The sequence below is a fragment of the Platichthys flesus genome, chromosome 18 (assembly GCF_949316205.1).
Source record: "Platichthys flesus chromosome 18, fPlaFle2.1, whole genome shotgun sequence".
In the NCBI taxonomy this organism is placed as follows: domain Eukaryota; kingdom Metazoa; phylum Chordata; class Actinopteri; order Pleuronectiformes; family Pleuronectidae; genus Platichthys; species Platichthys flesus.
This window is the reverse complement of record NC_084962.1, coordinates 21,001,969-21,069,344: the sequence shown is the minus strand read 5'-3', so window position 1 is coordinate 21,069,344 and position 67,376 is coordinate 21,001,969. Positions and strand designations below refer to the sequence as shown.

The 67,376-nt window shown below is 45.8% G+C and overlaps 4 protein-coding genes across 5 annotated transcripts in view; 1 reads left to right on the top strand and 3 right to left on the bottom strand.

Annotated features, from left to right (window-relative positions):
• adgrg6 (adhesion G protein-coupled receptor G6) overlaps positions 1-5,367 on the bottom strand; it is a 48,448-nt gene extending 43,081 nt beyond the window's left edge. The window contains exons 1-2 of the mRNA XM_062412029.1: positions 5,241-5,367; positions 1,588-1,667 (exon numbers count right to left, since the gene is read on the bottom strand). Of these exons, the coding sequence (XP_062268013.1) occupies positions 1,588-1,667; positions 5,241-5,242 (82 nt within the window). The 5' untranslated portion in view covers positions 5,243-5,367. The remainder of the gene's footprint in view (positions 1-1,587; positions 1,668-5,240) is intronic.
• Positions 5,368-6,771: 1,404 nt separating this feature from the next.
• Positions 6,772-36,002, bottom strand: vta1 (vesicle (multivesicular body) trafficking 1). 2 transcript variants are annotated; one of them, XM_062411002.1, is made up of 8 exons: positions 35,820-36,002; positions 27,520-27,614; positions 22,705-22,832; positions 20,418-20,493; positions 17,750-17,864; positions 12,215-12,463; positions 11,763-11,840; positions 6,772-9,155 (listed from the first exon to the last, which is right to left on the bottom strand). In XM_062411002.1, exons 1-8 carry the CDS (start codon positions 35,908-35,910, stop codon positions 9,010-9,012), a joined length of 978 nt encoding a protein of 325 aa, XP_062266986.1. In that variant the 5' UTR covers positions 35,911-36,002; the 3' UTR covers positions 6,772-9,009. The 2 variants fall into 2 exon arrangements, with proteins under 2 accessions (XP_062266986.1, XP_062266988.1); XM_062411004.1 differs by having other exon boundaries at positions 11,763-11,837.
• Positions 36,003-36,513: 511 nt separating this feature from the next.
• Positions 36,514-41,151, bottom strand: gje1a (gap junction protein epsilon 1a). Its single transcript, XM_062411015.1, has 4 exons — positions 41,113-41,151; positions 40,413-40,595; positions 39,460-39,657; positions 36,514-39,106 (listed from the first exon to the last, which is right to left on the bottom strand). Exons 1-4 carry the CDS (start codon positions 41,149-41,151, stop codon positions 38,909-38,911), a joined length of 618 nt encoding a protein of 205 aa, XP_062266999.1. The 3' UTR covers positions 36,514-38,908.
• Positions 41,152-44,468: 3,317 nt separating this feature from the next.
• nmbr (neuromedin B receptor) lies at positions 44,469-60,447 on the top strand. The gene is made up of 5 exons (XM_062410997.1): positions 44,469-44,927; positions 52,422-52,563; positions 52,669-52,884; positions 57,230-57,468; positions 59,479-60,447. Exons 1-5 carry the CDS (start codon positions 44,518-44,520, stop codon positions 59,621-59,623), a joined length of 1,152 nt encoding a protein of 383 aa, XP_062266981.1. The 5' UTR covers positions 44,469-44,517; the 3' UTR covers positions 59,624-60,447.
• The last annotated feature ends 6,929 nt before the right edge of the window (positions 60,448-67,376 follow it).

Sequence of the window (67,376 nt, the reverse complement as noted above, 5' to 3'; positions counted from 1 at the left end):
TCTAATTAAAAACAAAAACCTCTTAAGGTTCTACGGAGACGTCAAAGTCTTTGTTTGAAACTGAATGTGTTAGAGTGGAAGCAGTTTGTCTCTCTAGACCTGTCCCCAGTGAAGACGAGGACAAGGTCCAAAAACTTCTGATTGTGATCCACTGATCTGACACGTGGACGTTTCAAAGGACTAGAGCTTGAGCCTGTGATGTCTCCTCCGTCTTCAGTCATCAGACGGTCTTCAGGGTGTCCTCGGGGATTTGAGTCAGAGCGAGGGACCAGAGAGAAGAAGTCAGCTCTGTCTTTGTCTCACCAGGTGAATGCTGACTCACTCCCCAGGTGTTTGCTCTCCTCCCTCTCTTCTCCTGTCTTTCACTAGGAGATAATTGAGAGTGCCATCCAAGATGGGGGGGGAGGTGAAAGGTACGAGATGCCCAGCGAGGATAAGACAGGAAGTAGGTGAGCAGAAGAGGCTTGTGACAGAGAGGGTTCTGTCTGGTCAAATCACCTTGAACTTTGACCTTTGACGACCAAATGACAATGAGCTCATCGTGAACTCCAAGTTAGTGTTTGTGCCAAACTGTAGGAAATTCTGTCCTGATGTCCCAAAACAGGACAGACGACAACCAGTACACATACTTCCTGTAAAGGCTCATCAATTCTATCTTTACGTACACATACACACACACACTGTTCAAAACTTCAGTTTATATACTGGTCAGCAACACATGTGTGTGTGTGTTGTGGTTTTGTTCTGCTGGGAACTTTACGAGTGTGTGAACCGCTCGGTTTGGCCGGAGGCTGCTAGTAGGGTATGGAAAATACATTAAACAGACACACACACACACACACACACACACACACACACACACACACACAAACACACACGTCCCTCACTTTATGTTTTAGTTAAAAATTTTCACTCAAACGAGTGTTTGGCAAAAATGTGGAAAATGGCAGCAGCCAAGTTCTCTCTCCTTTCCCTCTCTCTCTCTCTCTCTCTCTCTCTCTCTCTCTCCCCCTCTCTCTCCCTCTCTCTCTCTCTCTCTCTCTCTCTCTCTCTCTCTCCCCCTCTCTCTCCCTCTCTCTCTCTCCCCCCCCCCCCCTCTCTCTCTCTCTCTCCCCCTCTCTCTCCCTCTCTCTTCCTGGACCTGCACCACAGTTTTATGATCTTTTCTCCGACAGATGAAACATCCTTCCACAAAGTTTGTGTGTTGTTCACAAACAGACTAACGTCAGATGAAGACACAGATTTGATCGAAGCAGACACCTCATGTTTGATTAACTGGCGGTGACAGGATGTGAATAATGAATGTATGAAAGGATGAATCATTTCCTGTTTCAGAATGGCTTCAAAATAAAAGCACTAAATGATAAAAGAGAGAAAGCAGCTTTTTGTTAATGGAAGCGTGAAGAAGACGAGACGCTCACACACGGATGGAAAATGAAAGGAAGAGGAGACGAGTGAACGAGGGAGGAAAGATGGGAGGAGGATGGAAATCGTACAAATCTATAAACATGTTGCCTCTCTTCTTTTGAAGGAGGTTCGGAAACAGAATCGTTTTCAGGAGGAAACAACGAGTCGGGGGGGTCTTACCGTGTCTGTGCAGAGTCATCCAGAGAAACAGCACGACCACGTGACACAGCCGCCACCCTCCTCCTCCTGTAGGGGGCGCCCTGGAAAAACAGAGAACACACATCGGTTTTAGATCCGGCCTCTTGCGCCAACCTGACCAATCACTGTCAGTCTTAGCTGTAGTGTGTGTAGTCACACCAGTGAGCAGGATCCCCCACAGAGGATCACGTCCCAGGAGAGCCAATCGAAATGCTCCATGCACAGCGTCATGTTGTTTCAATGTAACGGACACGTGACCCTTGACCTCCTGATGAGGTCAGGAAGCGTTTGTGTATTTATTCTATTGAGTCTTGTGAGAATATGTACGACCTCTGACCTACATTGAAAAGGTTTGTGACACCAGATCACGTTCTCATTCAGGTAGTGAAGTCATTCACTGGATGTGAGGTCATGGTGACCTTTGACCCCCAAAGTGTAATCAGCTCTTCCTTGAGTCCAACTGAATGTTGGAGGAAATCCCCTCAAGCTGTTCTTCAATATCACAACAATCTGAAAACATGATGCCTCTGGCCACTGGGTGTCGTTCCCAAGACAAAACGTGTGTATTTATTGTCCCTGTGACCTCGACCTTTGACCTCCAGCTGACAGATTGAATCAGAGGACTAAAACCTCGCGTCACCTGAACAGTTTTTTCCCCATGGCAGTGGGGCTCACAAACAAGCCCCCTGCATCACACTGACTCTGCTGACCCCCCCCCCCCCCCCCCCTTGCACATAATTTATAACTCGATATTACTGGCACTATTACCAATCTCTGCACCTTAAAACCGCACGTAAATCTTTAACTGTATATATTGTTTTTTTTTTATATTGTTATATTGTTCGATATTGTTGTTTTTAATTTGATGTTTGCACCAACAATGTGCAAATATATTCTGATTCTGATTCTGAGTGAATAGGCAGAAGAACAGATTGTTAAAGATTCACTGAAACAGTTTGTGCTGAAGAAAGAGAACGAAGCTCGAGACTTTGTGAAGGTTTCACTTCCAACCGGGACCAGAACTGGATTCAGGTTCATGATGCAGCTCCTGAACCAGGACTGGATTCAGGTTCATGATATAGCTCCTGGATCAGAACTGGATCAGGTTCATGATGCAGCTCCTGAATCAGAACTGGATCAGGTTCTTGATGCAGCTCCTGAACCAGGACTGGATCAGGTTCTTGATGCAGCTCCTGGATCAGAACTGGATTCAGGTTCATGATGCAGCTCGTGGATCAGAACTGGATCAGGTTCTTGATGCAGCTCCTGGATCAGAACTGGATCAGGTTCATGATGCAGCTCCTGGATCAGAACTGGATTCAGGTTCATGATGCAGCTCGTGGATCAGAACTGGATCAGGTTCTTGATGCAGCTCGTGGATCAGAACTGGATCAGGTTCTTGATGCAGCTCCTGACACTCGAGAGGAACTGGTCTCTTTGTCAGCTCCTCTGTTTCCTCGGCTCCGTATGGAAATGGGACAAGTGGAGCGAGGTCAGCGAACACATAAAGAGAGCGATTCATGGGTCTGCAGGACCCCCCCCCCCCCCCGCCTCCAGGCAGACATTTTGTGTCCCAGAAGTTCAAGAAGACGTTCACACCAGGAAACCACATGTCACTCACGGAGGAAGCCGATTGGACAGGGAAGGTTTCACGTCTCCACCTCGGATTTGAAATGTTGATACAAACAGATGAACTTGTGTTTCCTCCCCACAAGAGCAACTTTGTGAAATAACTGATTAACAACTGATTAATAACTGATTAACAACTGATTAACAACTGATTAACAACTGATTAACGACTGATTAACAACTGATTAATAACTGATTAACAACTGATTAATAACTGATTAACAACTGATTAATAACTGATTAACAACTGATTAACAACTGATTAACAACTGATTAACGACTGATTAACAACTGATTAATAACTGATTAATAACTGATTAACAACTGATTAACAACTGATTAATAACTGAAATCTGATCTGAACCTTTGTCCCTGAAATCCTGCGCCTCTTCAGAATCTCCTCAAACACCTGCCACCAGGGGACGCTAGAGGACGCCGCCACCAGGGGACGCCGCCACCAGGGGACGCTAGAGGACGCTGCCACCAGGGGACGCTGCCACCAGGGGACGCTGCCACAAGGGGACGCTAGAGGACGCCGCCACCAGGGGACGCCACCACCAGGGGACGCTAGAGGACGCTGCCACCAGGGGACGCTGCCACCAGGGGACGCTGCCGTTGGTTCATCATCTCACACAGGTCAAGTCCTCGGTTTACACATCAGAATTATTATTATTGAACTGATTCTGTCACGGAGAAAAGTGTGAAGTCACTCAGAAACAGAACCAGAACCTTCAGAACCTTCTGAACCTTCTGAACCTTCAGGACAATGAACAGATGTCAACGTCTCTTCTCTGTTGCAGCTTCGTCTTCCATCCAGAGAGTTTCAGGTTCAGTCTCCAGGTTTCACTGAGGAAGACGAGTTCACATCTTCACCTTTAACTTAATGAAGCACATTCCTCTCTGCACCACCCGACTCTCAGCCCTCCTCCGTTTTCATCCCCTCTTCTTCTGTATCTCTGTTTTCATCATGTCCTCTGCTAACACTACACACACAGACACACACTCAGCCTCCTGTCAACAGGTGCAGTTGGACGTCACCTCCTTTAAACCTTATTTCAGGTTGTGTAACCGCTGGCAGAGACAAACCTGGAACAACACGTCCTTTGATAAAGTGCCAGCTCGATAAAGAAGAATCCCGTCGCTGTCGACACCTTTAAACTAACATTCACTAATATTACACTGATAGGATCGAGACTCTTTGAGGCTTTGTAGGAATGTCATGAAGTTGAAGTTGCAATATTACTTTATGAGAAAAAGTTGTGAGTATGAGAAGACCTGTGAGACTCTGTTAAATGAGGAATGAGCAGAATCTGGTTCTTTAGTAGAAGTTCCACAGATTGAACCAGTCAGAGCTTCAGAGTTCTCTCAACGATGAAATGACATCTTCATTCTGGTAAAATTGTGATTTTCTCGTAATATTTTGACCTTATTTGAGAAATCTGCGATCGAGGGATTTTTATATATCTGCACACACACTGGTTGTGGATTGAAATATATTAAAATGATTTTCAGGTCATATTGATGAGCTGGAGTCAAGAGGCATCAATATCACAGCTGTTCCTAATAAACTGCAATCTGACAACAGGATGGGCATCAATACCTGATCAATAACATGTCAGTATGGATTATGATGGGGAGTCACATTGTTATTATTCCTACGTCATACGTGTGCGTCATTATTGATTCTTTATTGTTTTGATTAACTGATCAACTTTAACGTGTCACATGACAGAAGCTGCAACGACTTATCGATCGGTCGTCGGATCTTTAATTAATCTGAATCAATAACACAACACTGTGTCAATAAAAAACACAACACCAGCAGAAAACATAAAAGCAAATAAACAACCAACTACACACAACAGAACATCAAGACAAAGAAACAGACTACACAACACACAGTGATAAACATCTACACAATATCACAACTGAACAAAGTGAGACAGAAGTAACATGAAGTCAAAGTCAAAGTTAAAAAAACAAAGTTAAAAAGTTTTTAAACTCACATGTTTCAGTTCAGCAGCAGCAGCTCGTCTCCCCCCCTCATCTTCATCATCTTCATCTCAACCATCCTGGAACTTTTACTCTGGATCTGTTTATCTCTCTTTTAATTTCTCTCTTTCTTTCTCTCTTTCTTCTCAGTCTCCAGCAAACATCCACACAGCGAAGAGCTCGACACACAACGTCTCCCAAGTTTGGACTGAGAAGGAGGAGGGGAGAGAGAGAGGGGGGGGGGGCGGGAGAGAGAGAGAGAGGAGGGGAGGGGGGTAGAGGAGGGGGGAGAGAGAAAGGGGAGGGGGGGCAGAGGAGGGGGGAGAGAAAGAGAGAGAGGAGGGGAGGGGGGGCAGAGGAGGGGCAGCGAGAGAGAAAGAGAGAGAGGAGGGGCAGCGAGAGAGAGAGAGAGAGAGAGAGCGAGAGAGAGAAAGAGAGAGAGAGAGCGAGAGAGAGGTAAAAGTCTGATTTGAGTTTTACGGAAACAGTTGTTAAGCTCATGAAAGCCTGAGTCCGACTTCCTGTCATGTTTTCAAAATAAATGCAGTGCTTTCATTTTTTCAATATTTGATCATGCTTTGACTTTCTGCCTTTGATGTTTCATTCAAATGTTACGACCGTGTTCCATCACTTCCTGTTGTGTTGTGTTTATTGCATTCATCCTTCAAGGTACTTTGGTAACTCATGTTTAGTTTCTGTTCATCCCTCTTGTGACACAACTCGTTTACTCATGCGATTGTGGGGTCAAAGGTCAAGTTCACTGTGACATTAAAGCGTTCTTAGAATGAGTGCCTCCTAAGAGAATCCAAACTCATGCTTTCATGTTTCAAAGTTTTATTATGATATAAACAGTAGAAACTATAGAAGTACCTCTATTAGATCAGATGTGCCCCTTTGTGTGGGATGTCTCACTGAGACAAGCGAAGAGACACTGGGGAACATTCATCATTTTGTTTTCAGCTCGTTTGTGTGAGAGACACTAAAGCTTAATATCAGAATATCAATGAGCGTTAGCATAGAAGCGTGAGGAGCTTTTATCGTTATCAGATCAAAGCCAATGATTTCATTGTGAATTTAGTTTGTTGAATTAAATTGTGTTATATTTAGTAATTGTCTAGTTGTGGTTAACACGAGCAGCTCTGAGCCGGACTGTGTCTGTGCTGCATCACTTCCTGCTTCTGTCGGTTGTTAACGTGACCCTCCTCTGCTTCGGGCCGAACCCCCGACCTCTCTCTTCAAATAGAAACGTGACAGTTTGCGTCGGGAGGAGAAACTTCAGAAGAGGATGTTAAAGGACCAGTGGCGACTCTTTGAACTGCAGGCTCGTTACTTCCTCTCAACGTCCCACAGGACACGTCGCTACACGAAGGAACTGAATCCACGTGTTAGAGCTGACGTCTCAACACGACCCTGAGACGGTGCAGCCTCTGGGGACACGATCGGGCTCTTCAGTGGCCACCAGCATCGAACCGGTGGAAAAAGCACGAGACCAGTGGTCACAGATGATGGAGACAGGACTGATTGATGGCAGCCGATCAGAACCAGAACCAGAATAATAACTTTATTGTTATGGCACTTATTTAAACAGGGCTACAAAGTGCTTCACACAACAGTTCATGGCAAAATGAAGAATCAATTGTAAAAGTTTTACAGATTTTTATCTCAGCTTTAATCACTGAAACATAAAAATACACAAATCAACATCTCAGCATCTTTTCAAATATTTTATTCAAATCTCTTTGAATCTGACGAGATTCTGAAGAAACTTAGAAACTGTAAAAACCAAAAACCAAACATCTCACTAAAAGAACTTCTGAGAAACGTTACATGAGCAGAACAACCTCCACTTCCTCCTCAGGAGTAATCAACACACAGAGAAAGGGAAGTAGCGCCCCCTGTAGACAGCAGCCCCACACCAAACAGCAGTTCTATTCCACGGTTTATTGGATTGTTTTGTTTTCCTCCACCCTTTGTTCTTTAGCGTCTGAGCTGAACGTGACAGTTTCAACTTATAAAACAGAAACTGAAGTTAAAAATATCGACTCAACGCGTCACAGTTTCCTGTTGAATCCACGTTGAGTCGCTGGAAAGACGAGAAGAGACAAGAAAAGAAAAGACGTCTTATTACTGTGGAGGTTTGGAGACTCAGAGAGTCAGAGAGTCATTGAGTCAGAGGGTCATTGAGTCAGAGAGTCATTGAGTCAGAGACTCAGAGAGTCAGAGAGTCAGAGAGTCGTTGAGTCAGAGAGTCAGAGAGTCATTGAGTCATTGAGTCAGAGAGTCAGAGAGTCAGAGAGTCATTGAGTCAGAGACTCAGAGAGTCAGAGAGTCAGAGAGTCGTTGAGTCAGAGAGTCAGAGAGTCATTGAGTCATTGAGTCAGAGAGTCATTGAGTCAGAGAGTCATTGAGTCAGAGAGTCATTGAGTCATTGAGTCAGAGAGTCAGAGAGTCAGAGGGTCAGAGAGTCAGAGGGTCAGAGAGTCAGAGAGTCAGAGAGTCAGAGAGTCATTGAGTCAGAGAGTCAGAGAGTCACAGGGTCATTGAGTCATTGAGTCAGAGAGTCAGAGAGTCAGAGGGTCAGAGAGTCAGAGGGTCAGAGAGTCAGAGGGTCATTGAGTCAGAGAGTCAGAGAGTCAGAGAGTCATTGAGTCAGAGAGTCAGAGGGTCAGAGAGTCAGAGGGTCAGAGAGTCAGAGAGTCAGCGAGTCAGCGAGTCATCGAGTCATCGAGTCAGAGAGTCATTGAGTCAGAGAGTCAGAGAGTCAGAGAGTCATTGAGTCAGAGAGTCAGAGAGTCAGAGGGTCAGAGAGTCAGAGGGTCAGAGAGTCAGAGAGTCAGAGGGTCATTGAGTCAGAGAGTCAGAGAGTCACAGGGTCATTGAGTCATTGAGTCAGAGAGTCAGAGAGTCAGAGGGTCAGAGAGTCAGAGGGTCAGAGAGTCAGAGAGTCAGAGAGTCATTGAGTCAGAGAGTCAGAGAGTCAGAGAGTCACAGGGTCATTGAGTCATTGAGTCAGAGAGTCAGAGGGTCAGAGAGTCAGAGGGTCAGAGAGTCAGAGAGTCAGAGGGTCATTGAGTCAGAGAGTCAGAGAGTCACAGGGTCATTGAGTCATTGAGTCAGAGAGTCAGAGAGTCAGAGGGTCAGAGAGTCAGAGGGTCAGAGAGTCAGAGAGTCAGAGAGTCATTGAGTCAGAGAGTCAGAGAGTCAGAGAGTCAGAGAGTCATTGAGTGAGAGAGTCAGAGAGTCAGAGAGTCAGAGAGTCATTGAGTCATTGAGTCAGAGAGTCAGAGAGTCATTGAGTCAGAGAGTCAGAGAGTCAGAGAGTCAGAGAGTCAGAGAGTCATTGAGTCATTGAGTCATTGAGTCAGAGAGTCAGAGAGTCAGAGAGTCAGAGAGTCAGAGAGTCAGAGAGTCATTGAGTCATTGAGTCATTGAGTCAGAGAGTCAGAGAGTCATTGAGTCAGAGAGTCAGAGAGTCATTGAGTCATTGAGTCAGAGAGTCATTGAGTCAGAGACGCAGCGTCAGACACAGGGAGCCGTTGTTGCAGACTGATTTCCATCATGTCCTCCTCTGACAGCCAACTGAATAGGACGCCTCATTGTGTGTGTGTGTGTGTGTGTGTGTGTGTGTCTGTGTGTGTGTGTGTGTGTGTGTGTGTGTGTGTGTGTGTGTGTCTGTGTGTGTGTGTGTGTCGCTGTGGGCCACATCAGCGGCGCTGCTCTAGAAAAGAGGGGGATGGAGGAGGGCTGGATGATGGAGGGATCAGATTGAGGAGGACAAAGGCTTCATTCTTTGCCGGTCATGAGAAGTTTCAGAGCTTTCTGGAGGTTCTGGATCGCCGTGCCCACGTCCTCGTACTGCAGGGCGCTGCCCGCGTACTTACACAACTTCTGAGCCTTGGTGAAGTCCTCCGGGGTGAGGTGGACACCTCCTGGAGGGGGAGAGAGGGAGGGAGGGTGGGAGGGAGAGAGAGAGGGAAAGAGAGGAAGAGGGAGAGTGAGAGAGGGAGAGAGGGAGAGAGGGAGAGAGAGGAGAGAGGAAAGTCAGATAATATTCAACAACTCAAAGCAGAATCAGTAAATCAGGTAAAAGGTCGTTTAAAACCAGATCAAAAATCTCTTGTGAGGAACAGGAAGTGATTCATCTCGTCTGGTTAAGATGAGATGATCACTTGTCATAATCACTTGTCATAATCACTTGTCAGCACCCAGGGGATTCTGGGTAATGTAACGATCAGAAGATGATCACAGTTTGAAACACAAGACGTTTTATAACTTATCAGATGAAACCACTTCTTCAAATTAAATCAAACAACCAGACGCTGAAGCTGATTCAACATCTTCCCTCTCCAGGGTTCTACCTGATGACATCATGAATCATGTGATCATGGCTTTTCTCTCTCTCTAATGTTACAAATGAACTTTGACCTAAAAACTAATGTATTTTCAGTGCGTGTCTTTGTTTCTGCAGCTGATTCGTCACAGGCCCCCCCCCCCCCCGAGTCTCTGGAGGACGACAGTCCATCCTGCAGGACACACAACATCTCACAGTCTATAGAAAACACACATCTCATGTCCACCCTCACACGAGGCGCCTGTGAATACCAGAGGATTCAGGATCACTGGAAACCCTCGACACCACTCTTCTGTATTTGTTTGTCTAACATCTCTTTCTTTATCACTCTTTTCTCCCTCCTCTCCTCCCTCCTCATGCACCTCCTCACTTCACTGCACGTGAACACTGGAGCAACACTTAAACCTTCATGGACGTTATTCTGCAGCTGTAATCTTTCTCTCCGTCTCTCCACAGCTTCAAGTTTTTACCAAACACGTTGAAGTTTTCAGACATGATCAGACATCGGGTTCGTTTTCAGACTAACCCGAACTCCAAGAAATATCCAGAAAGCTGAGGTTACAGGAGGTGGTGGAGACCAAACAGAGCAAAAAGACTCAGGGTGGAGCCTGTAGAGCAGCAGGTGATCCAGGAATATCCAGAGCCACTGACTCAGACATTTGTTCTTGCGTACAGAAAACGTCAGGAACACGTCAGGAACACGTCAGGAACACGTCAGGAACACGTGTCATGTCCAGACTTCAGTACATAAGAAGTTAAGCACAATATGATGGAGGATCTGCCAAAATAATCTACACATCAATGACTTCCACCAGGAACTGTTTCAAAGTTCTGAAGCCTCAACTGAAAACAACCGTTAGATGAGGAAACAAGCTTTAGATGAGATAACGACCTTCAAATGAGGAAACAACCTTTAGATGAGGAGACGACCTTTAACTGAGGAAACGACCTATTTAACCTGCAGGATCTTCAGAAGCTGATTTAAGAACGTTTCACAAACACAAGTGCTGACTTTTAAAGGCTTTAGAGGCTTAAACAGGGTTTCCTTGTTAAAAAGGACTTTTATTCACTTGGATTCTTTCTCGTATATTTTGGGCCGTGCTCTCTGCAGCAGAGACGATAAATCCTCAGATCCACACAGCCAAGATCTCCCAGAGTTAATGTCTAGCACATGAAATAATAATGACATCAAATTACTCTTTTACTGTCATGTGAACACGTCAGGACCCCGTGAAGGTCCCTGGACCCCACGTGGAGAACCAGTGCAGGCACAAACCGCTGAGCAGCACATGACGCCTCTCTGGCTTCACTCGTAAACACAGTGAAACCTCGGCTCTTCAAACCGTCCTGCAGAGGAACAGAAACCGACAGATGGAATCATGCTGCACCAGAAGCCCCTGATCCCCCGGCTGATTCCCCCCCGCCTCAGAGAGCTGGGAGGACTCGTGAAAAGGCTGAGCGCAAACTGGGAGGACGGGGAGCGACCGAGAGGAGCAGGAGGGGGAGGAGAGGAAATAACGGAAAATGAAGTGAGAGTCAGCGAAGAGGTGGAAGACGTCCAGAAGCCACAGCGCTGCGAGGAGGGGGGGGGTGCTCAGAGAAACGTGAAGCTTTCTTTAACATCATCTTCCAGGTTCACAGTTTGTGTGACCTGTGGTGAAGCTGAGGGTCACCGTCACACTTTCAGAAATAACCAGTTCTTCTTCTCCAGTAGCCGTGGCTCTCACCAGTAGATATTGTTTAACGTGCACAGTTCACGTTAACACAACTGCTTTCATTTAACTTCCACTCTGCATTGAGACTTGGATCGGGTCAGTTTGAGAGGCTCTGCTGGAAGCAGCTGGTCAGAAACACTCCTACTGAGGCTCATGAGGCTTTTCATTTTAAAGAAGTGTCATCGCCCGAGTCGCACGGACACAACTGAATTCACCCTGTGAGGTTTAAAAGAGGAAACGGCCTCAAATCAAGTTAATGTTGAATCAAGTGGTGAAAAGAGGTTGAAGTATTAATCTCACTGTTCAGCTGAGGGAGCACACAAAGCTTCACGAGGAAAGACAGGTCTCAGTGCAGCGTTCAGCTAAGAAGTGTTTCATCATCACTGGGTTCACATGTTTGTACAGAAACGGTTTCATAAACATTGTGTGTGCGTGTGTGTGTGTGTGTGTGTGTGTGTGCGTCCTCTTACCCTGCTGCTGGGCGTTGAGCAGTGTGGGGTCGACAACGGGCACCGAGCGAGGCAGAGGCACTGGTTTCACTCCTTCTGCTGGTCAACACACAGGAGATTAAACTGGGAGTGATTTCATGGTTCAGAGAAGCAGGAGTGGGGGGGGCATGTTACGTCCTCAGAGTCTAAAGATGTGTCTTCTGAAACTATATGAAGAATCAGCTTGTGTTTATTACAAATTGTTTCATGTGTGTGCACGGACGGCCTGTGTGCAATCATCTTACACGTGTGTCAACCAACTACAATAAATATGAATTCTTTAATTATTTGTGAGGTGTGTGTTTGTTAACAGTTTTACATCAGCACATATTGTGTGTGTGTGGATTTGAACAAACAGAGGTGCACACAAATCATTGTGTAGATGTGTAACTCAGATTGTTAACTGGCAGACGGGGGCACACACAGCAGAGTACCTGTGGGCGGAGGCAGCTCGGCTGGAGTGTTGGCCGGGGCGTGGGCCCCTGGTGGGATGTGGACGTTGTTGTAGTTGATGGTGCCAGGACCCGATGGTGCCGATGGTCCCGGTCCTGGACCCGGAGTAAACCCAAACCCGGGGGCCGGACCTGGATCCAGATTCTGGTCGTCAAAGGACTGAGAAGGAGGAGCTCCCCTGAAGGATCCGCCCTGGGAGAGGCCTGAGAAACCTGCAGCTCCAAACTCGTCTGTGGGAAAACGAAGACGAGGGCTCATGAGAATCTTCTCCACATGGACAGTGTCTCGTGTTGTGTAGCAGCTCGACCTGTTTTAATGTGTGTTTCATGAACTCTTGAGCGAATCAAACAAACACAAAGTAAACCTCATGACAAACCCAGGTTGCTGCGTTGGACCACTGCTCACTGTGGTTGATGCTCGACCGTCTTTACCACGAGCTTCACACCGTGTTAATCAACCTCATTTAAATGTCACACGGTAACACTAACCATCGGGTGTTTAACTGGCCAATCGTAAAACCAGTAACCGTTTCATCCCTAGTCTGGTTCAGCCCGATTCACCACATGGGAGAAGTAATGAGTCAAAGTTTGAATAAAGCTGTTGTTTCTATAAAACTCTTAGAAAACGACTTCTGAACGGATAAGACTGAACCGTCTCCAGACTTCCTGTGAGAGGACGTGACGCCTCAGATCTGATCATGTGACCTGCGTGAGCTCCACAGAGACATGTGGAGGACATGGAGCAGAGGAGACGAACTATCTGGAGACAGATAAGAACTTTGTCCTGGTGCAGAATCCATGTGAGGCATCATTAGAAAACAACACTGACCACAGATCATCACGTCTCATCATAAGCATCACAGTGACACCTCCCCCCCTTTGACTGCTGGCTGCTCATTCCTGACACGTATGTGTAATTGCCCCCCCGCAGCCCCGGCTTACAGCCCTGGAACAGAAAGGAAACGTTAATCTGCAGAAATTAAGCTTTGCTGCCGCAGAAAGAAATTCTGAGTGGAGGAGCTTAAACCTCTGAGTCTCAATCACACACGGAGAAAAAGCTTCTTCACAAAAACCTCATCAGGTGACGACAAGAATAAAACTTCTACAGAGAAACGGTTGAAATCACATAGATCATTGAAGTCACAACAACTGAAGGACAAGTCGGGTGGTGTGGACAGGTCAGCCCTCCGTCCACGTCCAGAGCTGTGGACAAGGGAAGGTTTCAAAGTGAATATGAAAGTTCCATCCTGCTGTGTTTACATCTGTCCAGCATGAGCCCCACGCTGGAGACGTTCCTTCTCTCAGCGACCACGCCCGACACAAAGCAAACATCTCCTCCCGGCCACAGAGACGCTGACGGATGAAACGAGTCGAGGTGGAGCTGCAGACGTGCACTCGACACCGGGTTGAGCCCCAGCCTCTGTCTCTACTGCATCACAGGCAGGACGCTGGACACTGGATCTCACACCCTCAGCTGGTTAACTTCATCCATCACTTTCATTCCTCATGAGTGTAGGATGATGACCACATGCTGTGAGCTGCTGTGTGTCCACTGGTTTGACAGATCATGTGACATTAGAATGAGTGTCTCTGTGAATCACTCGAGTCTGAGACAAGAGAAACTAGAATATCAGTCAGAAGAGATCAAACCCAACGGTCCCTTTCAGTCAAACAACTTATTATCTTTATCAGTGCTCTCAACGGGTCGGAGGTTTTCATCAGGATCCTGAGTTAATGTCTGAGATAAGGAAGTTTTCAGGTTTCTGGTAAACTCGGTAGAGAAGGAAACATGGGTCAAGAAAGAGCTCGATTCATTCTGTGGATCCAGACCAAGGATCTGATGGAAAACATGTTTAGAACCAACACTGAGCTCCACCCGGCCCTTTACAGACATTTCCCTCTGTGGGTCACAGAACACGTCCTTCATGGTTTTACAGCTAAACTCTGGAAGTTGTTTTCTTTCTCTGCCATAACTCTCCCCACCATTCCTTTCCTCTTGCTAAGCTCCTCCCCCTCTCTGTCTCCATGGACCAGAGCCACTGGCAGACAATCGTGTTTCTGTAAGCACCCCCACTGGAACGTGTGTGTGACCAGCGGGTCTCCAGAGGTTCATTAACCCACTAACTGGTTCACCTCACTGCAGCGTCCAGCGCCGCTGAGGGACAACAGATCCTGAGACAAATACTTGTGACCAGTTGAGACCCAGAAGATCATCACACTGAGAACCACAGATTGACCTGCTCCCTGAAACCGACCCGGGTTTTACAGTTGATCCCGACGGGGGGGGGGAGCACAGAGTCTGCACATTAAACTGGGATCCCTGCCCCGCCATCTGGAAGAGGAATGTGAGGCTCTGCCAGAAACAGGAAGGTTCAGTCTACATACACTTATGTTCCAGGACTCATGAGGTCACTGTGACCTTTGACCCCTGAAGACAAGTGGTCACAACGTGAAGAAAGTCCTGAGTCAGAATTGAGATATCGTCTTCAAGAGGCCGAAACACGTTTAGTGAGGCCACCACGACCTTGACCTCCGACCCCTGAACTCTGAGTTGTGTTCTTCAGAGGTCACGTTCACAAGAACACGAACGACAACCTGACTTTTAATAAAGCGTTTTGTAAGAGACTGTTTAAAGGAACGCTGCATCTCGTCACTCAGGCTAAGAGCTACAAACATGGAATGGGAGGGATTATTAATGTTCTATGTTCCAATGTGTTTTCATTGTGACTGAGAAAAAACTAAAGAAGACACAATCCGTCTTCAGTCATGTTGTGTCTACGACAAAACGACAACACTTCAGAAACACCTTCACTCAGAGAGACACATGTGCTCTCTGTCTCAACAAGAAGACATCGGGACTACTGATGTGTGTGTGTGTGTCTCTCACACACACACACACACACACACACACACACACACACACACACATTACCGTGTGTGTGTGAGTGATATTACCGTCATGATGACATCACTGACACAGAGACCCTAGTGCACTCTGGGAGGAGGCAGGAGAGTGTGTCAGTGAAACAGTGAGACATAAGAGAGAGAGTTGTGATGTAGCCACGATGAGTGTGTGTGTGTGTGTGTGTGTGTGTGTGTGTGTGTGTGTGGTTGTGTGTTACTGTACACGCGTGTGCAGCTGCAAGGGGTTCTCGAGCTGATGTCACGGGGAGCAGGCCTTGTTTCATGGGCGTGGACGAGCAGATGGCGTTCATTGAGCCAGGAATCTGTCGACCTCAGCTCCCTGGTATGAAAACACACACCGAGTTTCCCAGTGGGGACGAAACGTGTGTGAGCCTGAAGGAGTTCACGTCCCAGTAAGATCCAGTTCGGTGTCGAGTCGTCCCCAGAGACACTTGATGCAATTTCTAGCTATGAAGGTAAAATGTGGAAATGAGTCCAGATGCTTTGGAGCCGCATGAGGCCGAGTTCAGGTTCTACTTCAAGTTCTACTTCAAGTTCTACTTCAAGCTCTACTTCAAGCTCTACTTCAAGTTCTACTTCAAGTTCTACTTTAAGTTCTACTTTAAGTTCTACTTTAAGTTCTACTTTAAGTTCTACTTTAAGTTCTACTTTAAGTTCTACTTTAAGTTCTACTTTAAGTTCTACTTTAAGTTCTACTTCAAGTTCTACTTCAAGTTCTACTTCAAGTTCTACTTCAAGTTCTACTTCAAGTTCTACTTCAAGTTCTACTTTAAGTTCTACTTTAAGTTCTACTTTAAGTTCTACTTCAAGTTCTACTTCAAGTTCTAATTCAAGTTCTACTTCAAGCTCTACTTCAAGTTCTACTTCAAGTTCTACTTCAAGTTCTACTTCAAGTTCTACTTCAAGTTCTACTTCAAGTTCTACTTCAAGTTCTACTTCAAGTTCTACTTTAAGTTCTACTTTAAGTTCTACTTTAAGTTCTACTTCAAGTTCTACTTCAAGTTCTAATTCAAGTTCTACTTCAAGCTCTACTTCAAGTTCTACTTCAAGTTCTACTTTAAGTTCTACTTCAAGTTCTACTTCAAGTTCTACTTTAAGTTCTACTTTAAGTTCTACTTCAAGCTCTACTTCAAGCTCTACTTCAAGCTCTACTTCAAGTTCTACTTCAAGTTCTACTTTAAGTTCTACTTTAAGTTCTACTTTAAGTTCTACTTCAAGTTCTACTTTAAGTTCTACTTTAAGTTCTACTTCAAGTTCTACTTCAAGTTCTACATCGAGCTCATGAGAGTCTGAAGAATCAGCAGAATAAACTGATAAATCAGCTTCTGCTCATATGACACAATGAATGAGAAGTGAGTGACATCATCCTGTTTATCAGTTGAAGAGCTTGTTGAGTAACAGAATAAAGACGTATTAGCTTTGACCCGAGGCAAACATCAAACTGAATTACCAGCTGCCAATAGAAGACCGCTCTGACTTCAGCCTGTGAATCAGAGAAACATCACTTGTTCTAATTTACTGCAAATCCCTCTGCCCCCCCGGTGGCCGCCAAACAAAAAGGTCAGTTTCCTGTCGGGCCTTGTCCAGCCCCATGATCCTCACAAGGCCGTGAACTTTAAAGGCTGAAGTGGTCATTTAGTTGTGCGACTCATTCAATCTCCTCCTGATCTCCTGGTGTGTTCCTGTGCTTTCTTCTCCTAAAGGTTATGTTTCATGGTGACGGCCTGGCTGCAGAGGGCCGTGCTCTTCACTGCCACAAAGGTCAGACACTCAGATCCGTGAGGAGGACGGACAATTAACACAATATCAGCACAATCTCATGCACACGCAAAAACTCTTGTTCTGACCCCGATGATTTAATTCCCTGTGACTTTGAATGTAAGAACACCAGAGCACTAATCTACTCTCTGCACACCTCTAATCTCCCGAAGGCTGCAGGGCTTTCCTGCAACAGTCTCACAACTGATAACGTGCACAATACAAATCAAACGCACACACACACAAATACACACAAACCCATATAACAGAGTCAACAGAGGAGGTGCTCTGTAAAGAGAGAGCTCAGAGGTGTTGGGCAGGGAACTGGTTTTCAACGTGAAAAGCTGAGATAAAAAATATGTTCTTGTTTCTTAAAAGGTATGAAGTTCAACATCTTTAATGAGAGATATAACTTTAAAAAAAAATTAAATAAAAAAAGAAAAGGGGCCGAAGCAAAACTTTGGGCCTTCTGGAATATTGTAACTTCCATTTCTTAACTTCTTTACCAGCTGAGGAAACACTCAGCAGTTCTTCAGTTGTTGAAATGTTCAGAGTTTTAATATTGGAATCTGAAGCATGAACACACCACAGCTCCAACAAGCTAATTAATGTCTGACAACTTGCTAAAGGTTCTTGAGACATCAGATCTTTTGGGACGTCGGAACCTTTGCATGGAGCTCCTTTCCTCTTTCGCTCTAAACTGCACAAAATCTGTTTAATAATTTCACTTGTTTCTTTAACGTTTTGTCCCTTTGGTTCATCTTCTACAAACTTAACTTTTCAGCATGCTTTAGCCCTGTGTGTGTCTTTCTGTGCCATATCAGTGTGTCCCACCTGCTTCCCCGTCCCCCTCCATGGCGATGGGCCCCGCCTGAGGCGTCTCCCCACTCTTCAGACAGTTGTGGATGTAGGTAGCCTTCCAGCGGGCGTACTTCCTGTGCTGGATGTTCTGGTGGAGGTGGAATAACAGGGCAGAGAGAGATAAAGGGGTTATTAGTCACGTTGTAAGGCAGGTTGCAGGGGGCACCAGGCGTGTCATTAGCCTTGTGTGGGACAGGTGATGAAGAGGCGAGCACCACATGTGGAAAACATTAAGATTGGGGAACTCGTTGGGGGGGGGGGGGGGGGCAGGGGTATTAAACTGGGCTGTGAAGGGCAGAACGAGGACAGAACAGAGAGATCAGAGGGGTCAAGGATACATGAGCGAGCTGAGGAGGTGTGAAAGGGTGACGAGAGGTCAGATTCACCCTGAACCGAAGCTGATTCGACTGGATGGAGAACTTCCTGCTTCTACCAGAAAGTGAGCTGTTCTCAGCAGCTCAGGAACATTGCCCCCCCACCAGGTCTGAGGTGGAGCTGCTTGTTCAGGTCTGCCTGAAGGAGGCCACTTCCACTCACTGACATAACACTGCTGTGATGTTACACCATCCAGAGTCAGGAGGAAGGTCACTCACACACGGACTGACGGGACAAGGAGATGAGAGTTCTCACAACATGAACACACTCCAGACAGAAAAGTAATAAGGGGATTTGCTGGAGGCCAGTTGAATAGACAGGAAGTGTTAGAACAACACAACTACTGACGGCAGATTCAGTTCAAATTAAATTCAAAACAACTTTATTTGTCCCTGGAGGGAATTCTACAGTTCATAGATCCAGTCACGACCACAAGTTCAAACAGGAAAGAGAACGACGATGACATCAGAGCAGTACAACATTATAAAGTAAGAGAAGTGTGTCTGACGCTAAAAGCACCGTGAACAGGTCACGCCTGTGAAAACAGATTGTTCCTCAATGATAAGAGTGTTTGAAGAACATGAGGAAAGTAATACAGATATAGATTCTATAGATTGTCCAGCTCCCAGGCTCTGAACATGTCCGTATACCTTTGGGTTAATGATACTCTTTGTTTTTATGGATGATAACAGGAACAGGACATTTAACTTTGTCCTTTTCAATCTGATTCTTGAGCACAAGGACAGAACGTGTCTTTTACTAGTTTGGTTCATTTCTTATTTCTTCACAACAACAAACGTTGGTTGGTCTTAGAGTCGTTGAGCGTGTTGTTCAGGTCTGGATTTAAAGTTTGAGACTGGAGGTGTTGATCAGCCCGGTGTCAAAGCAGCTCTGTGGCGTGAAAGGACAATCAACCTGAATGTGGGAGCTAAAGGGAGACACTCTCCCCGTCCCTCTGGGGGACTCAGGGTGGACGACAATCCCAGCTTCAGGCAGCGGGAGACAGATGGTGGACTCTGCCTTTGTCTGCAGCCATTCAGGGCTGAGACAGTCCTGCTGATGGAGCGATGCAGATACGTGTCTCTGCTGAAACACAGAGCCGATAACAGCCGTCCTCTGCAGGGCGTCCACCCGGACAGACTCAGACGCTGGGACTTTGTCTCACACCAGGTAGAATTCAAAATGCTGCAGCCAGGCTCACGTTCAACAGGCCCCAGACTTTGCTCCCAATAACATCTCTGAGCAGGGATTCCCTTCATGCCTGAGATTCTTTGGAGGCCAGGATGTTGAAGTTTAAAGATCCAGACTGAGCAGCATCGATTTGTTCACACACATAAACGACAGCTCCAGTCATCCTGCCTTCATCATCAAGACTCCAGACGTCCAGAAAATGAGAATTACTAAATCTGAGTCAAAAGAACCTAAATAAACCTTTGCTGCATCAACCTTTTCTAACGTATTTGGATTAAAGATACAAGATAAGAAAACATCGATGGAAAGAGAGTATGAGGAAAGTGCTGAGAAAACCAGGAGGAAAGAGAAATGAAACCTCTAAAGGAAACCTGATCCCTCCTCTGCACAGGAAGATCAGAGGTTAGCTACACCTGGTAACTAACACACCTCAGATACTGAACCTGTCTCCACCCCCAGTGTCACGGTGCAGGGGGGGGGGGGGCTGTCACTGAGAGTCAGGTGTTCTGATGGACCACGGTGTTACCGAGCACTGAACCACTTCACCTGTTCACTGACGGGGCTCCGCTCAGGTGGGAAGCTGCTGAAAACCTCTTTTACTGCCTGAAACTCAATCAGTCCGGACTGTCCTTCTGCTGAGGCTCCCCGCCACCGGCCACTCTGAGGACTCATTGTGTGACGGCCGAGTGAGAGAGTGTGTGTGTGTGTGTGTGTTTGTGTGTGTGTGTCCATCAGGCTGTACGGACAAAAGTGTCCCGTTGATGTATTAATGGCTTCTGGCAGATTTAGACACGATCTGGTGTGTGCCTCATTCACATCCAGATGGATTAGGTATAGTGTCTGTGTGTGTCTGTGTGTGTGTGTGTGTGTGTGTGTGTGTGTGTGTGTGTGTGTGTGTCGTAACCTGAGTATGGAAACATGAACCTCTGACCACACATTTAAAGACAGATTTCATTCAATTTAAGGTGGTGGTGGGGGGGGGGGCAACGCATTCTGAGTAACACGTTCTTGTGTGAGAGGAAGTTCTGCGTTGATGCCAGGAAGTGAAGTGAGCACCTGAGGATCCTGATCTCACCTCCTCTGACAGCTCCCCGAACACAGACAGGACGTCCAGCAGCAGACTGGATGTGTAGAAGGACTTGATCATGTTCCTGCAGCAGGAGAGAGGAGGAGGAGGGAAGACAGAAGGAGGGATGAAGGAAGGAGAGATTTATCAAACTGATTTCCACAACGCTCAGCTTCATATTTAACGGACAATAACACCAAAAATATTGTCTGTAGTGGAGCTGTGTGAATGTGTTTGTATGTGTGAATGTGTGTGTGAATGTGTGCACAGAATGAAAATGTATTAATTCACAAATAAACAGCAGCTCAACATTAAAAGTCATGACAACAGGTCTTCTCTCTGCGGTGAAGGAGGTTCGACCTCGACCTGCTCGCTCACTGACAAACTGAGAGTCACGAGCAGGAAGTGAAAAACTCCCAAGTGATACCATCACATGAATAAACACTCATCACAGAGCGTAGAGGATGTTGGTTTCATACAAAGAGGGAGATGTGAACCCAGAGACAGGACGATGGAGACCAGAGCGACCTGGACCTCCATCTCTGGTCACTACACACAGAGACGAGTGGGGGGGGAGCTTAGAAGAAAGAATCAGTGTGAAGGGTTGTGTTGATTCAGATTGATGGAGCTGAGGAATCAGGAATCAGAAACACACACACACACACACACACACACACACACACACACACACACACACACACACACACACACACACACACACACACACACACACACACACACACACACACACACACACACACACACACACACACACACACACACACACACACACACACACACACACACACACACACACACACACACACACACACAGGGTTACTTGTAGTACAGCGTGTGAGCTGCAGAGGCCTCGACACGTCGGAGGAAGTTTCTTATTCCAACAAGGTTTCTCATAAACATTCACCTCCAGCGTTTGTGAGCGTGTGTTTGTGTGTGTGTGTTTGTGTGTGTGTGTTTGTGTGTCTGTGTGTTTGTGTGAATGAGTCACTGAGTGTGTTTTTTTTACCGATGTATATATGCCCACATTTGGGCTTGTTTTTTTTAATTTTTTAAATTTCTGTATATTTACTTTGAGTGTGTGTGTGTCTCCGGGGGGTGTGTGTGTGTGTGTGTGTGTGTGTGTCCAGAGGTGACACAACACCTCGCTGAGGCCTGGGTCCTGTCAGCAGCCTGCAGACTGTTTGTGGTTCCCCCTCCAGCGGAACCTGAGGCTGTGGACACGTCTCTCTCTTAATCACCCGGACCACGTCCAGAGAACCTGTCGCCTGGATCCATTCATTCTCCTCCAGCAGCTCACACTCACTGACGGGCGACAGACTCCTGATCTGCTCCCCGTGTTTCCATCAGGAAACAGTTTCCAGTTCATGGAGGAGAAACTGTGATTTTAAAACATTAACGTTATAACATCCGGTGGATTTGATCCAGTAAGACCTGATGCTTCAGGAGAAGCATGTGACAACTACACACAGGACTTTTCATCAGAGTTGTGTTAGTTGGTATCTTCTCACACAACAGGATGAAACACACTGTGTCTCAGTGTGAAGACGAGGATCGAGAGCGGATGGAAAAGTGTGGTGAGCAGCTCGGAGAGAAAAGAAGAGTCTGTGGTCTGAGGAGCGTTGAGCGCTGGATGAGTCATCATGTGAAACAAGACACAAACAGAAAGTCCTGAACTACAGGAGAAGATCTGCTGCTGTTCCAAAACCCTCCACACAAGTAGGGAGTGTTTGTGGAGCAGCAGCAGGTTGTCGGGTCCGACTCCTTCAAACAGGAACATGTGGGATCATCCAGGTGAGGGGTGGAGCCTGTAGAGCAGCTGGGGCGGAGCCTGTAGAGCAGCAGGAGGCGGGACATGACGTATAAACTCTGCTGTGAAAGATCAGTGTTGTTGTTTACAGCTCATCCACACCAGTCGGCCTCATCACCAGAAGATCTGGAATCTCCTCGTGTTTCCAAGATGAGGTCTTCTACGTGTCCGGCTCCTCTTCTTCATCCTGAGATGTTTGTGTTCTTCCAGTTTCATGTCACGTGTTAGAAACACAACTGACGGGGATGCTTCCAACACAGGTCTTGAAACGTGAACAAAGGTCAAACGGAGATTTCAGTGATCTCTGATGAGACCATGTGACCTTCACTCCGTCTGTTGCTAAGAGACTAAAAGGATTTGAAACAGAAAGTCTGACACGTGTGTGTTTGTGTGTGTGTGTGTGTGTGTGTGTATATTCTAAACGTAATCATAACATGTGATAAACAAGAGGAGGAGTCAGTCTCTTACTTGTGGAACCGCCCCCCCCGGTCCTCGTTGTCGGCGTAGATGAACATCTTCAAGGCGTAGTTTTCAATGTGGGCGTTGCCAACAACCTCCTGAGTGATGGAGTCATGGTCACTCATCTCCTTCTTCATCTGGAAAACACACACATTTAATACACAACTATTAATTACACAATTCATTATTGAAGACACACACAGACACTCACTCTCTATGTGTCTCACTCTCTGTGTGTCTCACTCTCTGTGTGTCTCACTCTCTGTGGGTCTCACTCTCTGTGGGTCTCACTCTCTGTGGGTCTCACTCTCTGTGTGTCTCTCACTCTCTGTGTCTCACTCTCTGTGGGTCTCACTCTCTGTGGGTCTCACTCTCTGTGTGGGTCTCACTCTCTGTGGGTCTCACTCTCTGTGGGTCTCACTCTCTGTGGGTCTCTCACTCTCTGTGGGTCTCACTCTCTGTGTCTCACTCTCTGTGGGTCTCACTCTCTGTGGGTCTCTCACTCTCTGTGTGTCTCACTCTCTGTGGGTCTCACTCTCTGTGGGTCTCACTCTCTGTGGGTCTCACTCTCTGTGGGTCTCACTCTCTGTGGGTCTCACTCTCTGTGGGTCTCACTCTCTGTGGGTCTCTCACTCTCTGTGTGTCTCACTCTCTGTGGGTCTCACTCTCTGTGGGTCTCACTCTCTGTGTGTCTCACTCTCTGTGGGTCTCACTCTCTGTGTCTCTCACTCTCTGTGTCTCACTCTCTGTGTCTCACTCTCTGTGTGTCTCACTCTCTGTGTGTCTCACTCTCTGTGGGTCTCACTCTCTGTGGGTCTCACTCTCTGTGTGTCTCACTCTCTGTGGGTCTCACTCTCTGTGGGTCTCACTCTCTGTGGGTCTCACTCTCTGTGGGTCTCTCACTCTCTGTGTGTCTCACTCTCTGTGGGTCTCACTCTCTGTGGGTCTCACTCTCTGTGGGTCTCACTCTCTGTGGGTCTCACTCTCTGTGGGTCTCACTCTCTGTGGGTCTCACTCACTCTGGGTCTCACTCTCTGTGGGTCTCACTCACTCTGGGTCTCACTCTGTGTGTCTCACTCTCTGTGTGTCTCACTCTGTGTCTCTCACTCTGTGTCTCTCACTCTCTGTGTCTCTCACTCTCTGTGTCTCTCACTCTCTGTGTCTCACTCTCTGTGTGTCTCACTCTCTGTGTCTCTCACTCTCTGTGGGTCTCTCACACTCTGTGGGTCTCACTCTCTGTGTGTCTCTCACTCTGTGTGTCTCACTCTCTGTGTGTCTCTCACTCTGTGTCTCTCACTCTGTGTCTCTCACTCTGTGTCTCTCACTCTGTGTCTCTCACTCTGTGTGTCTCACTCTCTGTGTCTCACTCTCTGTGTCTCTCACTCTCTGTGTCTCTCACTCTGTGTGTCTCTCACTCTCTGTGGGTCTCTCACACTCTGTGGGTCTCACTCTGTGTGTCTCACTCTCTGTGTCTCTCACTCTCTGTGTCTCTCACTCTGTGTGTCTCACTCTCTGTGTCTCTCACTCTGTGTCTCAGGTTTCTTGTTAAAATCACTCAGGCAAACAGCTGGTTGCTTCCAGCAGTAGGACCCTGACTGAATAGATACTCTGTTCACTGACTCAATCAGTGTGTGTGTGTGTGTGTGTGTGTGTGTGTGTCTGTGGCCCAGCACTCAACTACAACGGCCAACATCACATCTTGCAATATTAAAGAAAATGGAGAAAGAAGGATCCTGAATCCATCCATCCATCCATCCATCCATCCCCCCCGATCGGATCTGCACCAAAGATGACAGGCTGAAATGTCTTGAATTATCTCCATCACAGTAAAACAAGCACCTGGAAGCTGGAGACTGTATCATGACCACTTCAATTCACATCCTTATTTGATGATCAATGTATTTTTAGACATTAACTTTGTGACCACGCAGGCAGACCTCTAAATTGAGCAGCGTCTGATTTCCCTCTGTGCACGATATGACACAGATTTTTCAACAAGTGATTTTCCAACATCCCAGTGAGAGCAAAGCCTCGGAGAGTTGAGCCCGTGGTGGACGAGTGGAAAATAGAGTTAATGAGTCCAACATGTATTGTGTGTATGTGCCAGGTCATTGGGGAAAGAGAGAGAGAGGAGCTGATGTGGTTTGTTTCCCGACTCGCTCGCGCTGCACAGATGAGTCACAGCTTCTGGCAACAGCTCATAAAGAAGTGGAACATAGAAAAAACCTCCGGGTATCCCCGCGGTTCAGAAAGAAGAGAAGAGAAAAGACCTTTCAGAGTTTAATGTTTTACAGTTGCTTGCTTGTGCACGGATTAAATAATCAGGCTTCTTCGAGCGCGGCTGACAACTGAGTTATGAAACTTAACGTCTGTTCAAAGACGAATGTGGATCCAATTTATTCTTTTTTTATTTGGACAAACTAATTTCAAGTCTGTGTTAACAAATAAAAGCTCTGAAATGGAAGAATGTAAAAAGTTAAGTATATATTATAAATACAAGTTGTGACCCTATGTTAACGGCTGTAACCAGAGCTGAACCAGCTTTTATAGCCTGGGTCAACGTGCCAGTGACCCCCCCCCCCCCCCCCCCCCCCGGTTCATGTGTGCACGCTCCTGAATAACATTAAAATGGCAACAGGTGACTTTCTTCTTAATTTACACTTAATTCACAAGCTTTGGATGAAGAGGACAAGATAACAGAAACAAGATCTAGTTCTTCCTGGAGGATGATTGGGTTCCTCCTTACAGACGATGAGGTGAGAAGCTCAGAGACTCAAACCCGAGAGCAGCGCTACTTCAACACCATTTACTACACAACTATATTTACTATAACCAGCTTCTTTCTTAGATTGATTAACTGACCTGGTCCAGAAGGTGGAAGAAGGAAAAGGTTCAGTCCGATGCTTTGGATATTTTACCAACACAGTTAGACTAAATATTAGAAAGTATAAATTGAGCAGCACAAACTGGCACCTCCGATTAAAGGTTTAAAACATTTAACATCATATTTCAAAATGCACACGCAGCAATAAGCTAATATCTAAATAACAACGGGAGGCGTCATCTGCAGCGGAATAAAATACAAACATGTGCATTTAATAAAAATAACCAACAGGAAACCAACACAAGCTACAGAAAACACACAAACATCAAAGCAGCGGATGTGAGTCCGGCTTAGAGAGTGTGTGTGTGTGTGTGTGTGTGTGTGTGTGTCAGTAATGAAGATCTCCGGAGCCTCTGTTAAACCTGGCTCCAGGGAGCAGCTGTGTGAGTGTGTACATGTTTTCGTCTCTGTCCCCCGTGTGCTTTAATTGTCTCTGAGCGATCGATAAACTACAGAGGCGGTGGACTAGTGGCAGAAACTTGGACTATGGGCAGAGAAGGTCTCTGGTTCGTCTCTGGTTCGACTCCACGGAGAGACAACAAAAGACGAACCTGGATTGATCTGTCCAAAAATCCAAGAGTCTCCCTACCCTGTCTAGTGCCCCTGAGCAAGGCACCTGAGCAAGGCACCTTACTCCCCCAACATCTGCTCCCCGAGCGCCGTACATGGTCGCTCACTGCTCTGTGTGTCCTGCACCAGATGGGTCAAAAGCAGAGGTTACATTTACCTACCATTGCATGAGTGTGTTGTGCATGTGTTTGGTGTAAATAAACATATCTTAATCTTAATCTTAATCAAGAAATGACGTTGAGACATCTTGGATCCCAGCGCTGCCATCTAGTGCCCATGTGGTGGGTTGCAGTGGTGATCGTGGAGTGTAGCTGTGGTGCCAAGGCCAATCAAGAGGCAGCCATAGCTGTCAATCATGACGCCTGTCTTTATATCATCACATAACTAATTAAAAGCAAACTTATTAGAAACATGAACACACATCAGTGCCTGCAGCCAGCCCCCAGGGAGCCGTCATCCGCTCCATCTGCAGTGAGATTACATGTCTCGTTCAGGATCAACACCATTTGCGTGTATGGGACCAGTGAGTCGTCTTCCGGTCCTCCAGGTCTCATTTGTTTGACTCCCGTGGGGACTCTCCATCCCATCTGTCTGCCTCCTTCATCATAACAACCCTATAAAAACTAATTAGTGTTGCCCCTGTTGAGAGCAGCGTACTTTGTGAGAGTGTGTCGGATGAAAGCTGCGACCTCGACCAGCTTGAAAGCTTTTAACAGACTATATGCACTTGAAAGGCTGAAGAACTAGAGGAAACTAGTTGAAGCTTGAATCAACGTGCACGGTAGAAGTATCGCATCAGACGGCAAAAACTACAAAAAACGCTGTTTCATGTGCCAAGCATTCACCCCCTAATGTCGATGTGTTCCCCCGATCAGATCGAGCCCTGATGCCCTCGATGATCAATTCAAAGAAATTAAGATAATTTTTATTAATTAACGATGTTTACCTGTTATCGTGCAGCCTTCATGAAGTGTCATGTGCGCTGGATTGTACCTGATAGTCATTGCGGTTATCAGAAATAAGAGAAACTGAGGTTTAACATGACAAATATCAGGTGTATGGGATTTTTCTCTTTTATTATAAGATTCAAAACTATTTCTTGCAGCGTCTAACCCGAGTGAACTGAGAAAAACATGTTTTCCCCAGACCTTCGACCGCTGAAATCTCATCAGTTAAAATATAGAATATTCCCTTCAATCAGACAGACGTGATGATGAATGATATTCTACAGGGATTAAGGGCCCGGGGGATTTTTTTTTATTGAAGTCCTTAAAAGTCCTTAAAATGCTGAATCTAGAGTACTGGTCCCTCCACAACACCAGGGGACACCACACAGGGAGAACTGGGGCTGAAGTGAAGTGGGAACTTACCGACTCCAGCTGGTCCATGAGTTTGATCAGGAACTTTCGGCACTCTGGTGTTTTACTGTCCAGCTTCATGCCCGACTGCATAGCATAGAGACGACCTGCAGGGGGGGACAAGAGGGGGGAGACGGTGAGGAGATGAAAGGTGACGAGGACGAGACGTCTCTTTTACTGCTCAGTAAAAAAACACTCCTCTCCAGCCTGGTTCAAACGCAGAGTCATGTGGAGAATCATATACAGGGGTGAATATTTCACAACAAGCCGTGGATGTTGTCTTCTCCTCAGCCGGAGTTCAAACACGAAGACGCAGCGGAGACGGAGGAAGGTCAAAGACTTCCACCCAAGCTGGGACAGGCCTCAGGGTTCAGAGAAGAGCCTGAACCTCAGCTCCCACATCCCTCATCGGTCACATCCCCTCACGACCTTCAGGTGTCAGAGAACTGAGGCTCCGCCCACATCACTTTGTTTTAAAACATCACTGATACTATGGTAACGTCCGGCGTCCACACTACCTCAGGATTTTCAAAAATCTGAGACTTTTGTAAACGTTGTAGTTTAAAGCTCTGGGGTTGTGTTCTAGTTTGGATGAACAGAAACTGAGACTTTAGTAAATGAAGACGCAGACGTTCTCTTCCTGATTGGTTCTCATCAGTCACATGACTCGACTACAAGCGGTGAATACAAAGCATCGCTAACACTTCCTGTCAGTGACACTTCCTGTCAGCAGCATTTCCTGCCTGTAGCACTTCCTTCTGGTAGCACTTCCTGTCAGTAGCATAGATGTATATATAAAGGCTAGATGTCTCACGTCCGCACATGGCAGCCATCTTGCCACAGGCAGCTCTCCCACCCATAACATTGTGTTAGTAGTGGTACATGTACTTTTTAGATAAAAAAAAGTAATTCTTGATCTTTATTTGTAAAGGGAAATCTTGTACCTATATAGAACATTATTCTATTTTTTATAACTACATCTCTGACGTTTGTAACAAACCGAACCGTTTAAAAATCGATTGAGAATTTAGCAAGTTATGGTTATTTCAAAAGTACGAACCACTACAACACAATGTTATGGGTGGGCGAGCTGCCTGTGGCAAGATGGCCGCCATGTGCGGACGTTCAACTCCGTTGGCCGAGACATCTAGACTTTATAAATATCTATGGTCAGTAGCACTTCCTGTCGGCAGCACTTCGTGTCGGTAGCACTTCCTGTCAGTAGCACTTCCTTTCGGCAGCACTTCCTGTCGGTAACACTTCCTGTCAGTAGCCCTTCCTATGGTTTCAGGTCTGTTGATGTGGACCAGAGACTTTATTTAACTTGGAAGACATGAAAGCTACTGAGGGTTAGCAGACATTAAATACATGTTTAAAGAGCTTTCTGTGGGTTCAGCTCGTTCTTCTCTCTCTGATGTTTGTTCAAGTTTCTGATCAGCTTGGTTTGAATCCGTTATTTGATATAAAAACAGGCTGAGAAGTGTTGATTGACAGCTGAGCCTGAGAAGAGCTGCAGAGTGAAACCACAGAGAAGCTCCTCATACGTCCTGACCTGTTTCCTCTTGAGGGCTGAGATGGACGGACTGTACCAGAGAGGTTTATAAAGGAGGACAGTGTGAACTGTCTCCTCCTTGGTGGATTGGAGTGTTATTCAAATTTGTACAGACCCTATCAAAAATATTTTCAGCTACTTTTACACAATGAGAAAACCCACGTTTGGTTGCTGAGCATCACTGTCCTGCAGAGCATCAAGGAACAATGTCCCACTTCACAGAGCAGACTGGTGATGGTGGTGATGGTGGGGGTGTACCCTCCAGGGTGAGACTCATGCAGCCATGAACTCACCGAGGCAGTTAACCAGTCAGTGCAGAGAGACTTGCAGCAGCTTGAGCAGCAGGCAGCAAGAAGGTCCGTCAGTCCATCAGTGACAAAGACGTCCTTTGTTCAGTCTCACACTGCAGCATTCACTTCAGCTGCGACACACACGACTGATGACAGGACATGAAGACGCCACAGGGACAACACAGACACATCCCAGAAGGGGAGACCAGGACCCTGGAGCTCCCCTGGTGGCCGGTTGCAGTATCAGTGGTGAACCTCATCCATGACGGGTGGTTTATTGGTCAGACCTTGAAACCACAACTCCTCATTACTGCACAGACCTTGTCACCACTAGATGGCAGTGAAGGTCATTAAAGGTAACTGTGTTTTGTTCTCATTGTTCAAGTATTCACAACAATATAATAAAACAAGTAACTGGAAAGTCACTGGGTAGAGGTCACACCTCCGCCAAGGCCCAACAGTCCTTGAACTCAATCAGGGGCCATCAATCACACAATATAAGATCTCTACACATGATGTCTGCCCTAAAGATCCATGAATAATTCTCTGAGAAATCAACAAAGATATTGAACAACATTATCTCCAAAATAAAGATCAGTTCTTCCCCGACACGTCCCGCTTCCTTCCACCAAGTTTCAATCAATCAAACAATTGAACAGACTGGTTTAAACACGATTACCTCCTTGGTGGAAATATGAGATCGAAGAAGAAGAAGAAGAAGAAGTGCTTGAAGTGATTTACAGTTCAAAAATCTGATCATATCAGCAAACGAATGTAAATGTCTATAAAAGAATGTTATCAGACAACATGATAATCGTTGTGGCTTTAATTATAATATCCGTTCCTCATCTCTGTATTAACATGGACCTGTCATTTGACTTGTGATGGTTCCCAGTGAATAACGTTTGTCTTCCTCCTGCTGCTCTGTCACGTTCAGCAGAGGTGAAAGTGGCCATAAGAAGCATCAGGCTGTTATTTACACAGATTACCGGGTCTCTGGTGACTCCCCCCCCCCCGCACCACTTTCCTGCCGCCGTGTTTCCACTACTTGCGACTGCGTCTGAAATCGCTCAGGACCCTGAATCGATGACGAGCTGCTCCGGTGACAGACTGATGCTGCTGCTGTGTACACAGAGAAAGAGGAGCTGTGGGGGTGATGAAGGATGTTCCCTCCTAACCTTCCACTGAAGCTGTCACATTGGGTCTCAACAGTAGAATACAGACACTGAAGAACAACAGTTAAACAGCACCTGAAGCGATCGGTTATTTTCACTCTCTGTACCGCGACCGAGCAAAAACATCCGCTCACACACCAGTCACACAAAACCACAGGTCCCAGTCCGGGTCCAGGGTTTTCATGCACCTGATCCTTTTGGCTCTGGAGAATGAGACGCAAACAGAAAACCACTTAAGGGACTTTTTGCTCCTAAAAGGTTTTTTTCCAGGATGGGATTACCGGCTAGTGTCCAACCCTCAGCCGTTCCTGGTTGATTTGTTATGACATGTTTTCATTGGGTCGCACATCACAATCAAAAACAATTACTGCTCGAGAGGGGTCGCCGCGGCACAACCGAGAAGGTAATTGCACAAGAATCAGTACGAGTGTGGAGCTCAGCGGAGGCTGCCGAGCTTTGAGCCCTGACACGGTTTTCATTGTGCAAACAATAATCTAAGGCTGCATTTTGTTTATTATTGACATATGTGCATCACAACTAATATCCCAATCGAGTGGATGTGATGAGCGCCTCCCTCATCTGTGTGACCGGCCCAGTGGGGCTCAGTAAGAAAACATGTTTGACAAAGAAGAATTATCACCGACTGCTGGCGGAGAGCCAACGCTTCACCACCGCTTAGACGTCGGTGATGAAGAGTCGGTGGAGGAGGAGTCGCTCTGTCACACCAACCACAAAGAGGATATTATGGAGGCTGTCAGCTCGGCTGTGTGAGAGTTGCATCACTGTCACACGCAGCTCAGCTATAACGGGTGTTTGATAACAGCCCAGTGCGAAGGGAGGACAGTCAGAATATGACAAAACATGAGAATAAAAAAATTAAAAACCTGAGTCGTAAGCTGATGTTTAATGACTTATGTTAATTAGAAGATATTAAGCAACAAGTCAGTGTTCGGCCAGCAGCAAACTCAGCTGTGACTTGTTTTCCCACAGAGGTAATTAGGAAAAAGCTCTGAATGAAAAACTGAATTCCTCTGTGGCTGCCTCCACCAACCTGTGCAGATTCAGTGGCTTTAATCACTGTGACCTTTGACCCCTGAAATCTAATCAGTTCATCTTTTAATCCCAGTGAAAACTTGTCAAAATATGAAGAAACTCCTTGAGGACTAAAGCCTCTATGTAAGGTCACTGTGACCTTGATCTTTGACCACCAAATTCTGATTAGTTATTCCTCGAGTCCCTCGAGTTTCAGTCAAAAGACAGTCCCACGAGGCGTCCTTGAGATTTTGAGTTCATAAGAATGGGAGGGACGGACAGACAACCTGAGACATGATGCCTCCAGGCGCTGGGCGTCTCTGGCTTGAAGGCATTAAACACAGAGTGTTTCAATTGGACTCCATATGCAAGAAGAATTACAGCCCCGCAGCTGAACGCCTCAGGGAACTGAGGAAAGTAAACTCCTCGGAAAGTTGCTGAGAAGTTTGGGCCACGATGCTCGTGAGCAGAAGACAGGAGGGTGTAGGAGTGGAGGGAGTAAAAACTGTGCAAACAGCCTGTTAAGACACGTGGGCTGCACTTGAATTCATTTGAACAAATTATTTGTCTAATTTCATTCCAGCTTAATTTCAGAGACAGAGAGTTCCTGCTCCAAGTCCAGTGGGAGAAGGAGGGGAGGTCAGATTTACTCATCAGTGAGGTCTGGAACAAAACTCATTACTTTTACAGCAACTACCTAAAACGACAGGAACCATCTTTATGACATTTATGTAATTTCTACTTAGATCTTTTAGTTTGGTCCCATCGGCTAACATGGAGGAGGTGGGGTTATGACAGGTATGGCAGCCAGCCACCAGAGGGCGATCATGATGTTTTGGCTTCACTTTGAGGAGCTTATCTATCATTCCTTCTATAATAACACTCTCTAGGTGACCACTGCCACAGAGAACCAGACGAGTTGCATGAATCAAGCCGAATAGAAACAAACACATTTCAAGTAGAAGTCAGGACTCAGTCCGGTGGGGGGGCCGTGTTCAGTCCCACAGCTCATTTATAACGATCCAATCTGTGTAAAGGGTTTGTAATGCTGCCAGACAGCATCAGCCAGGGAGCTAATGATGATTCATGCTGCTTCATTACAGCCGAACAATCACGGCTCTGACTCAACCCTCTACTGATCGGCCTGTTCTGAAGTGGAGGTGAAATACTGTGCAGCGTTAGCCGGCTAATTCAGACAGGGCTGCTGAGGCCCGGTGCTGGCGACCGGTCAAACCAAGGACTGACGCCGTGTGTGAACTGAATCTGATGAAGACCACGACCACACTACCCTGGAGTTTTCAACCTGAAACAGCAGCGTTTACAGAAGTCTCAGCTCAAGAAGCTGGAAAACTGAAACGTGTGGATGGAGCTGGAATATCAGGCTTTTCACAGAGACTGCACCTGGTAGGATGTCCAATCAGTTTGGGTTCGATGTGTAAAATATATAAAAATAATGTTAACGATCACATTATCTCTGGGTGTCCAAGATATTCTGACTTTATTGTTGTGAGGGTAAGAGGCTGTAATTCTCAATGGAAGTAGAATGGAAACAAATACTGCAAAGATTACACTTGATTCATTTTCAATTTTTCTGTTCAGCTGTAGAACTCCTGGAGACATTCACTTAAAACTTCTTTCTGTAACATGAAGCATGAACACAGCAGCTTCCTGCCGTCCGGCCCCACAAACACACACAGACACAGTTACACACATAGTCACAGACGCACACAGACTCACACAGACTCACACAGACTCACACAGACTCACACAGACTCACACAGACGCATGGTGCTGCTGACCTCCAGTGGTTTGCCTGGATCACTGGTCCACCTCAGATTTCACTGTGTCCTCTAACAGAAGTGCTCACACACTTAGAAGTGTCAGATTCTGTTGTTTAATGTACGAAGCCAGTGTCATGTCTGAATTGTCCGAAGCCACTTTGCAGATTAAAAGTCGTCAGAAGGCTCATTAAACCTACCAGAAGACTTGAAGTTAAACCTGTTAGGTGCTACACACTAAGCCAGCTCCACACTTACTCCATCAGCCGCCTCTGGTCTCTGGCATTAAAACAATCCTGGTCTGATCCCTGGTTCTGCTCATTATCCACATAATCCGTCTAAATCCCAGTTGCAAAGACATCACAGCGGCAAAGCAAAACAGAAACTGGGTCCAAACAACCTCAACAACCCAGTCACTGTAAATTAAACCTGTGCCTTCAAGAGGTCTCTGCATTCCTGTCTGTAGGACACAACTGGACAAAGACGCCTCTCAGCTGGTTTTTGTCAAACTCGCACCTTTTGACCCGACCACATTGTGGTGAGCGATTTGTCAGGAGTACCAGGTTGGGGTGAGGGTGAGGATGAGGTCTGTAACACACAACATACGTTTCATGTCCGCCAAGAAAACCACCTTTTTTACGACGACCACTTCTAAATCAACCTAAAACCATCGTCACTGTGTGTTTGCTCTGACCTTGAGGAAACTGAGGTTGATTCATTTAAATCACAGCTTATGAAGGTAATATGGAAACCTGCAGTCGGCCAAGTCCACATCATTCAAACCAGAGCAGCAGGTCTAACTCACATCTGACAAGTTGCTGCTGCAGCTTCGTGTCTGAAGTGAGGTTTTATCAACACGTTCAGGCTCATTTAGATATTAGTCTCTTGAACAGTGGATCTCTCCCCCGCAGGTTGTTAGACAAAAACACACACATGCATTCATGGAGAGTTAGGAAATAATTAGTTAATATTTCTATGTTTAGAAATCCTTTAGCTGAGGTTGTATGTATTCTAGAGACATGAAGCACTTGAAGTAAAAATACAAATGTAGACACTGGAGGAACCTTTCATCTGCAGAGGTCAGAGGTTTCAAGCACAAGGTCACAGATCTAATAAATAAATCATATTAATACAGGCACCATCATTTTGTTAATTAGACATGAACACATTTTTTAAAACTTGTTTTACAGCAGGAACTCCTCTGAGCATTTCCACAACCATCTGATCAATGTGGCTGTTAAACTGACCAGATGTCGGAAAAGGAAAATCCAGAGCAAAACGACAAGAGGAAATTGGTTGTGTGTAATCATAGGTTTGTCAGGACGACCAGACAACACCACACACAACTGTGTCAGGAACACAATTCACACACACCCACACCCACACAATCACCCTCCTCCCTGTCTCATCCGTTTCCCAGCAGGCCCTTTGCCTCTCGCTCACTCTTGCCACCCTGTCATCTGCAGCCAATCAGGAAGCAGTCCAGAGCCATGCTGAGTCTGTGATTGGTTAGCTGAATGACCGTTTCCAGGAACACAGAATAATGACCATCTAACCTGCAGCTGATCAGCTCACATCTCTGTCCTGTCCAATTAAACTCACTGGAGGAAGACCCAGCAACCTAATGGACTCAAAACAACTGAGATCTAAATAAGAATAAATAAATCTTACTTTTGTCAAACTACATGTTTTGCTGTTCACCAGAAGTCAGTGGCTCCTCCTTGTTTCTCTACATTAGCCGCCACTAGCTTAGCACAGCAGAATCACCACCATCCATTTCCCTTCAGTGTAGATAGATGGATAGATAGATAGATGGATACTTTATTAATCCCGTGTAGATCTGAAAGTGAGCACAGCTCTTCAGATTGATGGCTAGTGGCCGGGCCCCGCCCCCCTGGGATTACAGGGTCATAACTTTATATAAGATGAAAGTTTATTGATCTCTTCTCCAGCAGCAGACAGGTGAGAAGGAGGTCCACAGATAGAAGACATGACACAGAGACACTCTGAGACAACAAGTGTTTCCTCATCATGTAGTTTCCATGTGATCCACACCTGTGGACGTGCTGCTGCTGACTCACTGGGTGCAGCTCATTCTTTACTGGTGACATGTCTGACTCGGGAGGACGTCAGACGTCAGAAGGGGACGTTCACCGGACAGGGACCGTCTGTCTCCGTCCTCTGGGACCTCAGAGAGTAAACCTCCACACTGACAGGTCAAGTTAGAGCACGGCTGATGGACGAGTCCTCACATACATGTCTTCCTCATGAAGTTAGTTTGTCCCGGGTTAAACCCTGAAGTGACCCTGTCTCATTAAGAACATGTCCCTCCATGTCCCACCATGTCCCTCACTGTCCCTCCATGTCCCACCCTGTCCCCCTCTGTGAGCAGCCCTGTCTCCGCTGTAGAGGCTAAGCTAGCAGCTGACAGCCCAGGTAAACAAAGCTAACACGGATGCTAACAGTAGCCGTGGCTAACACTCACAGTAGTACGCCACCACCGGGTCCCGGGCCTCGTGCTCCTGGGCGGTTCGGAGGTGGTGCTGGATGGAGCGGAGCTGAGCCGGTAGAGCCATGACTGCGGAGCCGTCACCGGAGCGTTCACCGGAGAGTTCACCGGAGAGACACGGGCTGCTAGCTGTTGTTAGCAAGAAGTGAGTCTGTCACTTCCGCGTGTTTGTCCAATAGGAGCGGCCGCCTACACGGGACAGGTGACGTCACGGCTGCCTCCCTCGCTTTAATATTTAGACTAAAGTTTTTACTTTAATCTGTGACGATGAAGGTTTAATTGAAACATTTAAAAAAATAATTAAATAAATAATATTTATTCTTTAACCCATAGGACAATACCGTGAAATGTTCAACACAGACTCCTAAAGCCCAGCATTATATTATTATTAATAATTTGAATCATAATATTTACAAAAATAATTATTGATACGAATGCTACAGGAAGTTTATGTTGATCATAAATTCAAACTAGTCCGGTGGCCACATTAGCACATCTGAGACACGTCAGACTCAACTCTATCTCTCTCTTTTAACTAAGGGATTCATAATTATGTAGTTTTCTTTCAATTCATTCTTTGATATATTGAAAGTTTTGAAATCAAGTAAGTAATCAAAAGTAAAACAGATTAAATTGTCGGACATTTTTAATCAATCATCTCAAGACAAAACAAGCAGGAGATTTACGAGTCACCAACACAAACCTGCAGAATTCTGTTTCATTATGTTTGTGTTGGTTGTAAAGGTTTCTCTTTGTCTCTGATATAGCTGTGAGGTTGTATACATTTTAAACATAAAGAAAACAACAGCTGATGCAATATGAAATTAGACTTTTTTTACAACTACCAAAACGACATTGGTAAAAATCTAAGATATAATCATTGGAGGTGAATTGTTACTGCAGTGTAGTTTATGATGCATCATGGTTGATGGATTTCCAAAGATTATCTTGAGATTTGTGGCATAAAGAAGACATTCTCCTGGACTCGGGAACTAGTTCAGTGTAAACCCCCAAATCCCCAATATGCTACATCCCATAGCTCTTTGTTGATATTCTACAGTCCACTCTGAATAAGATGAAGTTTAAATTCACGTTCACTAGAGCTGAGCACAATGTAAAAGATTAATTTGGATAATTTCAAGGCAGCGTTTCCGCCAAATGGTCCCAGACTTGATTAATTCCTTGAAACAGCAAAGGTGTTGAATACTGTATTTTTATTATATGTAAACAAGGCCTAAGTCTTGGTGACAGAACTTCTAGAGGCAAAAATTACAACCATCAACCACTGACGAGAAGCAGACAAACCCAAACCACAGGAGTCACCTGATTCCTCTCAAACCCGGTCCGACTGAGCCATCTCTGGTTCTGCAGGCTCGGTCCGTCAGCTGAACCAGAGGGTTTGAGGATCTGAAGGGAAGGTTTGATCCACTCTTGTCTGGAAATGCAATTTTGTACCTGAGTTGATAAACAGATTGCTGAAAACTTCACAACAAAAGCTGGATGGATGTCTGATTAAAAAGAACTTTTCAAAACATGAGAGGTCATTATTTTCAAACACATTGACAGGGACACCCGGGCAGAGCGGGTTCTGAGTAATGTAAAAACAATGAGCTATGAAAAGAAAAGAAGGAAATAAATAAGTCATAGCTATCTGTCTCAACTTGTATGTTGGGATTTTGTGAAACAGCGATATTGCCCAGAACCAACAACTCATGAATGTTTGTACTATTAAACACAAAATGTGTAGCACTTCTTGTTGGCAGATACTTTTTTAGATACTTAAAAAAAATACATTATAACTTCTGATACCAATAAATATTTTAACACATTTGTAACCCATATTTTTGAGTTATGAATTCATCCTTGGGGAATATGTTTAATTTTCTAAATGTAATTCAGGAAGGGTTTAGAAGTCTTGAGGTTATTTCATCAAACCCATTTATATTCATTTATCAATCAATCAATCAAATTTGATTTGTATCGCCCATATTCACAAATCAGTTTCCTTTAGTGTCCTTGATGGAAACTTTACCTTCAGAGAGGAAACAACTACATTTCTAATATTCTGAGGACAGCCTCCTGGTCCATGAGGTCCTCACAGGTCACAGAAGTAAACTGAGTCATTTGTTGTTCTTGATTCTACAGCTCAGGTTGTTTCAAGACCCATCAAGGAAACATATATTTGAAGAAAGAGACAACACAACCAGGTTGTGCCACAGCCGATGGATGAGGAGGTCAGACCGGAAGCAGACACAGACGTGTCACACGTGGAGGAGTCAGGACCATCAGCACCTGACCTGCACTCGCCCATGGGCCGAGGTTCCTCAACCAGTTTCCAAAGAACGACCGGAGTGATGGTCCATGGAGCTCAGTGCTGTGCCTGTCCCCCTGAGAAGACAGGCTGCAGTGTCTCTCTGCACTTTTAGACTGAGTTATGTGATGATCTACATTATTTACATTGTTGGCTGTTATTTACATCACATGAAGACTTACTGACACTTTACAAATCTGCTGATAAAACGCTGTGTAGGTCCAATGTGGGAACAGAGTCCAGAGAAGAGGCATCGTATTGATTTGATGAGCTTTGACAACAGGAGAAACGATGCTTCATGTGTTCCTAAGAGTCTTACATCTGAAGTACAGGTTTCAGGAATCCTCATGGTGTCAGGGGCCATCTGGATCAGAACACTTTCCCATCTCTACTCGGACCATGGTGACAGGAAGCTGACACCTCCTTCAGTCTTCAGGAGGGAAAAAGAAAACCAGAAACCGTTCATCCCGTCTCTAACGATTCAGAGTCCGGTACATCTGGCCTTCACGTCCAGACCTGCTGATGAAGTAGGACTTGGGGCAATCATTCTATAGTTAGGGGTTAGGGTTAGGTATTAGATGTTTCAGACCTGCCAGCTCTGACGTTAGTGCTCATTCTCAAAGTTCTTTGTTCAAGTCCCTCTCGATGGACCACTGAGATGACTCTCTGTTTCGTTAGCTTCCTGAAACACTGTCTCGTACTTTCACCCTTTGCTGTTTTTTTGTGTGTGCATGTGTGTGTTTGTGTGTCTGTGTCATTGGTTGTTGAGATAACCAAGCCGCCGGCACAGTATCTCAAATATCTCAGCAATACAGAGCAGTATGGTTATCACAGTGAAGGTGTACATGGCACTGAGGAAGATGGTCTTCTCAAAGTGTTCGGGCACCATGCACTTAGTCACATTGAAGCTCTTTTCCAAAGCACTGGCGTCACACATGTACAGTGGGTGGACCTGGGGGGGGGGGAGAGAGAGAGAAAAACAGTCTCTATATTACTCTCTGATTAATACATATGACACATGATATTGGAACCGCATTGGGACGGTGTCCTACTCAATCTCTCTCGTGACTCGTAGCAGGGCATCTTATACAAATTCATATCTTTTCAATCTTCATGGAAATCATCACCAATGGAGACAAATCTCAGGACTATCTCAACGTATGACCATTTGGAAAGGGAGGACACCTTGGTGGCATTTCATGGATCTTGTGGGTGTGGTCGATTGAAAGGTGAACGTTTGGACGCGGACCCCAGTGGCTTTTCTTTATCGATATTTCATAAAGAAAAAAAGTGGAATTGACAGACCTGGAAGCCAAAGAGGTGACTTTGTAGCCAGAAGGCGATGACCTCCAGAATGATGCGCAGGAGAACAGAAATGATGTAGAAGACGGTGTAGATGGGTCGTTCAAGGATCTCCTCCTGGTCGATGTTCTTACAGGCTGCGTAGAGGTGGAACACTGCGCCGGGAACTAACACTGTCACCAGCTGTAACGCCCAGAAGACCTGGAGAGGACAGAAAGACAGAAGAGGGAGGTGAGAACAGCCTGCGGGACAGAGGACAGAATAAAGGGATCATGAAATAGATCGTTCAGGGACTGCTGCAGTCGTTCATCTCTAGGAAATGACATTTTCTACCAATATGAAAGAACCGTCAGGCTGCTCATGACCTGTGACTCTGTCCTGACTGCAGATGTTACCGGTGGACGAATATTCAGAATCAACCTGATCCATTTAAGATACTGCATCTTGGTTCTTGATAAAAAGATGATGATTAAACTATTTCAGTATAGTTTATATCAGGTCGTAGCACATGTGATCTTATGGGTCGAGAACAGATACCCTGTTACCTGTTGAAGGAAACTGGCCACAGTATTCTGTCTTTATTACTGAGTGAGACAACATGCAATGTTCTGTGTTTGAGTTTAGATGACGCAGCTTTAGTTGACCACAGGTTAGCTCAACCAGGCTGTGCACTGTCAGTCTGAAGTCATTTAACCAACTGTTAGCATGACCGTTGATAAATCGAGTTATCGGCAGTTGTAGATCAGAAAGACAGATGACAAGACAGCTCCCAAGAGTGAAGCTAAAGCCTCGTGATCGCCCCCTGGTGGCTGGCTGCACAGACTCCACCATATGAGCCAGCTGTTTGCACAACCAACAAATTGAGCTTGAGTCCTTTAGCTGAGTTGAGCTGAGTTGAGGTGGAGTTTAGTTGGGTGGAGTTTAGTTGGGTGGAGTTGGGTGGAGTTGGGTCCTACCTGGGGGGTAATGGGTCTGAACTGGTTGTAGCAGTAGAGGTTGAGCTCCCTGCGATCAGGGTCACAGCTGAAGTGCAGCGCCTCATTCCCGTAGACAGCGAAGCCAAGAACGCCCAAGAAGAACATCCGCACCGAGCCGAAGAACAAGGTGTGGAACTGGCCTATCACCGTAGGAGGCCTGAGCTGGAACAGAGACACACAAACACACAGAGACACACAATCATACAAAGTGCACGTTAAAAGGTTTCACAAGCAAGACAGCATAGACACTCATAAGTGCACATACAGACACATTTATAATGTAAACACACAACATTCCCATTGACATGCAGCACACACACACACACACACACACACACACGTCTCACGGTGAAACAAACCCCGTTGAGAGGAAACATTTCCCGTCTTGTCGCTCAACCTCCTCTGTGCTGACAGGAAGTTGTGTTAATCTGGAGCGAGCGACACGATAACAAAGCAACAAGTCTTTTGTTTTCAAACATGTCTCTCGAGACAACGTGAAGACAGAGGCAGGGACAGAGCGTCTAAAAGACAGAACTGAACACTGATCAATGTCTTTTCATTCTCTGCCTCCAGTGGGATCATGGTCCACGTCACTCCTCCGTTACTGTCAAATCCTGAAAGGTACAAAGTGGTTGAAAGTGATGATAAAAGCCACACATCAGCCTTGTGATCTACTTACGCATCCTTCATAGAAGTTCTTGATGTAGTTTAAAGACATGGTTGACTTGTGGACGTCCCCTGATTGACTGCGGGGCTGCTCTGGGCCCTCATGGCCGGTTTGCTGCTGGCACCAGTTAAAGGGCCTCCCACGCTCCACAATCTCCAAATGAACCCCCGCTCCCTCTGTCCCGAAAGCCCATGGCAGTGCATATTTTTTTGCCTTTATCCCTCCATCAATTGACTCGCTCAGTAGAGAAAGGACAACAGAGACTGGGGAGCCAACAATGGCCTGGGAGGGCATGTGCTCCCTGCATTGTAATCCCTATAGAACCATGTCAGCGAAAAACAACCTCCTGTCGCACACAATGCAGACAGACGGCAAAAACATGCAACAAAAATACAATGCACCTGGTTGAGTAAAGCAACATGGCAGCTCGCCCCCCGGACGGCTTCAGTTCAAATGTTTAAGTTATTCTCTAACATTTTGAGCTTCATTTAGAAAAAGCTTGAGAGAAACGTTCTTCCTTAAATGTGATGAATCCATCAGTTCTTGTTATCTGGATCATTTTTGACACAAATCTTAATTCCTTTGTTTGGTGGAATGTTTCTACGATCAAATATCTAATATCTAATATTTTAAAAAAGACAAAAGGATGATGACAACACACCCGGCACTGCAATGAGCTGCATGGAGCTGTGGTGGTTCCCACACCGTCCCATCACAGCAAGAAAAGTCACGATCGAAACTCAAACTCCAAAAGTCAAGACTGGACAAGGTGAAATAAAATGATAAGTCCACACACCAACCGTAATCCTGGCGGCGTGTTGTTCATCCCCCCCTCTTTTTCCACTCAGGGATCCAGAACTCATGCCAGTTGTGGGACTGTGCGGGACAGGAGAGCCGAGTCAAGTCAGCCCTGAGCTAACGTGCTGAGCTTCTGGTCATGGGAGTCAAAATAAAACCCGGGACGTGTGGAGATCCCAGCAGCTGATCCTCACATGTTAATATACAACGAGAGGAGAGGGAATCAGTGAGCGTGGAGGGGGATGAGATATAAACATGATCCACAGGAAACACAGTCAACAAAACACTAATCTTATTAGAATTTAATATTATTAAATCATGTTCACGTTACATCCCAGATGACCACATCTGTCAACTCACGTGCCAACACAATGATCATCTATTTCAATGGTACTGGTGCTTTTATTTTGAAGGCCATGCCCTGGAGCCCCCCCCCCAGCCCTAACTATGTGAAGTTTAGTGAAAGTTGGACACCAAGCAGCTGGTGTGATTCTAACTGAGCTGCAGTTGACAACTTGAGCACAAAAGAGTCGTGACCTCATCGAGGACGTCGTGATGACCTCACACACGATAAGATGAGATTTTAACCTCGGCCCATGGTGGGGTTTAGGACCTGTACTGCATCCAGCCACCAGGGGGCAATCCACTGGTTTTAGCTTCACTTATGGTAGCTGTCATCCTCCATCTTTATTTAATCTCAGAGTGTGACTTTTCCTGAGAAGCTGTTTTTTCATAGAAAGTTCTTCTTTTAGATTCTGAGACTTTTGACGAATGTTTTGATCAAAACTTTCTTGAAATAAATATCCAGATAAAATCTAGAGAAAGTCTCGATATCGAACCCTCTGGTTGAGTTGCTGATTATGTGACTTCACTAAAAGTCTCTGAATATCTTGCAGGACGTCTTCAGCTGTCATGTGAACAGAGACAAGTGGACCAAACCTGGAACTCACAGTGAGATGATGGACACACCTGTTTGGATCAGTCACACAACCCAGAGTCCAGGGGACATCTATTCACTAGTGTCCGTCCTGGGAGACGGGTCCTGTCATGTGTCTCTGAGGTTTCCACCTTCTACCTGTTAAAGGGTTCAGTAGTTTGACTCTAGTTGAGGGTGAAGAACAGAGGACGTCTCACCTGGTTAAAGACCAGAAGACAAGCTGGGACTATGGACTCTACAAATAAAATGTGATTGATTGACCTCTCACCTGTTATGTGAACAGAGTCTATCTCTCTATCTCTCTATCTCTCTCTCTATCTCTCTCTCTATCTATCTCTCTCTCTCTCTATCTCTCGCTCTCTATCCATCTATCTATCTATCTACCTATCTATCTATCCATCTCTCTCAATTTTCCGCTCTCTATCTATCTATCTATCTACCTATCTATCTATCCATCTCTCTCGATCTCTCGCTCACTATCTCTCTATCTATCAATCTATCTATCTATTTCTCGCTCTATGTCTCTATCTCTCTATCTCTCTCTTCCATCTCTCTATCTCTCTCTCGATCTCTCGCTCTCTATCTCTCTATCTATCTATCTATCTATCCATCTCTCTCGATCTCTCGCTCACTATCTCTCTATCTATCAATCTATCTATCTATTTCTCACTCTATCTCTCTATCTCTCTATCTCTCTCTTCCATCTCTCTATCTCTCTCTCGATCTCTCGCTCTCTATCTCTCTATCAATCCATCTAGCAATCTATCTATCTCTCTATCTATCAATCTATCAATCTATCTATCTCTCTATCTATCAATCTATCAATCTATCTATCTCTCTATCTATCAATATATCTATCTATCTATCTATCTCTCGATCTCTCTCTTCCATCTCTCTATCTCTCTCTCGATCTCTCGCTCACTATCTCTCTATCTATCAATCTATCTATCTATTTCTCACTCTATCTCTCTATCTCTCTCTTCCATCTCTCTATCTCTCTCTCGATCTCTCGCTCTCTATCTCTCTATCAATCCATCTAGCAATCTATCTATCTCTCTATCTATCAATCTATCAATCTATCAATCTATCAATCTCTCTATCTATCAATCTATCAATCTATCTATCTCTCTATCTATCAATATATCTATCTATCTCTCGATCTCTCTCTTCCATCTCTCTATCTCTCTCTCGATCTCTCGCTCTCTATCTCTCTATCTATCAATCTATCAATCTATCTATCAATCTATCTATCTCTCTATCTATCAATCTATCTATATCTATTTATCTATCTATCTATCTATCTATCTATCTATCTATCTATCTATCTATCTATCTATCTATCTATCTATCCATCCATTTGTATAGTTCCTCCCCCTTCTCCCTCTCTCTCTCCCTCTTTACGCGCACAAGTCTCCTCTGGCTCTTCACTCTGTGGATCAGAGAATCACCATTCGAATCCACACTGAGTCGGATCCACTCTGGTTCGGGTCCAACCTGATTCAGATCCACACTGGTTCGGATCCACTCTGGTTCACACTGAGTCGGATCCACCTGTCAGAACGTGTTTTCCTTGTCTCGGGGTGAAAGTCTCCCGCTGACGTTGCGTCTTTACGCACGGAGCGTGCCTCGTGTCTTCCCGCAGCGGATCGGACTGTGGATCGGTTCCTCCAGCTCCAGCGGCCATGGACGACGAGTTCCTGTCCAAGTTCCCCGCGGCGCTGAGCCCGAACTCCAGCGAGGAGCCGGGCTGGTGGTCCGGCTCCGGGGACGACGAGGAGACGGTGCACTTCGCCGTGCGCTGCGTCATGACCTCGGTGTACATCCTGATCATCACCGTGGGTCTGGTGGGCAACATCACCCTGGTGAAGATCTTCATCACCAACAGCGCCATGCGCAGCGTGCCCAACATCTTCATCTCCAGCCTGGCGGCCGGGGACCTGCTGCTGCTCGTCACCTGCGTGCCCGTGGACGCGTTCCGCTACCTGTCCGAGGAGTGGGTGTTCGGCGAGGCGGCGTGCAAACTCATCCCCGTCATCCAGCTCACCTCGGTCGGCGTGTCCGTGTTCACGCTGACGGCGCTCAGTGCAGACAGGTAGGGCGCGTGCCTGTGGAATAATAACATATCAAGTGGCATGAGTCATTATGGCATGATTAATTTCAGAGTTTGTCTGCAGAAGATGATGAAGTTCTTCACGATGTCTGGAGGACTGATGGTTACAGTCTGATTGGACTATTCTTATATCATCTTATCATCTTCTAATGACCTGATCATAATCTATTTATGGTTTGATAATAATCTCATGCAGCCACATTGAGTGTGTCACATCCTGCAGTGGTAGAAAGTGTAAGAAAGACACGAGGGTTATAAATCTTCATCTCCAGCTGATCTATGATTATATATTCTGTATAAACTAAATATATATATATATTTAGTTTATACATATAATATATATTCTGTCAATATATAAAATATATATCTGAGGAGACTTCCTCTTCAGTATTTGTTTTCAGATTAAAAACGGAGACACGTTCAAAATGAGCGTTTGATGAATGTAGGATTTAGTTGGAGCTGATTTACATTTACAGAGCAAAGCTGATTCATGTGGTGCAGTATTAATTATTTGTTAATAAAGATGATCAGTATTGATCAGTTGTTCATATTATTATCAGTATTGAGGAGCTATGGGAGTTGATTATCTGCAGGATGATGACAGGCTGAAGCAGCAGGAGAGAGATTCACAGGATTCATGTTCAAATAACACAACAGCAGAAAGTCACGTCATGTGATCAATATGTGAAGTCGGAGAAAAAAGTCTAAAAGCGTTAAATAATCCCTGAGACAACAATAAAAAAAGGTCAGGTCATTGAAGTGGGGACATGAGTCCAGAAAGAGACGCTGGTTTCATCGAGGTGAACGAGAGAAACCATCTGTAGAAATTCACTTCTTGTTGCTGTGACAGAAGATTCATGAACATTAAATATTTATAAACTCTGACAAATATTAGGACGAGCTCTGAGACAACTGTGTGTGTGAGTGAGTGCGTGTGTGTGTGTGTGTGTGTGTTCTCGTCCGGTTTCCAGGATGAGGGGGGGAGAGAGTGCGTGAGAGCGGAGAGACGATTAATGGAGTGATGACAGAATGATGACGGAACATTCAAGTTTGAAAGTTGAATCTGAGAGGAACGTTAAAGAATAATGTCGGATGAGCATTTCTTATAACACGGGCTGATTTTGAGAAATGATAATCATATTCGAAGCTGCAGCTTGGGTGAAGCTGCGGGGGGGGGGGGGGGGTTGCCGCAGCCTGGTTTTGTGTTTGCACAGTGGAGGAGTTAAATGTCGCTGTAGAGCTGAATCTTGGCCACACCAGGTCATCAACACGTCTGGCCTCTAGCACAACTTCTCATTGTCGTTTGTTTGCACTGATCAGATGAGAATTTGTGTGTGTGTGTGTGTGTCACGTTTCAGCCTCTGAAGACTTCACCAGAGTCTCCGAGCGGCTGCTTCACGTGAACCAGCTGAAATCAATATGTGAATGTTCCTCTCACGTTCTTCAAATGAGAAGTGATCAGTTCATCCTCACCCTGCAGTCAACAGAGACACATGATATCTAATCGTCCCTCGGGCAGGAAGTGGCCTCGAACCTCTAGTTACACACGTCTGCTCCAGGAGAAGTTAGTTTAGGTAACATGTGTGTGACCAACCGACCACTTAAATCAAAATGTCTGACTTCCTGTTGGGTTTGGAAGACGAGTCCTCCCACTGGTTTGTACGTCTGGGCCTGATTCACATGCTCAAAGGTTCAATGCAGTTGGTCAAACCTGCCGCAGGGGCCCCACCACACGAGGCGCTATCGAGTCAACTGAGCACGCTAATACACCAAAACCATTTGACAAGTCAGCTTCTCACACGTCTTCATTTCCTGCAGTTTCAGGTAAAGTTACGCATGTTTAGGCCAATATGAGATTCATCAGTTAGTTCCCATGGCAAGGATCTAACCTTTGAACCGTTAAAGTCAGTTTTCTGGTAATCTCTAAAAACTGCGCCAGGCTCACCTGCTGACACAAACCGTGTCCGTGCACCACCTCCTCTGCCATCGTGATTCATGTGGTCTCCAGATCAGTGGTGTCCCTGCCCCTGATGACGCACAGGACATATTACTTAATGAGCAATTAGCAGCCTAATCTTCCGTGAAATATTTATCCCGTTCCACTTCAACAGGCGTTCTTTAAATAACACGAGCGTCAGGTTCAGGCTGCTTCACATCCAAGGTCAGAGAAGGAAGCAGAAGAGAAAGAGAATGAATGAGAGGAGGAAGAGGAAGAGAAAGAGAAAGAGAAAGAGAGGAGGAAGAGAAAGAGAAAGAGAGGAGGAAGAGAAAGAGAGGAGGAAGAGAAAGAGAAAGAGAGGAGGAAGGAAAATGGCAGAATTGTGACGTTAAGAGGAGCTGACAGTAAGAGCTCCCTCAGGGAACCACCAGACCAACAGGCTGCAGATACACATTTATATATATATATTTATTTACATATGTTTATATGTATATACATAAATATATACATATATATGTATATATTTATATACATATGTTTATATGTATATACATAAATATATACATATATATGTATATCTGTAGCCTGTTGTGAGCTCAACGTCAAGTTCATGTAGACGACTGCAGGTGTCTGACAATAAGGTTATAGATCAATATGAATTTAATACGAAGAGAACAGTCATTTTCTCCACAGGTGAAAAGATCAATAAACCTGTGATGTGACTTTATATAAAGATGATCAGTGACTGTATATAAAGATGATCAGTGACTGTATATAAAGAGGATCAGTGACTGTATATAAAGATGATTAGTGACTGTATACACAGATGATCAGTGACTGTATATAAAGATGATTAGTGACTGTATATAAAGATGATCAGTGACTGTATATAAAGATGATCAGTGACTGTATATAAAGATGACCAGTGACTGTATATACAGATGATCAGTGACTGTATATAAAGATGATTAGTGACTGTATATAAAGATGATCAGTGATTGGACGTTCTGTTTTCCGACTGAGACGCTGATTGAAGGTCAGACCTCAGGGGACAGTTTGAGTTTCTAACACTACACTGTGTGTGTAGGTGTGTAGGGTTGTTTGTGTGTGTGTGTGTTAGTGAGTGTAAAGGTCAGTACACGTTGTGTTGTTCATGGAGCAACAGAAATCTTCAGGTTCAAATCCAGAGTTTGACCTTTTACATTTAAGATGATGAACAGAAACATCTGGGCTTTATACATGTAGCAGGTGGAAGGATGAAAGGATGAATGGATGAAGGGATGAACGGATGAAGGGATGAATGGATGAATGGATGAAGGGATGAAGGGATGAAGGGATGAATGGAAGGAGGATGAACAGATGAACGGATCTGTTGAAGGCATGAAGGGATGAAGGCATGAAGGGATGAAGGGATGAACAGATGAACGGATCTGTTGAAGGCATGAAGGGATGAAGGGATGAAGGGATGACTTGATTAAGGGATGAATGGATGAATGGATGAATGGATGAATGGATGAATGGATGAATGGATGAATGGATGAATGATGAAGGGATGAAGGGATGAATGGATGAATGATGAAGGGATGAAGGGTTGAATGGAAGGAGGATGAAGGGATGAATGGATGAAGGGATGAATGGATGAATGGATGAAGGGATGAAGGGATGAATGGAAGGAGGATGAACAGATGAACAGATCTTTTGAAGGCATGAAGGGATGAATGCATGAAGGAATAAACGGATGAAGGGATGAATGGATGAATGGATGAAGGGATGAAGGGATGAAGGGATGAATGGAAGGAGGATGAACAGATGAACGGATCTGTTGAAGGCATGAAGGGATGAAGGCATGAAGGGATGAAGGGATGAAGGGATGAACAGATGAACAGATCTGTTGAAGGCATGAAGGGATGAAGGGATGAAGGGATGAAGGGATGAAGGGATGACTTGATTAAGGGATGAATGGATGACGGATGAATGGATGAATGGATGAATGATGAAGGGATGAAGGGATGAAGGGATGAAGGGATGAATGGATGAATGATGAAGGGATGAAGGGATGAATGGAAGGAGGATGAAGGGATGAATGGATGAAGGGATGAATGGATGAAGGGATGAAGGGATGAATGGGAGGAGGATGAACAGATGAACAGATCTTTTGAAGGCATGAAGGGATGAATGCATGAAGGAATGAACGGATGAAGGGATGAATGGATGAATGGATGAAGGGATGAAGGGATGAAGGGATGAACAGATGAACAGATCTGTTGAAGGCATGAAGGGATGAAGGGATGAAGGGACGAAGGGATGAAGGGATGACTTGATTAAGGGATGAATGGATGAACGGATGAATGGATGAATGGATGAATGATGAAGGGATGAAGGGATGAAGGGATGAATGGATGAATGATGAAGGGATGAAGGGATGAATGGAAGGAGGATGAAGGGATGAATGGATGAAGGGATGAATGGATGAAGGGATGAAGGGATGAAGGGATGAATGGGAGGAGGATGAACAGATGAACAGATCTTTTGAAGGCATGAAGGGATGAATGCATGAAGGGATGAAGGGATGAACAGATGAACGGATCTGTTGAAGGCATGAAGGGATGAAGGGATGAAGGGATGACTTGATTAAGGGATGAATGGATGAATGGATGAATGGATGAATGGATGAATGATGAAGGGATGAATGATGAAGGGATGAAGGGATGAATGGAAGGAGGATGAAGGGATGAATGGATGAAGGGATGAAGGGATGAATGGATGAATGGATGAAGGGATGAAGGGATGAAGGGACAAATGGAAGGAGGATGAACAGATGAACGGATCTGTTGAAGGCATGAAGGGATGAAGGCATGAAGGGATGAAGGGATGAAGGGATGATGGGATGATGGGATGAATGGAAGGAGGATGAACAGATGAACGGATCTGTTGAAGGGATGAAGGGATGAAGGGATGACTTGATTAAGGGATGAATGGATGAATGGATGAATGATGAAGGGATGAAGGGATGAATGGATGAACGGATCAGAGGCTCTGTCATCATCTCACTCTTTAATGAACGGTTGAACGATGCGTTCACTGCCTGTAGGACACAGAGGTCTCTCGTGTTGTCACAGTTTTCCTCTTCGTCATCAGCTGATCGTCCTCTCTGACTCCGCCCCCTGTCCGGGGAGGACGCCCTGGACGGAGGGCCTCATGTCCTCGCCCCGCTGAGGGACAGGAGCTCCATCAGGCTTCCTCCTGCTCCTTCAGCCGGTTGTTTACCAACAGGCAGCTCGGCCGTTCCTCTGAATCACCGGCTCGTTACCGGGAACTCATTTCCTGATCTCACGACTCGCGGCAGCAATCTGGGGCCGGACCCTGATGGCTCCTAACGAGGCCCTAACGACACTAACGGCACTAACGAGCCCAGAACGGCTCTTACTGGCCCAAAGCTCCTGCAGGAGCAGAGAGCCTGATGATTAGCAGAAGGATTGGAGAGCGGCTGCTGGAGCCCCAATCGCTTCCTGCCAAGATGATGCACACAGATACCCACAAACACCAGGCGACTGGGGGCCAGAGGGGGTCGGACAGCCCACCCTGTTCGTACGTGGAGCGTGAGGTTTGATACCGGTGCTAAATCAATATGTAAAACAGCATGGTGTCTCACTGGAGCCAGAACCAGCGTGGACAAAGAGGTTCTGGATCTGTTGGATCTCCACAGTCCTGAATACTGCGCGAATGTAAAGTCCCATAGGATAATATATGCTATGAATTATTTATACACGTAAAACATTTAAATGAATTAAATTCACCATCATTGCACCACATGACCAACACCAGCGTTCCTCCCTGGTTCTCCACAGATCATCCATATCTACAGTTTTAAATGAATCTCTGTCACTCGACCTTTGTTTTACTGAATATCTAACGAGGCCTAAAATCGTCGTTACAAACCAGGGGTCAGAGGTCACAGGGGTCAGAGGTCACATCGTCCTGGCAACTGAGGGAAGAAAAGGTTTGAGTGATGGAGAATTGTAATATTAATAAAAGAATTAGAAGAAGAAAGAGAGAATCCTCTTTGTTATTCAAATCAATTTCTCTTTCAGTTCTGTGACCGCAGGAGACTGAAACAGGTCATTAAAGAGAAACTGCACATTGCTCCGATTTTTCCAAATTTTACAATTCACAGTGACACCCCCCCCCCCCAGCAATTTCAGCGACTGTGACATGACTTTCTCTGTGTGTTTTGTTCAGTAAGGTTAATTAACCAGCACCTGGTAATCAAACCAGTGCAGCTAGCTACATACTGTATATATAGTATACTGTATATATACATATATATATATATGTATATATACAGTATGTAGCTAGCCTGTGAGCTTGAATGAGGTATTCCTCTTGATCCCCTCCTCCGGCTCTGCTCGTCCTGATGAATGTGAAGCAGCAGGTTTCAGGTTCCATTGAAGGAACTGGTGCAGGAGTGAAACAGAGTGAGAGCTCTTCATCTTCTTCGTGTGGCATCGTCTATAAGATACATATAAATACATGGCACAGATGTGTGTGTCAGTGTGTGTATTCAAAGCACCGACACACAGCGACACACACACCGACACACACACCGACACACACAGCGACACACACACCGACTCTCCATGTTGTCTAGTTCACTTCAGTTTCAATAAAGAATGAATTTTACAACCGAGGCTTCGACATGGATGAGCGTCGTCCACCTTTATTGTGATTCTGTGTTTTGTTGATGGTTGAACTTATGGTTATAATACCTGGTCCTGCTCAGATGAACGTGTCTGTCAGTACGAGCCGTGCTCTGCTCTGAGGATTTATAAATGCAGCTCTATGATTATATTTTAAAATTGATTATGAACAGATTCCCATTGTTTTCCTCTGCAGCCGATTTCTCATTAACTGACAAAAAGCCCAGAACCACCGATCCTGTCAAAAGAAAACTGATATAATTATGGAAATGATTTACATTTTCATAGCAGAGGGTGAAAATGGGTTTGTTTCATAACTGTTATCTCTTTATTTCATTATGAACCTGCTGCAGCAGCTTGGTCTCATTTAATCTGATTCTTCACAACCAGATTCAAAGTCAACTCCATGTTTATGATATTGTTTGTGCTGCAGAATATCGACTGTGAGACGTGTTTGAAGACGCTCCTTGTTCCTCTCCTCTCGGGGGTGGAGGTCACCGCTGCAATGCACCATGGGAACTGGCTCCACTTCCCATTAATGCCACTGTACCGTCTCTAAAGTCACCAGTTAGTCTTAGAATGAACGGAGCTAAATATCTAAAATTATATTTTATTTCAACTTCTACAAATATAGCATTGATCATTTATCAGAATTTAGTGTAAAAAAGACATGACTGTCCTTTAGGACAGGGACAGACATTCTGCTGCATCATGATAACATGTCCTGCTCACACACAGGGCGTCATCAGCACAGAGGTGGAGGCTGTCCCTGCTAGGAGACATAGGGACAGTGAATATTACTGGATGTTTGACGGCTGCTGCTCTCTGTGTCTCTGACAGGTACAAGGCGATAGTGAACCCGATGGACATCCAGAAGTCCAGTGCCGTCTTCTGGACGTGTCTGAAAGCGGTTTGTATCTGGCTGCTGTCCGTCCTCCTCGCCGTCCCGGAGGCCGTGTTCTCCCAGGTGGTCATCATGCAGGTGAGACATGATTCAAACGAGCTGACTCACTGTACACAGGAAGAGGTGGACATGAATCCAGTTGATCTAGATTAACCAATGGTTTGACCTCTCTGCGCCGCTCAGGGTCACCGGGATCAAACCAACAGCACCTTCGTGAACTGCGTTCCGTACCCGCTGTCCAATCAGATGCATCCGAAGATCCACTCAGTGATGATCTTCCTGGTTTACTTCCTGATCCCTCTCACCATCATCTCGGTGTATTACTACCACATCGCCCGCACGCTGGTGAAGAGCGCCCAGGACATGCCGGGGGAGGTCAGCGAACACACCAAGAGACAGGTGACGCTGGGTGAAAGGATGAATGAACGAGCCAGTTCAGGGCACTGGGATGTGAACGGTTCATTACACATGGGTGCAGGTTGTTTTACTTGATTCCAGATTCTCTGAATTTGAGCCTTAACTGTGTTGCGTTGAAGACGATGACTCATCGGCTGGAAGCGTTGAGCAGAAGATATCGATGATTGTCTCGCTGTTTTCGAATCAGGACTGAAACCGGATTCAGAAATCTGAGCAGGGTGACTCTGAGTTTTTTATGAATTGAATAAAGTGTGTGTGCATGAAGAGATTCAGTCACTTCACAACCGAAGGAGGCGTCTCCTGGGATCTCTAACCTGGAACCATCTGAAGTTTAGTTAAAAGCAAATCGACTCGGACGAGAAGCTTTTCACACCCTCGACCTCAGACGCCTTGGGGGGGGGGGGGGGTGGACTGTCGCTCTGATGAGTCATCACTTCAGACGAGTTGGATCCCCCCCGACGCAGGGAGGTCAGAGCGAGGGCGCTGAATTAAAACCAGCGTTGGCGGCAGGTCTGATCTTAGTCTGTGTAAATGTAGATGGACAACCTGTCAGCTTCCAAACTGAGGCCAAAGCGTTTCGATGGCCCCCTGGTGGCTGTCTGCAGTACACGTCATAAACCCCGCCTTCTCCATGTGAGCAGATGGTCCTAATTAAAGTAGATGTTATATAAATGTTTCTCAAGGATGGTTCCTGTCCTTTTAGGTAGGTCCTACAGGAAAACATCATACCCCAAGGTTCAGATGGAAAACCGACGAGTCACTTCTCACCAGAGACAAAGAGAAAACTCCTCACTTCACTAAACGCTGTGTGAGACTTGGACTTCAGAGACGTCCAGTGTCCTCGGCTGCATGTCCCCCTCTGACCGATGAAACTGAAGATCAATTTGCAGTCTTTACTCAGTAACTCACTTAATATAATAAAATATGATTACTCATTAACACATGTTGGAGCGAGGTGTGGAGCCTGAACGTTCTGTGTGAATCTAAAACCCTCATGTTGTTTGAGGCTCTCAGCCTCCGTGGAGACATTGTGTTGTGCTACATTAACACTCGACATCAGCACAAAACAGCAGCAGCAACAGTGACACGTGCAACAAAAGACACAATTAAAATAGACAAATACTTGTAGCAGCGTCAGCACTCAGACTTTCCAGCTCTCCTGCCTCTTACATAGAAACACAGAGTTCATATTTATTCATGAAACCTTAACAGAACAAAAGCCCTCGAGCAGCTCGCAGAGTTTACAGAAATAAACTGGGCTGCCTGTGTGTGTGTGTGTGTGTGTGTGTGTGTGTGTGTGTGTGTGCGTACCACAGCAGCAGGACACAGTAGACGAGCTGCTGTCTGACATGTTGTTCATCATTATAAACTCTGGTCGTGACCTGCAGGTGTTCTGACTCAGTGCTGCCCCTTCAGGCCGGAGCAGGTTCAGGTCCCGTTCTGTCCGAGGTGAACCAATCACAGCAGGACGCCAGGGGACTCAGCTGACAGGATCTTCTTCTCACTTCATTCAGGTTGTTTCAGAAAGAACGGATGTTACCACCTCAGATCTCACCAGGATCACGAGACACCGTTTCTCCGTTCACACTGAGGAGGCGTGAACACATCTGATTATCAGACTCCGTCTCGTGTGAGTCTGTGTGAGTCTGTGTGAGTCTGTGTGAGTCTGTGTGAGTCTGTGTGAGTCTGTGTGAGTCACACTCTTGATGTTCTGAGCTCATCTGTGATTACCCTGACGTCCTCTCGTTTCTCAGCAGGAAATGGAAACTGAAGTAGATGCTAATATTCATCTGCTTGTTGAGACGTCAAAGAGACAACACTATTGAAAAGGTCAAAGGTCGTCTGTGCAGCTGCTGACGATGACCCATGTTTTGTTGTTAGGTGACCTCTGGTGGATGTAATGCACTTATGAAGTCATCACCACAAGAGGGCAGTGTTCATGTCAGAGCACTTTGGGCTTTATTTCTGGAGGAAAACGTGTCGTCCATCTTTGTTTAAGGTCTCTAATTGTGACACACACTTACACACAACGTGTGTGTGTTACCACAATGTGTCCTATAGAAAACACACGTCAGCTCTGGTTCCATCATCGCTCGGCTGATTGTGTCCCTCTCGTTGTTGTTTCTATTCAACCATCAGAAGTTTGAGGAAAATGATTCTGAAAACTTCACCTGGATGATAGAGGGAGAATCATGACTTCTGCCCCAGTGCATGATGGGAGACTTCATCCTCCTCTGTGCAGCTTCTGTGTTTCACAGCCCGAGAGAGGCTCCCTCTGCATCTGTCAGCAGAACTCAAATGGACGTGTCTCTAATGGAGGCTGAGGAGAAACTGTTAGTGCTCTGAAGACAAGATGGATGCAGCTGCAGGTGTGTGTGTGTGTGTGTTTGCAAGCAAAGATAGACTTGTTACACAGATTCACATAATCACTGTTCCACAGGAGTTGAACTCAGCTCAACCAATCAGAGCAGCAGCTGCCGCCTGCAGCTCAGAGATGAAGCTGCTCTGAGATCAGCTGCTTGGTCTTTAGGAGGCGAGAGGCTGCCGGGCGTCGTTCAACACAACACGCGTCTCTTCTTCTCCAAGAAGAATCAAATTAGTCAAACAGAAAATGATTAACTTCTGCAGATGGAGGACCAGTCGCTTCTCGTCTGTGATTCGACATCGAGCTGCGTCCACAGAGGTTTGATCCAGATGAATCATCTCTGCTGCAGATTAACGACTTTTGTTTGTTCAATGAATTTTTTTTTCTCTTTGATTGAATTTGATATTTCTCCTCCCATCATTTGGTTGTGATGGAAAGTTAAATAAAAACGTTTTCATCTCAACGGGCTGCAGACAAATCAGAAAGAGTTGTTTCCTCTCAGCTTCCTCAATTCCACGATCCTCTTTTATGTACAGGTCGGATGTGGTCGACCTTCTGAACACAGAGAAGCACTTTGAAAACACTCTCCAGGTTTGAGTGTGATTGTGTGGAGCGAGCTGAGCTTTGTGAGTCGTCCCTGATGAGCTGAGTATCTGCCTGACGAGGTCGAAGCAAGGACGAGTCGAGGGAATCACTTAGAGAATCATCACCGCCCACGTCATGGAGACGCTTCTCCTTCCAATCAGGAAACATTGTGCTGCACAGTTCTGAGCTGATGGAAGCAGGAGATGAGTTAAACCTGAAACCTGTTCAGTCAGGACTCGTTCACACCTGGTGTGGTTCAGGTTCTGGGTCTGGATCAAACTGAACCAGGTTCTATTTGTTCACAGTGAAAACACTTTGTTGGATAGTTTGGACTTTTGGACCAATCACATAGCCTGGATGCCAGACGAACTTAGCCCCGCCCACAACATTTTTTGGTCGGGCAGTTCGGTCTGGAGTCACTCCATTGGGAAAAAATTATGCCAGGACCGGACCAATCAGATTGTCAGGGCGGGCTTCATACGATGATTGACAGATGATCAACGGTAACGTAATCAACCACGTCATCAAAGTGCCCTCGGGTTGAATTCGTTTTCAACAAACATGGCTGCCGCTGGCGAGCTGAGATGTGTAGCTGCTGCCATTGAGTCTGTTTCAGAAGACATCGACAGCGCATTCATTTTGAAAGAGGAACACAGAACCTGGAGGCGACGCCAAAGCACCGCGCTAGTCCCTATCGCCCCGGCGCTGGGCTGTTCACACCGGACACTGAAGCGACGCGGAACCGCCGGGCAGCGCTAATCATATCCCCCGTTGATCCAGTAGATCGCTGCACGGCTTTGTGCCGGTCACACCGGAGGCTGAAGCACCGCGCTGCGCCAAGGCTGCCTCGCGGTGCTTCAGCCTCCGGTGTGACCGGCACAAAGGTTTAACATGGGAGTGGATGGGAGCCAGCTGTTGTTTAAGGCTTGGCGCTGCAATGAAGCGTCCGGTGTGAACCCGGGTTAGTAAATAACTCACAATGGGTTTATTAGCATACGTCACATACTACGTTGCTCTGATTGGTTGTAGGTCTATCCAATTGAGCGAAGAGGAATTTTACTTCCTGGTCAGTTGAAACACGCCCCATAATTCACAAAAAAAATAAAATCTGATCTTGAAAATGTTCTTTTTGTAGTTTTACTGTAAAAATACAAAGATGAAAATGTAAACATAGGATCTTATATGTTACTGTGATTTGGAGGACAGTGAACGTGTCATAGATCCACATGTTGTAGAAATACTGAGATTTAGAATGTTTATATGACTTATGTTGTTTATGAGAGATGAGCCTCGGTGATCCACAGCTTTTGTCTTGGCTCTGAACGTCTTCATTCATAAATCCACGACCTGCTGATGATCTCCTCCTTCTCCCTCCAGATGGAGACGAGGAAGCGTCTGTCCAAGATCGTGCTGGTGTTCGTGGGCCTGTTCGCTCTGTGCTGGTTCCCCAACCACGTGCTCTACATGTACCGCTCCTTCAACTACAACCAGATGGACGTGTCCCTGGTCCACCTGGTCATCACCCTGCTGGCTCGCGTCCTCAGCTTCTCCTCGTCCTGCGTCAACCCCTTCGCCCTCTACCTGCTCAGCGAGAGCTTCCGCAGGCACTTCAACAGGTCGGCAGATCACATGCTCCACGTCACGTGACCATCACGGCTAAACACACGTCTCGTGACAAACACGTCACGTGACCAACACGACAAACACACGTCACGTGACCAACACGACAAACACGTCACGTGACCAACACGACAAACACACGTCACCTGACCATCATGACAAACACACGTCACGTGACAAACATGACATACACACGTCACCTGACCAGCAGGGCAAACACACGTCACGTGACCATTATGACAAACACACGTCACGTGACCAACACGACAAACACACGTCACCTGACCAACATGACATACACACGTCACGTGACCATCACGACAAACACACGTCACGTGACCAACATGACATACACACGTCACGTGACCAACACGACAAACACACGTCACCTGACCAACACGACAAACACACGTCACGTGACCAACACGACAAACACACGTCACGTGACCAACACGACAAACACGTCACGTGACCAACACGACAAACACACGTCACGTGACCATCATGACAAACACACGTCACGTGACCAACATGACAAACACACGTCACCTGACCAACATGACATACACACGTCACGTGACCATCACGACAAACACATGTCACCTGACCAACATGACATACACACGTCACGTGACCTCCACGACAAACACACGTCACGTGACCATCATGACAAACACACGTCACGTGACCAACATGACAAACACACGTCACCTGACCAACATGACATACACACGTCACTTGACCAACACGACATACACACGTCACGTGACCAACACAACATACACACGTCACGTGACCACCACGACAAACACACGTCACGTGATCAACATGACAAATACGTCACTTAACCAACACGACATACACACGTCACGTGACCAACACAACATACACACGTCACGTGACCAACACGACAAACACACGTCACCTGACCAACACGACAAACACACGTCACGTGACCAACACGACAAACACACGTCACGTGACCAACACGACAAACACGTCACGTGACCAACACGACAAACACACGTCACGTGACCATCATGACAAACACACGTCACGTGACCAACATGACAAACACACGTCACCTGACCAACATGACATACACACGTCACGTGACCATCACGACAAACACACGTCACCTGACCAACATGACATACACACGTCACGTGACCTCCACGACATACACACGTCACGTGACCACCACGACAAACACACGTCACGTGATCAACATGACAAATACGTCACTTAACCAACACGACATACACACGTCACGTGACCAACACAACATACACACGTCACGTGACCAACACGACAAACACACGTCACCTGACCAACACGACAAACACACGTCACGTGACCAACACGACAAACACACGTCACGTGACCAACACGACAAACACGTCACGTGACCAACACGACAAACACACGTCACGTGACCATCATGACAAACACACGTCACGTGACCAACATGACAAACACACGTCACCTGACCAACATGACATACACACGTCACGTGACCTCCACGACAAACACACGTCAGGTGATCAACATGACAAACACGTCACGTGACCAACACGACATACACACGTCACGTGACCAACACAACATACACACGTCACGTGACCACCACGACAAACACACGTCACGTGATCAACATGACAAACACGTCACTTGACCAACATGACATACACACGTCACGTGACCAACACAACATACACACGTCACGTGACCAGCACGACAAACACACGTCAGGTGATCAACATGACAAACACACGGGAGCCAAACCACAAACTGTCCACACAGTAAGAGCTCCTGGTGAAACTAATTCCATTCTGTTGAATATCGTCTTGAGTCATTCCGGTGTTTCTGAAAACATATTCCTGAGGTCATAGTAATTATTAATAATATCATGAGCAGGTCTCTTACAGAGTTGACGGAACATTGATGATTGGCTTGCACCTGATGAAGACCTTTAAACTCAATCTCCTGGTTCTCCTTCTTCTCAGTCAGCTGCGATGTGGTCGAGCTCCACGCCCCGAGCGCCAGGCCAGCTACCTGCACAGCACCTCCCACATCCGCCTCACGTCCGTCAAGAAGAACACGCCCACTGCCCCAGCAGCCAATGGCAACAGACAGGAAGTGGCCCTGTGAGGAGGGCGGCTGAGTCAGTGATTGACAGACGGACCCTCCTCTCCCGAGGTCCGTGGACACATCCTGACTCCTGCAAAGTGTCTTCTGATTGGTGGAGAAGCTGCACACGCCTCCTACCAGGGGAACGATTGTACCAGCTGCTCTCCACACGTTGGATTCCTCATCCTCATCTTCAACTTGGCAAACAAACAAGAAGTGCCTCATGGAAATACAGGGTCAGAGGTCGAAGGAAACAGAAATCCACAAAAGAGTTTCCTACGGCCACGGCTCTACAGATTCATAAAGTATGTTTTATAAATGTTTGTCTGTTTGTCGGCCGCCTGATGAGGAGAAGGATCCGACCCGGAGCAGCGGGGGTTTGATGCTCAGGACCGTGAGGATGAACTCTTTGACTCGATGGGTCGCTCTCTGAACTTAGTCCAGCACCCCCCCGAGGGCTTGAAGCCACCATGGTTTAGAAAACATCACTGACAAAAAGTTAAACCAGAGCAAAGAATTATTTAATAGATTTGCACAGTGTGTATTTCAGACTTTATTTATTGATGCTGTCTGGACGTGAAGAGGATAAAACCTGTAACCATCCAATCAAAAGACACAAAAAAGTGTTGTTATTATTATTGTCATTGTGTTGAGTCGTGCCAGTATTTCCAGCACCAGTGTCACCAGTTCTGTTGATGGTTTTCATTCACTCAGGATTGTATCTTTCCTTGTTACTGACGATGTTATTGCGTTGGTGTGAGACTGTAACACGTGTGTAACTGTAACTGAAGCCATGACAGAGTGTCTTCTCTCTGGGTCGAGAGCGCGTCACTCAGCAGGATGTTGACAGGTTTGTGATTGTCACGGGGGGGGGGGGGGGGGTATTCTGAATCGTATATAGATCACACGTGTGTGCACAGATGGACGTGTTGTGTGTTCACCACTTATTTGATATGAATTTGAATGTTGTTTTTTGTCTTTAAAATGATGTGTTGTCAGTGCATGCTTCACTTTCCTATGTCTGAAAATGATCCTTGAATTTCTTAAACTTGTGTAATAAATGTTGTGATACGATCACAAACAGCAGCTTGATGCTCGTGGTGCTTCAACATCCAAGGGACTCGAACGTCACGACGCGGAACCACAAGGCTCCACCTTCGGGGGGGGGGGTGGTAAGCTTAACGTGGTACGGTTTGTTACAAACGTCAGAGATGTAGTTATGACACTGCATACTTATGAATAATTATAGTTATATAATAGTTATTTTGTAAAAAATAGAATAAGGTTCTATATAGGTACAACATTTCCCTTTACAAATTTACATCTAGATTTTTTTAATTTTTTTTTAATCTAAAAAGTACATGTAGCACTACCAACACAATGTTCTGGGTGGGCGAGCTGCCTGTGGCAAGATGGCCGCCATGTGCGGACGTTCGGCTCCGTTGAGCGGAAACGCGGATGAGACATCTAGCCTTTATATATATATCAATCTATATATATCTATGGACCCGACAGCTCGAAGTGAACTCATTTCATCTGGATCGCCCCCTGGTGGCTGGCTGATAATTAGTTATGTGATGGTGTAAAAACGGGCTCTGGCGTCATGATTGACAGCTGTCACTGACTCCTGATGGCTCCTCGATCACTTACGCAGACTGACTCCAGATGACGTCATCGGCTCAGTATGTACATTTCTCTACGAGGCAGAATGCAGATGTTTCTTCACAAAGAATAATCAGGTGCAGGAGATGTTTTTATAAACTGTCACTTTCCTCAACATCTGCCTCAGAACTGCAGACAGAGTGTTTCCTGTGGATTGAGCTCTGAGCAGAGAACCTTCTGCTCATCATGAGTCTGAGCGTCACAGCCTCTCAGGGCAGATCCACACACACTTTCTCCTCCTGCACTCTGGACCTCTGTCTCATTTATTTCCCATTAGCGTCCTCCCTCTGCCTCTCATCCATTGTCCGTCCCTCCCTTCCTTACCGCTCACCTCTCGTCTTTGTCCTCGCTCTCTCAGAAAGTCTCTTTCATGCAGACGGCTGCTTGTGGAACTCCTCTTCCTCAGCTGTGCTCTCTCGGAGCATCTCGGGTCACAACAGGAAACAAGTTGTCAGATTATTGATGATCTTCTTTTATCTGCTTTATGTTCTGCTGCATTTACTTCCTGTGAAAACATCCGACTAACCTTGAAGAGCTGAAAGGACACGATCGAAAAAGAATCTGAACTGAGACAAAGAAGTGATGACTCACTAAATACACTAAACTATTTCCACACACACACACACACACAGACACACACACTCTTGCTGCCATAAATCCATAATACATTTCCATTTAAATGATAAATTAGCTGCATAAGCTGAACACAGAGAACAAGTTAATTACATTTAAAATAATCCAACCACCTTATAAATGACAGTGGATAAATCAGTGTATTGATCGATGTGGGACTTTACATTGGTCTCATTGCTGATCAGTTTAATTAGAACCATCTCACCTCAGGAGGCCGAGTCTTTAATAAATGAGAAGCTCGGTGAGGAGTGAACAGGAGCCAAGATTAAGAAAAGCACCTCGTCAGCTCGTTAGCTCCTCGTTAGCTCCTCGATCAGGGCGAACACAGATATGGATCAATCCCAGGTGGATTCAGGTAAACTCAGTTTAACTTGTCTCCACCTTACGTCACTGTTCCGGTTCTGATCGGACCACTAGGCCAAAAGTAATTAACACATTAAAGACTTTAATTAGCTGTGATCAAACCGTTTCAGGTTCTGTTCTCCTCCAGAGGAAAGTGCACGTTAAAGAGAAGTCGGCCTCATGCATGTTGGATTTGATCGTTCACGCCTCTGGTGCAGGAGAAAAGAGGAGAAGATGAAATGCTGTGCATCTGCAGAGAAGTTGTTTAGAACACATCCCTGAAAAAAGTTAAACGAGGGGAAAAATGTGTAAAAAGAAAATTTACACAGTGAAAAATAAAGACCTCTAAAAAATGGAGATGCTAAACAAAGGAGATGTGAATGAAGTGAGTGGTCCTGAAGGCCACAGGTATTAGTTCAGACTTTATTATTGATGCTGTCTGGACCTGAAGAGGAAAAGAACCTGCCTGAAATCATCTGATCAAAAAACACAAAAAGAAGAGAAAAAGAGACAGAGAGAAAAATAGACAGAGAGAAAGAGAGACAGAGAGAAAGAGAGAAAGAGAGAAAGAGAGAAAGAGAGAAAGAGAGACTGAGAGAAAGAGAGAAAGAGAGACAGAGAGAAAAAGAGAAAGAGAGACTGAGAGAAAAATAGACAGAGAGAAAGAGAGACAGAGAGAAAGAGAGAAAGAGAGAAAGAGAGAAAGAGAGAAAGAGAGACTGAGAGAAAGAGAGAAAGAGAGACAGAGAGAAAAAGAGAAAGAGAGACTGAGAGAAAAAGAGACAGAGAGAAAGAGAGAAAGAGAGACAGAGAGAAAAAGAGACAGAGAGAAAGAGAGAAAGAGAGACAGAGAGAAAAAGAGACAGAGAGACAGAGAGAAAAAGAGACAGAGAGAAAGAGAGACAGAGAGAAAGAGAGAAAGAGAGACAGAGAGAAAGAGAGAAAGAGAGAAAGAGAGAAAGAGAGACTGAGAGAAAAAGAGAAAGAGAGAAAGAGAGACTGAGAGAAAGAGAGACAGAGAGAAAGAGAGACAGAGAGAAAGAGAGAAAGAGAGACTGAGAGAAAAAGAGAAAGAGAGAAAGAGAGGAAGGAGCAGTGGACCTCATGAGGACCACACACAGCTCGGGTCAGATGGTCCTCAGTGAGTGGACGTCAGTGCAGTGTCCCGAGAAGCATCCCTGCACCAACATGTGTGTGTGGTGCAGGTTTCACTGGTGTTGTGAGGACATTCATCTGTTCACACATTTAAACTCCCTGGCTCTTTAGCTGTGGATCAGCTTCATGGATCAGACCAGGGGTTCGCTGCCTCCCAGTGGCTCTTCAGTCAGATATCAACCCCCCCCCACAGGAGAGAAAGAGAAGGCGCCTGACGGGGGAAGCGACCCCAGCGTCTCCTCTATTGAACCAAAGTGATTAGGTCACAGACCATTTCCTGCTTCAGATTCAGGCTGATAGGACGAGGCTCTTCAGAATCACCGGGTGGAAGACGAGCTTCATTACCGACTGGAAGGAACCTTATTGATCTGCAGCCTCATGACGCAGAATGCACTCACTGGCTCAGTTTCATCTCTGCTCAGTTATCAGCAACATCTCAAAGCAGCAGGAGACAGAAGGATTGAAGCTGAACATTAAAGTTCACGCTCCCTGAAGCTTTTCTAAATCATGTAGGACAGAAACATCTTCAGACAGAGGTTCTTCAATCTGTAACTTATCTTCTCGGTGCATCCTAACAATCTGTGTGACTGGAGTGGTGCAGGAGCCCAGAGATCTGAGCTTCAGGTCTGTCATGGATCTACAGTCACGCTCACTACAGGCTAACGTCTCCAGATCAGATCTCATTCAGAGCTTCTCATAGCCTTTGTTTGACTGTAGAGGAGAAATGTTCTGATCAGCTCAGATCAGTCAGAGCTGGTGATCAGGTTTAACGTGAGCTGTTGAATGAATATTTCTATTCGTTCTTCTCACACGTCTTTGGTTTCTGCCTCCAACTTGTCCTTAGTATACGAGCTAAACAGATGCAGGCTGAGGTTTGTGTGTTGGACGTGAAGTTCTACATGAAATAAATTTGAAATATGTGGTGGATCCAGCAGAGGATCCTCTTCTGTGCTCCCCCACAGTGTTCAGGTGGATACAGTCCAGAGGAAGTCCACAGGAAGTCCAGACACATGCAGCTCCTGCAGAGAAACTGTGCAGGATCTCTGGAGCTCAGTGCAGGTCCGAAAGCAGAATAGAAACTGTCTGTAGCTCAGTTTAAGAAAACACATCAGAGCTGCTCGTCCTGAATACGTTTAGAATGGACGTCTTGTTTACCATTGGGAGGAAATAATGATACAGGAGATTTATCTCAGCCTGCACCTGTCAAAACCTGAAAAAAACCATTTGAATGGACTGGGACTGTCGAGCTCCATCAGTCACTCACAAAAGCATTCAATTATATTCCCCCCCGACACTTAGCAGGGCATCAGCTGGAGCAGCCACAGCAAATATGAGCTGCTATCTTCACTCTGCACCTGAGCAGCTCACAAAGAGATGACGGGCGGGGAGGCAGGCTGGAGACGTCTTCTCTCCCCAGTTTGCTGGAGAGAGAATTCACATGGTGGCTGAACTATTTCAAAAATACTCAATAGTTGAGTCTGCAAGACACAAACTCCTCAACCAGAGGAAACATGTGTCGATAAGCAGCAGCTCTGAGGGAAACTCAGGGTCTGTGAGCTGGAACCTCCGAGGAACCTCAGAGGAACCGGGGAACCAGAAGGGTTTGATATAAATCAGGTTGTTCTGGGATGAAGGAACTTCTACCTTCCTCTGCCCATGTCCACCTCCTCATCATCGAGACCCCCAGCAACACAATAAAACCAGTGCAGCGTATAATTGATAATATAAACTTCTCTGTGTAGCCGAGCTGGCTGGATTTAATGTTGATTACTGTTTCATTTGGGTAATGATAATCATCTGCACACACACAGACACACACACACACACACACACACACACACTGCATCACTTCACTGAGACTGTTTGAGTTTCACACACTCAGCAGCAGACAGATTGATATAAATGGATTTTTTAAGATGCAGAAAAAGAGAGCAAATGTCCAGGAGAATAAATCCTATTATCATCTATCATCATCTTCTCTCTCTCTCTGTCTCTCACACACACACACACACACACACACACACACTCTCTCTCACAGGAGCTACAGTTGTCAAGAGACAGTCATGAATAAATTTGCATTTCATTTGTGAAACAAATCGCACAGATTCATATGAGCCTGGATTTTGAAAAGTGTGACTATGTGACTGTGTGTGTGTGTGTCTGTGTGTGTGTGTGTGTGTTGGAGTCTGGATGGTGTTCTCTGCAGCTCTCGAACTGACTATCATTGTTGGTCTAATGAGCGAACAAAGGGCGACACTTCATGTTCCGCCATCAAACCAGCGACTGGCCTTTCCAGCTGCCTCATTAAACTGATTAACAGAGAACCAGTTATCCCACTGACAGACTGTGTGTGTGTGTGTGTGTGTGTGTGTGTGTCGGCTGTCGTTTGACTGGTTGGCTTGGACAAGGCGTTACAGGTTAATGCAACACCAGCTCCAGCTCTCATCTCGCCTCTGGGTCGATTCTCTGTGTGTGTGTGTGTGTGTGTGTGTGTGTTCTATAATGTACATTAAATTAATAAAGTTGAAAAAACTCAAACTTCAGTCAGATCAAAACAACCGGAAATGACATGGGGGGGGGGGGGTCCTGTTTACTCCTCACAGGACCCAGAAAGAGAAGGATTCTATGTGTGAACTCAGTTAAAGTGAAAATGATGAATCCACAACACACTTTTCGTACAAGAGGTTCAGTTTTTAGTTTTTATTCATCGAGTCATTTTGAAACCATCAGCACCAGCTGTCAATCACACAACTCATTCAGGGCTTCATGGTCTGACTCTAATGGCAGGTGGGCGTGTCCTCCAGTGAAGTTTGACCTCCATCTCAAATCCAACACATGGAACGGAAGCAGATAAAAAACAGCTCGCTTGTTTCAGTTTGTCTTTGTGTTTCAGTTTGTCTTTGTGTTTCAGTTTGTCTTTGTGTTTCAGTTTGTCTTTGTGTTACAGTTTGTCTTTGTGTTTCAGTTTGTCGTGTCGTCCTCTCAGCGGACTCTCACTCACGGTAAAATACAGAGTGTAATGAATGTGGAGACGAGCAGAGAGGACAGCTGTCCCCTCATCTGCTGCAGCTGATTGTCTTCAGCTGAGAGGCAGCGACACAATAACCCTCTGCTAATAGCTTTGTTGGGAGAAGTCCCACATGCTATCACTGTGGGCCGCTTATTCTTTTATTCCCTCATGATGATGTTTGTAATGACGCAGAAACGGATCCTGGAGAAGTGCGGGGACCTTCCATCAGTTCAACACAGACTCTGATGGACAGAGACACTTGGCTGGGATCAGACATGTGGGGACAGACTGTCTGAAATAATCAACCTGTGTTCTGCTCCTGATTTGAAACCAGTTCATTCAGACGTGTCTCTCAACCTGGACGTGATCGGATGATTGTCATCTGCTGCTGATTGAAAACAGCCCCGGATCAATGATGACAGTTGTTGGGAGAATTAACATCATGTGGACGTCTCTCAAATGATTTGTATGAAACAGATGAGAGTGAAAATAGCTCCTGTCTCTGAGATGATGCACTCACTCGAGTGTGGGGAGCAGAGAAGAGACTCTGGGAGAAGGATTCATGAAAGAGAGAAAAATGAGGTCTGATTATCCATTGTTGAAATAATGTGCAGCTCCTGATGGAGATGGGGCCGACGTGTATTTGATGAGGGTTCATACGAAGACGTGATTCAGGGACGTGAACTGTCCGTCACCTCCGTCCACCAACAAAGACCAACTGGACCCGGAAGGTCCTCCACCATCGTCCACATCCAAACCAGCAGGTCAGGACCCAACGAGGCTCCGGAGGAAAACTCACCCGACACAAAACGAGAGCGAGAACACAACATCCCCAGATGATGAGCAGGGCCACAGTGTGTCACTCTACAATAACACAACGTCCACAAACATCCAATTCATCTCAATCCTCACGTCTTGACAGCTGCGTTGCCTCTGAGCTCAAACACCGAACCACAGGAAGCTGGGAGTCGC

What these genes read in the sequence shown, in the direction of transcription:
- nmbr (XM_062410997.1), top strand. Translation starts at nt 44,518, where the DNA reads ATGGACGACGAGTTCCTGTCCAAGTTCCCCGCGGCGCTGAGCCCGAAC. An exon ending in CCCAGGTGGTCATCATGCAG is followed by an intron (nt 52,564 to 52,668) that starts GTGAGACATGAT and finishes TGCGCCGCTCAG; the next exon opens with GGTCACCGGGATCAAACCAA. An exon ending in GCGAACACACCAAGAGACAG is followed by an intron (nt 52,885 to 57,229) that starts GTGACGCTGGGT and finishes TTCTCCCTCCAG; the next exon opens with ATGGAGACGAGGAAGCGTCT.
- vta1 (XM_062411002.1), bottom strand. Translation starts at nt 35,910, where the DNA reads ATGGCTCTACCGGCTCAGCTCCGCTCCATCCAGCACCACCTCCGAACC. An exon ending in CGGGGGGGGCGGTTCCACAA is followed by an intron (nt 20,494 to 22,704) that starts GTAAGAGACTGA and finishes CTCCTGCTGCAG; the next exon opens with GAACATGATCAAGTCCTTCT. An exon ending in CGAGCTGCCTCCGCCCACAG is followed by an intron (nt 11,841 to 12,214) that starts GTACTCTGCTGT and finishes TGTGTTGACCAG; the next exon opens with CAGAAGGAGTGAAACCAGTG.
- gje1a (XM_062411015.1), bottom strand. Translation starts at nt 41,151, where the DNA reads ATGTCTTTAAACTACATCAAGAACTTCTATGAAGGATGC. An exon ending in TCAGACCCATTACCCCCCAG is followed by an intron (nt 39,658 to 40,412) that starts GTAGGACCCAAC and finishes TGTCCTCTCCAG; the next exon opens with GTCTTCTGGGCGTTACAGCT. An exon ending in GTCACCTCTTTGGCTTCCAG is followed by an intron (nt 39,107 to 39,459) that starts GTCTGTCAATTC and finishes CCCCCCCCCCAG; the next exon opens with GTCCACCCACTGTACATGTG.